A 71,443-nucleotide genomic window follows, 5' to 3' on the forward strand; every position below is an offset into this window, starting at 1 on the left:
TCTACTTAGAAACCTCAGGAAAGAGCAGTCTGTATAGTCTTCTCAAAAAGTTCACGGTTTCTGTTAATTGCTCAAGTTTTGTTCTTTGTAGATTTTTTCTTTACATTTACTCGTGTGTGTGTGTGTGTGTGTGTGTGTGTGTGTGTATGTGTACATGTGCCTCAGCTCACAGGACAACTTGCAGGAGTTGGTGCTCTCCTATCATGTGGGTCCTGGGCCTTGAACTCAGGTCCTCAGGTTTGGCGGCAAGCACCTTTGCTTGCTGATCCATCTCACTACCCCAAGTTGTGTTCTTTAGCCTTACAACTCTCAGAGTGACATTACCTGTGGCCTCAGAGACCGGAACCTACACAATGAGAGAAGGAGGCAAAGCTATGCCCCCTCCCCGTTCTATAGTAGGAATTTCGTGTTTTCTCAGTCAATCAACTAGCTTTTTAGTTGCTGAGCAGGGAGGAGACCATAGCCGACCCTTCTGGAAGGTCATCTCTCCATCTTCTCAGGACCAAAGACCCACGTCCCTCCCTTTGCTTACACTGTGCTCTCTCTGTACCGTTTAAGGCTTTTTCATTAAAAGACGGAGCAGGGAGCAGAGAGCGGCTGTCTCCCTTCCTCACCTCCCACTCCCTCCTCAGCAAGGGGAAGTCAGTTTCTGTGCCTCCTCTTCTGGAATTGCATTCTCTAAACTTACCACTTTCTCTCACGGCAAATCCAGCTCAGCCGACCTGACCTGTCTCCCATGTCAGCTGCTGAGCTGCCCTGCTGGAACCCTTGCCCACTTGGCTTCCGTGATGCTGTTCTGGCTCTCCACCTTTGCGCCCTCGCTGGCTGCTCCCTCTCCTGTCTTGGGTCACTGGCTGCTCCCCCTCACCCCACCTCAACAGCTTAGTCGCTAGCTGCTTCCCCCCCCCCCCCCGCCCCCGTTACTGGCTGCTTCCCCACCCTGCCTCTCGGTTAAGGGCTGAGAGAAAAGAAAACTGATACTCTCCCATTGGCACCAAGGGTTTCAGGTGCCATGTTGCTGTGAATGATCTCCGTGGTGACATTGTCTGGGCTAGTTTATGGGTAGCAATTTCTGTGCCCTGGCACAAGGCCTGTGCTGTGGTTTGAATGTGTCCCCCAAAGCACACACTGTATTTGAGACCAGCCTGGCCTGCAGAGTGAGCTCCAGGACAGCCAGGGACATGCAGGGAAACACACAGAACCCCTATCTGCTGTAAACTTCATCTCTGATTCTCTTGTTTTCTCTCCCTCCCTCACATGCTGTATAACAACACAATATGGCAGCCTTTGCTTTGGTCTGGGGATATGGCTCCATTGGTAAGAGTACTTGCCTAGCGTGAATTAAAGTCTGGGTTGGATGGATCTCCACAGCTACACAGACTGGGTGTGGAAGTGCACACCTGTAACCCCAGCATTTGGGAGATGGGGGCAGGAGGGTTAGGAGTTCAGGGTCATCCTTGGATGTATAGTGAGGTCCAAGGCTAGCCTGATCTACCTATTGACAGAGAGACAGGAGGGGAGGGGAGGTGAGAGGGGAGGGGAGGGGAGGTGAGAGAAGAGGAGGGGAGGGGAGGGGAGGAGAGGAGAGGGGAGGGGAGGGAGAGGGGAGGGGAGGAGAGGAGAGGGGAGGGGAGGATAGGGGAGGGGAGGGGAGGAGAGGAGAGGAGAGGGGAGGGGAGGGGAGGAGAGGAGAGGAGAGGAGAGGGGAGGGGAGGGGAGGGGAGGGGAGGAGAGGGGAGGGGAGGAGAGGAGAGGAGAGGGGAGGGGAGGGGAGGGGAGGGGAGGAGAGGAGAGGGGAGGAGAGGAGAGGAGAGGAGAGGGGAGGAGAGGGGAGGGGAGGGGAGGAGAGGAGAGGGGAGGAGAGGAGAGGAGAGGGACACTGCCTTGCCACATACAAGCTTCTTAGTCATGGACATACCGACCTTCAGAAGTGTAAGAAACGAATCTCTTTTTTGTAGATTTTTCAGAGTCATGCCCTCTGTTATAGCAACAGCAAGTAGGTTAAGCTCAGAGTGAAGCCGCCTGCACCCCATTAGCAACGAACTTGCTTCCTCAAGTACCTGAGGCCAGGCAAAGCCGAGAGTGGAGCCTAGGACTAGAGGTGGCTGCACCTGCTGCACATGCGCAGACTTCAAAGTGAAGCTGAGTGGCATTTGCAGCGCAGGTTTGGAGGAGGGCTGGGTTTCCCGAGCTGCTGGCCCTTCTGTGACTGCCAGTTTCTGTGCATCTACAACTCAGGCTTCAGAACCCAACCACACAGTGTCAGCACCTTCACGGATGTTCGCTTTCCACCCACGATGCCTCAAGACACTCAAGAGTGGGAAGAGGGTACCGTGTGGGATTTGGGAGCTGAGCATGGAGCCTGCTCTTTTCACGTCTGGCCGTGGGACTCCTCAGGGCCCTGCAATCTGTTCCATACACATCTTGGAGGCATAACCTGAACGTAATTCTGCAGAATGTGGCCAGAGGGCCTGTGGTTTGTCCGTGAAGACCGGAAGCGAGCGTGTGATGAACTTGGGGTGGGCAGGTGCTGCTGGGGTCGGACATAAACTTAGCTACAGAGCCAAGCCCAGCAGCCAAGAAAACTGAAGCTGGTGGTGGTTGGTTAGAGATCATAAACTTCATCCCAGTTCTTCCACTGCAATCTTTCCAGAAAAATCTAAATCCAACTGGTTTGTGAAGTCAGAGAGCTCAGCCGCAAGCTCATGGTTAGAGCTGGGAGGCGGTGCATTGGTAAAGCATGTGCTTAGTGTTCAGAAGGCTCTGGATTCAGTCCTCATCGACAACAATAACAAGAAAATGGGCACACATATGCGTGCACAGACAGGCACACACGTGCACACACCATTCTGACTGCAACCACCGCCTTTACCTCCGGGAAGCTGGTGATTGCACACTGGAACCCTGAGCTCAGCCATCACCGTCCTCAGTGCTCATGAGCCCACATGGGAATGCAGCTGGAGTGGCTCACAGGCTATCATATGAGATGGCCTTGTCTCACCTCACCCCCCCCCCCCCCCCCCCCCCCCCCCACGTATATGTGTGTATGGATGCAGTTGGTTGACCTGATCTGTATGCAGACCCTCGCTACTGAGGAAGTTTGTGTGGATGCTAAAAGCCAACTGACGACATCAACAGCATCCCAGCGTTTGGCTGGTTCAAGACCTGGATCCCTCCAGTCATGACTCTATCTCCGAAGAGAGTCATTATACCCTGGGCAGGACTTCACCTTGACAACCTATAACCTAAAGACTGAATTGTCAACTTACAGTGACACACTTTACAACACCAGGGGAAATGTGAGGGGGGGGTGGCGAGAAACAGGTTGATAGCTATAAATAAATACGCAGCTGAGCAAGGAAGGAAGCAGAAAGCCCCCAGAGTCCTCGTTTCTCGGCTTGGCATGAGTCAGTTGCTCATACCCACACCCTCCCTTCTGCGCACCGCATCGACCTTTTCCCAGCCAGCAGCTCAGCTGGATGCAGCTATCAGACAGGTGACTCGCATTCCTCTCCATTCCTAAAGCAAATGAGCTTTCCACGCTCTAGCTTTCAGAAGGTGTTTTCGTGTGCACGCGTGTACCTGTTTGCATGTATACACATGCACATGTGTATGCAGAGGCCAGAGTCTTCCTCTATTGCTGCCCTCTACCTTGTGTTTATTTATTTCTTTCTTTCTGCATGTATGCCTGCAGGCCAGAAGAGGGCACCAGACCTCATTACAGATGGTTGTGAGCCACCATGTGGTTGCCGGGAATTGAACTCAGGACCTCTGGAAGAGCAGGCAATGCTCTTAACCACTGAGTCATCTCTCCAGCCCCCTCTACCTTGTTTTTTGAAAGAGGGTTTCTTTGCTGAACCTTAGGCTTGTCTTGACCAGTGCATTCCAGACATCTTCCAGTCTCTTCTTCCCCGTGTTGGGGTTACAGACCTATGTTGCTATGTTTGGCATTTATTATTTATTATTGGTTTTTCAAGCTAGGGTTTCTCCGGTGTAACAGTCCTGGCTGTCCTGGAACTCACTCTATAGACCAGGCTGGCTTCAAACTCAGAGATCCGCCTGCCTGTCTCCTGAGTGCTGGGATTAAAGGCGTGTGCCACCCACTGCCCAACCACGTTTGGCTTTTACATGCATGTTGAGGGTTTGAACTTTGGTCTTCTTGCTTGAATGCAAGCACTTTCCCCACTGAGCCATCTCCACACCCCTTAGAGCACATGGGACATAAGGCTTGAACGAATGCCTGCAACGAACAGAGCTCACAGGAGCTCAAGGCACCAGGATGGAGGTCTTGTAGAGACAGGATGCCCCGTTTGGTCTGAGGATTTGGTAGAGGTAAGAACTAGAGTCTGCTGCTCCACTTCTCTGCTCGTTCAGCTTTCATCCCCTGAAATCTGACTCTGGGGTTTGAAAAAAAAAAAAGTCTACTTTAGGTGTGGTTTCATGTACTATAAATGCAGACAAAAAGCGGGAACAATCCTCTTGGCCACTGAATTTGGTTTCAGTTTCCAGCTCATGCAGAGGACTGCGGATTGCTACCCTTTCTGTGAGTTTATCCCCTAAGAAATAAACTTTTGTTATACTCCATTCCGGGCTGTTGTGGAACTCTTTGGTACGCTAACACTGCAACATAACCAAGTGTATACGGAACTCACTGAACACTCAGTGCTGGGGCTACACAGAACTCTCCTTCATTTTAGAGCGGGCACTGCCAAGTGCTAGGCATAAACCCCCCCGTTTTAGAAATTCCCTTAATTTCCAGACACTGTCCCCTGTCCTCTAGAACCGGTTTTGTCCCTAGATGCCTGCCACTTCCTGTGTGGCCAGAGACCTGGAGAGTGACATTTCTGGAGATGTGGACGCAGACTAGAATTCAGCAGAGCTGAAGAGGCCAGGCCACCTAGATGCAGGACAGAGTGACACGCTGTTGACCTGACAGGTGGACTTAGCTTGTTTTCTGCCCCTCGGACTGGAGAAAGCCTCAAATTGCAGGTCACTGTTCACATTCCAGGACAGCCAGGCATTTGCTTCATAAAGAGATTATATGCACAGTAACAGCACAGTAACATGGGCCAAAGAAACAAGTTACATGTGCATGTTACATGTCCTGAACTTCTGGGGACGTAGTTCAGTTGGTAGAGTGTTTGTGGAGTACAACAGTTCTCAGCCTGTGGGTCGCAACCCGTTTGTGGGTAAATGACCCTTTCACAAGGTTGTATATCTGATATCCTGCATCTCGGATATTTACATTGTGATTCATAACAGTAGTAAAATTCATTATGAAGTTGCAGCAAAAATAATTTTATGGTTGGAGGTCAGCACAACATGAGGAAGTGTATTAGAGGGTCGCAGCATTAGGAAGGTTGAGAACCACTGTCTAGCAGGCATGAAGCCCTGGGTTCAATCCCCAGTACACACATAGCAGGCATGGTAGCACACATCTGTAATCCCAGCACCGAGGAGGAGACAGGAGGATCAGAAGCTCAAGCCCAACCTCAGGCACATAGGAAGTTTGAAGCCAGTCTGGGTTATATGAGAACCCCTTCCTCCCAAATGCTTTTTGGCTTATGATTTGTTTGGGGAAAGGTGATTCAGGGGTTTCCTTTGCTGTTTTAATTGCAATAGCTTTTGTTCTGTGAGTCAGTAGCTTTTGAGTCTACAAGAATTGGGAGAGGACCATGGAATGGAAATGTGAGATAGACCTAGGCCCAAGTTCCTTTGCTTAACTGACAAAGTGCTGAAGCTGCGTGGCTTTATACCAGGAGTTGGCTGCTTGGGGACTGGGTGCTGGAGGCATCTGTGACTGGGAGTGGGGATCTGTTCCTTGCTTTTAGAAATCGAGGGTCCTGCATTCTTTGGTTTACTCCTAAATCACCACAACCTCTCTTCTGTGTTCAATCTATGTACACATCCCTTCCTCAGTTTTTATAAGTGTGATGCTGAAGACCAAGGCCAGGCCTCATACATCAGACACACGTTCTGATCCTGAGTCTCATCTCCAGCCCCCACTTTTCTTTTTAGACAGACCTCAGCCAAGTTAGGTTGGGGGGGGGAGCATCCTAATTCAGAATGACATTCTAATTATACTCTTGAGAACCCTGCTTCCAAATTCAGCCACATTTTGAGGTAGTGGTTAAGAGACAGTTCACTTCATAACACCCCTAAAACCTCTGTTCTAATGAGTGGACCACAAAATGCTTTTAAATCCCTTGGGATTTGTGCTAGCCTGGGGACAGTCTCCAAGTAATCCCTTGAGACCTAGCATTTCCACCTCCCTGAGTGCAGGAGCACGGAGCAGTGGCCTAAGATCTTTGTGCACACTGGATGTCTAATGTGGTTCTGATGGTGTTCTAGGCACTTGCTCAGCTCCAGAGACCCAGCACCGCAACTCTCCATGTTGGTGGATCCAGACAGGCCTCTAAAGGCTAGATCTTGGGTCTTTTGTCTTGTTTATATAAACCAAGAAGAACTTTTAGTCCTCCCCCCACCCAGGAAAATAACCCTTGGCCTCTGTCACTTCAGGATCACACCATGCCTACTGATGTCAGAGATTGTCTTAGTGGTCTCATCCCTTAATTAAGGCTTCAGGCCCAGCCTTGGGAGGTAGCTCAGTAGGCAAGTGCTTGCTTCCATGCCTGAAGAACTGGGTTTGCCCAATTAAAAAAAAATCCAAACAGGTGTTTCCTTTACTCCTAACACTTCCAGTTCCACGGGGAAAGGAATAATCTCTAGAAAAACCTGGACAACAGAAATTCAAACTAAGGGTCTGGGATGGAGAGTACCTAGTCTGGCATAATGAAGCTCTGGTTCCATCCCCAGCATGGCAGAATTCTCGTATAGTGGTGTCCTCTGTAATTCCAGCAGCACGGGGCGTGGGGGGGGGGGCAGAGGCAGGAGGATCATGGCTGTAAGGTCAGGTGCTACTGCTGAGTTCAGTTCCTCCTCCACTGCATACTTTGTTTTCTCACCGGCTAGCGTCCTTCTGCAGGAGCTGGAGAGATGGCTTAGTGGCTAAGAGCACTGACTGCTCTTCCAGAGGACACAGGTTCAATTCCCAGCACCCATATGACAGTTCACAACTGTCTGTAATTCCAGTTTTTGGGGAAACCGTGTCCTCTTATTTTTTATATATTTTATTTTTGCAGCCAGAGCATCACACAAGCCTTTAATCTCAGCACTCAAGAGGCAGAGGCAGAGGCAGGCAGATCTCTGAGTTTGAAACCAGTCTGGTCTACAAAGCAAGTTCTGAGATGGCCAGAGCTATTAAACAGAGAAACCCTGTCTTTAAAACCCAAAAACCAAACCAAACCAAAACAAACCCAAACAAACAAAAACATTTTTTGCTTGATTTTAAAATAAGTTCAAGGTCATACTTGGCTACATAGTGAATTTGAGGTGAGTCTGTGCTATATAATGTGTCAAAAAAAAAAAAAGAAAAAGAGAAAGAAAGAAGAATGGAAAGAAAGAAAAAGTCAGTATGGTGGTGGCATACACCTTTCTTTAGTCCCAAAGCTTGGGAGACACAGGTAGGTGAATCTGTGAGTTTGAGGACAGCCTGGTCTACAGAGTGAGTTTTAGTATAGCCTGGGCTAGTTACACAGAGAAACCTTGTCTCTAAAAAAAAAGAAGTTTCATCCAGCCGGTAGCTAAGAACTGTTCTTAGTTGCCAAAGTTGGTAAACAGACCCGATCCAGAGGTTCCCTTTGTCCATACTAACCAGTTCAACCAAAACCAACAACAGTTTTCCTCTCTCATCTTAGCCTGACACCTTTGGAGTCAAATCCACACATCGCCCAGGTTTCTGCTGAGAGCCACTGACAGTGTCACTGGCAAGTGCCACGGTCCTTCAGTCTCTCAGTCCTGATTGCTGCACCTGCCAGAGGCAGAGCCCCTGATCCCAGCTGTGGATGTGGAAGCGATGAGGGCTACAGCTGGGGCACAAGGATGGACGTTCGCTTTCAAGGCAACGACTCCAGGGTCTCCACACAAGACAATCAGGAAGGCGGCTTCTGCGGTGAGAGGAGCTATGTGGAGACAGCGGGATGGCAGGACTTTATTTCTTAGAGACATTTCTTGGTAGCTATGGAGTCTGTTCTGGAACTCACTCTGTAGACCAGGCTGGCCTCAAACTCACAGAGATCCGCCTGCCTCTGCCTCCCAAGTGCTGGGATTAAAAGTGTGTATGATCACCGCCTGGCAAGGGTTGACAGGATTGACCCAAATCAGAGTGAGCATTCCCAGTTCCCATTTCAGGATCTTGTTGCTTTAACAAAGCACTGGCCTGTCACACAGGAGACCTCGCGTGACCCCATTTTATTTCTGGTACTTCAGCCTTGTGGCTACAAGGGAAAAATTTAGGGCTCCACCGTATATGCCCGGAGTCCTTCGTTTTCTCACTCTGCCATCCGACCTCACTCCTGACGCGCTGGCCTGTCACTGCAGGTGCTAGATCTTTCTTCTGGAAGACTGTATGTCAGGTGACTGGAGTTTACCATATCCCAAAGCTACGACATCTTCATCTCCTTCAAACACAACTTAGTCATGATGGAGCTAAGCTTTGTGCCTGTTACCACTTCTGGAATAACAACAAAAATAACAGTTATGGGGGAAAGAACCCCCAAAGTACTAATTTTAAGTAGGGAGTTGGAAAGCCTTGGCGGGCTGGAGAATGTACTTCCGGGAGTTCCCACAATTACCCTCACACACAGGGAACAGCTAGATCCACCACCACCCCGGAGACGAGGAGCTACCTAGGGCTGGGGATGCTCTCCCACACTCTGCCCCTGGAGCTCCACTGAGGAGCAGTCTGAGGTGTAACAATCCTGCAGCAGCATTAGCCAAAGCAGCTAAAAAAGCCTCCTGCCACTTCTGTCTATATGTTGTGTGTTTGTGCACCTCGCCGGCAAGGTGAGTTCTGTGCAGAGCCTGGTTTCCAGGAAGTCAAGGCATGACGTTCCCAGCTTGCTGGCCTCTGCAGTACAAGATGGTATGTTTGGGACTTGTACTCATCCACCAAGCCCAAAGCCTCTATTCATCCTCAGGGACCAGTCACGCCCGCCCCGCCCCTGTGAAAGCTGGCTGCACACATCCACTGCAGGAGAGTGCTACTCCTCCTGCCCTTTCCTTCCAAGCTGTTCTGATGTGCTGTACAATCTTGCCTTTTAACTGACCCATGGTGTTCCTGTCACAGTGTTGGGCTCTGTCTTCAGTCTTGGTTCCCCTGCCCCCATTTCTCCATTCGGGTCTTTGATCAAATGTACCCTACCATAGGATTAAGCTCCCCACTGTAGTCTGGGCTTGGAATGCCTGTCAAAAGGTTGGTTCCTAGCTGTAGTGGTGGTATTTGTGATTCCTGGCTGCCTGAGGTAAGCAGCTTCCTCCACCATGTAACCCCACCCATCCACCATGATGTTCTATCTTGCTGTAAGCCCGGTAGTGATGGAGCCACAGGACCATGGGTATTTCCTCTTTATAGGGTGAAGATCTCAGCTACTTTGTTACAGCAATGAAAAGCTGATACACTGCCCATCAAAAGCAGCCCCATCTGCCCCTCTCTCCCAGAGCATACCTATCCTCATTGAGGTGCCATGTTTTCCCTCACCTGGAGTTTAAGCTCCATGGTGACAAACTGTGCCTTCCTCATGGCTACGTTTCCACACTTCAGTGTCTTTGGCACTGAGGTGAAGGAACACTCAAGGAGGTAATAAGTGTCTGCAAACGTTCCCAGTGCATTGCTCATTTCTTCCTCCAGGTGGTGCTAATGGGCCTTCTTGGCTGCTAAAGCCTGGGAGCTTCAACTAAGCCCAATGTTTTGTTTTTGTTTTTTGTTTTTTTCCTGAGACTTTGGTCTGAGCTCCAGGTTTCCTTTCTTAGAAGATACCCAGATGCTCCTTGACCTTGTGCCTTATCATCAACATGGGCCTTTACCAATGCATTTTTGGTACAGCATCTTAACCCTGCGGCCTCAGAACCAGGCTCAGAGAAAAGACATGAGAGAGGAGGCTGCCCAGTTCCACAGCCTTAGGTCAGCTCAGGTAGAGACTACAGGTTTTGGCACTAGACCGTACACTGACAGACTGCCTTTGACTTTATCCAAGTTAAGCATTTCTTGGTGAAGTTTCAGAAGAACTGCAAATCTTAAATGGATCATTTGCATCTCAGGGGTCTCCAAACTGCCTGCCTTTCCCCATAGGGACACTCTCTAGGACACTTTCTTACTGAGACGCACAGTCCGTTAGCATTTCCTGTTCCCAGTAGCAGTGCCTGAGAGGTACGCTCTTCCCCAGCGGCTGTCTGTCTGTCGTATGGATGCCTCAGGTGCACCTGCGAATGGAAACAGAAGGCAGCTGGTCCTCAGACAAAGATGCTTTCGGCTCTTCCCCTGGACCTGGTGCTAAGGTGATAGACAAGCTGCCTCATCACAGTTTAAGGATTGGGGGAAAATGGGAGCACGAGAAAGCGGCTGACACGGTCACAAGGGTTACTGCTGTCAGATCTTGAACCTTGCATTGAGTCTCTTGGTCACTTCCCCTGTAACTTTTTGTATGAGCTTTCATTTCTAAAGACATTATTTATTATCATTACTATTACTGTTTTGTGGTGTTAGGCATTGACCTCGGGGCCTTGCACGCTAGGCAGGCATTCTTCCGCTGAACTGCACCCCAAGACCAAGGACCTTATTCTTGACAGTGCCCAAATTCCTACTACTGACAGCTCAACTCTGATAAAATGTGTAAGAGCAGGCACGATGAGATTCAGAGATTTTGGTGGCATGCCTCCTTTCAGTAGAGGCCTGATTTCTTGGTCTTCCTTAAACTAGATTGGCAAAACCGAGCATGGCTTTTGGGGCAGGGAGTGTATACCTGAGAGCACAGCCAACACCTACGCTACTGCCTGGCAACCGTGCAGTCGCATCTCTTCCTCCGGCGAGCATCTGCTCCTGGGGCTGGGATGGAGCTCAAGGGTAGAGCACCTGCACAGCACGCACAAGGTCCTGAGTTTGCGCCCCGGTTGGGAGAGAAAAGAATGCCCTGTTCCCTAACTTGTCCTGGAAGGGTCACCAAGCCCTCTCCACACACTGCCACCCTGAAGGACTAACAGTGACTATCAAGGATGGTGAGTGAGGCCCCAACAGAAGTGTGAGCTGCCTCTAGAGGGCCAACAAGTCAGCTCAGTCTCCTCCCTCTCCAGCAGCCTCAGCCAGGCTTTCTGCAGCCTGAGACTACACAGCAGCAAGCTAGCCAGGCTTTGCTTCCTGTCAGTACAGTAGGGTAGAATAGAAAACCCTTTCTCCCTGGGGTTCAGAAACCCCTCAGGTCTAAAAATATCAAAGATAGACTACTCTTCCAATAAACACTTGGCTCTGCAGGACTACCCAAGCCAAGGACAGTGAGATGAGGTGAACTACCACAGAAGTCTTTATTAAAATGTGTCATCAATAATATGTTAGCATACATACAATATACACACATACATATGTACATTCTTTGACACACCTCACAGATTGCCAACATCAGTTTAACCAATAAATTAAAACTAAAAACAAGGGGATAAGGGGAGGGATATTAGAGGCAAAAATTTCATTTTTTATCTGGTAAGAAATTGCAAATTTCTCAGAACTTCCCTGGGGGAACCCTGACCAGAGAATCTTTAAACAAAATACATAAATCCCCACCCTCCCCCAAAAAAGATTCTAAAAGATGCAGTTACAACAAGTGTGCTTCTCAGAGCAGGAGCCTTCATTCCACTTCACAGTCTTCTGGCTTCAGAACAGTCTGGCTCTCCGCTGGAGCAGTGAGGTTCCTGTGGGCACTTGGGCTTGGTGCACCGTGGGCTCTGGGGGTCGAGGGGCAGGCTGCAGCATTGGAATGGGGGGAGCCGCACTCATCTGAAGTGATGTCTGGCACATCATCCGACTGTGTGTCAGAGCTCTCTAGGTCACTGCGGATGCTTTCAGGCTGGGCCAGGCTGATGTCCCAAGCCTTGCTGGCCAGGCAGTCTTTCTGTTCACAGCTTTGGTGTTTGCAAGGGGGATCCTCTTCACTGCCACCACTGCCACCAGTGTCACCACCAGCACCACCACCATTACCGTCTTCATTCTCTGCCATCTGAGCATGGACATGGAGCGAGTCCTCTGTGCTGCTCCCACTCACCAGCTGATAGTGACTTGGTTTGGCTTCAATGTCTACTTGGATTTCCATATTGTTGCACTCTCTGTGGAGACAAATTCATCGCGCTGAGTCATACTAGGTTATATTATAGCTGCTCACAAAATAGTTTCTGGTTTCTGGCTTAAGTAGTTAGAAGAGATGGGTCAAAATGGACCAGAGCGTACTTTTCCCTTTTCTACATGTGCACACACACTCTTCAAAACCTCTCCTTAGAATATCTAAAAAAGTCCTTCAGAGTTCAACTAAGAACCTCATCCTCTCTTACTCCAGATATGAATGTGAAAGCAACTTGGCAGCTTTCAATGACTGTGCCACAGTCAAAAGCCATAACCTTTGCAGTATGGAGGACCTCAACCACACCAGGTCAGACACAATGTTCCAAATGAAAGCAAAGAGAGTATGGAACCAGATTCAGCAAAGGGCAACAGAAGCCCTAGACTAAGACACCAGCCAATATCAATCCAGCTCTTTAAGTTCCAAATTGAATAATTAGACTGTGACAATAGCTAGAAAAAAGAAGAGGGGAGATGGGAAGAGAAACAGGGAGGGAAGAAAGCAGGAAGTCTCTAAGAGTCAAGTGCTAACAAGAATCAAGAGATGCTAAATGCTCCAGTACCACAAAAGTGCTCAATGGATTCACCAACACTCATCTCCCACTAGATGACATACAGGTCCCTCAGATGAGGAAATGATCTTCTGAAGACCTAGCACCCAATGAATAAAGCCTGTCCTGGGCTCTGACTGTTCACATACCTGTCCTGTGGGTTGTAGGAACTGATTATGGAACCGGCCATAGCACGAGTGCTTGCGTTGTCACTAATTGCACCAAGACTGGCTGTGTCTTTGGGGAAAATTTCCTTTTGGACATCGGCTTGGACTTCTAACCTGTGTAAAGAGGGGACGTTCAAGTTAATATGAGACCTGGGTGTTCTAGCAGTCTGCTTCCTGGCACACATCTCTTCCATTATTCTCCTGGGAACTGTGGTGACCTGCAGAATCCTTGCCATGCCTACACAGTTCCTTCCTTACATATCAGCTGAATCGTCCCCTCCTTCTGTCCCCAGTTCTACTATTTAACTTCAGATCCTTAACTAGGTAATTGCACTGCGCTCCTCTCCAGTAGTCCCTAAGTTCCAGTCAAGCAACCTTCCAGAGCAGTGTCAATGCAGGCAAAGACGCAACTGTCCTAAAAGCCTCTAACTCGTAGCTCCCCTTCTTCCAGCAGGTGCCTGTGGCCTTCCTGGTCTGCGAGCTGCTCAGGTTCGTTTTCTTATTGCTAAGTCCGACATCACAAACTCTCTAAATTTGCATTTATACCTCTGTGGCTCCGTGGATGCTATGCTCTCTCTCTCTCAAAAGTTTCCCTTCCTCTGTCTAAAAAACTTATGCTAGGTCTTTAGCAACAAAGGACTACCATTTCCTGTCTTTTCCACAACCTACATGTCCAGCTGAGTGCCCAACCTTCTTCTGTATCAGCTTACACACCTCTCTCCACTCCAGCGAGTGGTACAAAGGAAGAGCTGGCACCTCATTCACACTTTACCCTTCCTACCCTGGACATAACAGGAAGAACTCAAACACCTACTAACCAAGTTACGGCCAGGCTATGAGAATGAAAGGCACACAGGAGCCAACCTCCTTCTTCCTCGTCAGGAGCACTTTCCCAATGATGTTTCAAAGCTGGGAACCCCTAACTGCTTCCTTTCTGGCTCAACACCATTTTGTTCTGCACTTCAGTGTTTCCTCATAATGGGTTTCCCAGTCAGGCTCATCTGACTCATTCACTTCCCATAAAGAAAAGGCTTTCACAGGATGCGGCAGCTGCCGGCTGCACTGCAGTCTCAGCAAGTCACGCTCCAACTATGTCTGTGGCTCATTCAAGGGGAGTCGCCTTTAAGAAAGCACAGTAGTGAATACTCTAGCATGTGGGGGCAGGAGCCCCTAACAAGGGACACCAGTCACAAGATACACTAGGTCAGCAGTCTCCAGATCCTGCTGCCTGTCTCTCTGCCTTACCACTCCGCCTTAGATGCCCTTCAAGAATGAGGGCAACGTGAGGGGGAGTGCGTTCAGGCCTGTGTTCCAGCTTCAGCTCGACCACAGATCACTCCCTGGGCACAAACTTTCTCAAAGCCCACCAGGTCACCTACTTGGTGGCTGCCAGAGGCTGGTTCATGCCAGTGGCTACACTAGAATCATCTGGAGAGACTTTATTTTCTAAACATAGACCACCCTTAAGTTCCACCCCAGGAGATTCTAAGTTATTAATTCTGGAAATATGCTCCGAAAATCTATTTTTAAGAGGTTCCCAGGTGGATAAAGGACACCAAGGTGAAGGATGTAGTCCACTTGCCATCTGTCACTTGAGTCTTTTACGCAGCCAAATGGCCATCTGGTCTCGCTCTAAACTTCCAGGACAAGTGGCTCAGGATCTGGAAAGGCAGTCTGCCTTCTCTGGGGGCTTCCCATAGCCTCCCCTGTGGACTCTACACTGTACTGAAACCAGTAGAGGTTGCTGCCAGTCACTTCGGTTCTTTCTGCCAAAATGAGTCAGCATACTAATCCTTTTCCAAGCTGGAGGCCCTCCAGGTACCTGAAGACAAGTCCTTCTCTTACCTCCTGCCCTGCTGTGCTCCACAAGGCCACTCTTCCCCCATCGAACTACCTGCTTCTGTCTAGTGTCAGTCACGCGTCTCTGAATACATAGTATGGCATTATGGCAAAATCCAAGTAAATCACAGTTATTTTTATTGACAAGGCTTCACATACTCTTTTTTTGTTTGTTTGTTTGTTTGTTTGTTTTGAGACAGGGATTCTTGATTCTCTGTGTTGTTTTGGAGCCAGTCCTGAACTAGCTCTTGAGTTAGACCTCGAACTCACAGAGATCCACCTTCCTCTGCCTCCTGAGTGCTGGGAATAAAGGAGTATTCTTTTTTTTTTAAAAAAAAAAATAATTTATTTAACTTTATTTTATGGGCAATCCCCTGGAGTTACAGACAGGTATGAGCTGCCATTTGGGTGTTGGGAATTGAACTGGGATCCTGTGGAAAAACAATCAGTACTCTTAACTGCTGAGCCATTTTTCAGCTCGTATTATGTATTCCTAATATAAATTTATAGAATTGATTTTCCTACTCTATCCAGTGGAAACAGGAAGGTCAAAAAGAGTACAGTACAAGGAATCAGTGTGATATAACATAAAACCAGCAACAAGCCTGAGAGAGCCTTCTGCTCTTCCTGCATCCTAGAACAGGCAGCCTAATGAAGCAGTCAAAGATCTAAAGTCAACATCATTCTTGAAATGGACGCCACTGTAATGCAAAGAACTGTGACCTTTGTAGAAGAAAAATATCACTGGTGATTAAATCAAAGTGGGACTTAGAGAAATGGCTCAGTGTGCCCTTCTTTTAAGGAATTCCAACTGCTTGTTACAGACCACTTATTTACTTACCTGCTGTATTTTCCCTTGCCACTGGAGAGAATACCGCCACTCAGGGTGCCTCCGGAAAGGGCAGCAAAGCTGGCTGTCTCACTGTAAGGGCCTTGCATAACACTGAGTCCATCTGTTGGGCTCCCACTGGTGCTTAGCACACTAGTCAGGCCTTCAATACTGCTCTCTCCAATGCTGGGGTTCTTGAGGGCCCGCCAGGCATCTGCCACTGTGGGGAGAACCAAACGTGTCCATTTGAGAAACAGCATCAGAACAGTCTGGTAGGCATTTTCCCGCAATGATTCTTTAGAGTGGAGAATTTTCATGTAGAAAAGTACTACAATATTCACTTAAACAACAAGGAGATACTACACATCAGACTGTTTACATTTGTATTCAACCCTTTCAATAACTAAGGATTAGCACCCCTTATTTTAGACGCCGAAATAAGAATTTTAAGATGCGGAAATAATAAGAAATTAGCGAGGCAGAGGTGGCACACACCCTTAATCCCAGAACTTGGCAAGCAGAGGGAGGTGGATCTCTGTGAGTTCGAGGCCAGTCTGGGCTACAGAGTGAGTTCCAGGACAGCCATAGAAATCCTATCTTGAAAAACCAATTTAAAAAGTTTTTTTAATTTAATGACTGTTCAATATCACTTAAGTCATACCAAACTTTAACTGCAATCCCATTACTATTTCCATGATAGTGTAGCTACTTTTATCTAACTTAGTTCTGCCTCACTGTGTTTTTGTTTTTGTTTTTGAGACATGGTCTCATTCTATTGCTCAGGCTATCCTGGAACTTACTATTTAGTCTAGGCTGGTCTTGAATCTTAGTCTCCCAAGTGCCAGGATTGCAGGTGCCAACTGCCATACCTGACTTGTTTTTCTTTCTCATTTGAGACAGGGTCTCCTGTGGCCCAGACTGGCCTTGAACTCATGACCTCCTCTGCCTCAGCTTCTTCAGTGCTAAGATTCTAAGAAGTGTTTCCAGGCCCTTTTAAAATATGATTAGTTCATGTGTGCTCTTACTATGAAGCTTCAGAGACCTCTGGCCATCTCTGTAGGTGAAGAAACAGTGTTCAAGTAGGACTCAGAAGACCAGTCCTCACCTCAGGTCTGCAGAAGTTCTTGTTAATAAACACAAGCTTAAAGAAGTTCCTAGTGAAATGGCTGACAGCCCTGGCTCCCTCTTCACAGTGCTGTTGTAAAAAGCAAGCAAGATAATAGCTGTGCAAAGTCCTTGGAAGATGACAGTGCACTGCTGACGCAAGGCTTTCTTATCACCACAGCACACTCAGTTACTAGATGTCCTATTGCCTCATCCCTGACACATATAGGCAACTGCTGTGGGACAATGGTCTTTTATCCTGTCACTTGTATTATTTTTAATAAAATGTTGATTGACCAGTAGCCAGGCAGGAAGTAAAGCGGGGCGACGGTGACCAGGAAGGAAGTAGAGGCATGGCAACGAGAATTATGGGAAGAGGAAAGTTTCAGTCTGTAGTCATCACCCAGAGACAGAGGAAACCAGACACAGAGCAAGCAAGATGTGACTGCCTTGCCAAAAAAGGTACCAAGCCACATGGCTAACACAGACAAGAATTATGGGCTAATATAAGTTATAAGAGTTAATAAGAAGTCTGAGATACTAGGCCAATCAGTTTATAACTAATATAGACCTCTGTGTGATTCTTTGGGATTTAACGACTGTGGGAACCGGGTAGGACAGAAACCTCAGTCAACAGGCAACTACCAGAGGAATTAACCTAATAATTCTGGAACCAAGAAATGAAAGGCTAAAAATAACTTTACCCCCTACAAGGCTCATTATCTAAAAAAAAAAAATCCAAAGATAATCTGTCTGTAAAAATGTACTAAATTCTACAGACTTTTATCTTTTGTTTCATAAATTCAAATGGAAACAAAATTCCTTCCTTTACCTGTGATTGGACCATCATCTTCATCAAACTCAATTTTCACCCCCTTTCCATTGGCTGTGCTAACTCCACAGCCACCTCCACGACAGAGAGAAATGGGTACAACCCCATAAACATATGCCAGCATAATGGGGACACCAATACCTGGGAAAAGAGATGGAAACATGTCAGCAGGTCAGTAGGCTGCAATTGCCCTGATTCTCCCTCCCTGACTGGGCACAAGCAAACATCTATAAAGGGAAAAGACAAACAGTGGGCATCCTGGTATAACACAAGAGCAGATGTAGAGTCACAAAGGTCTGGATGTCTTTGTCTGTCTGTCCATAGAACCCACCCAGGAATAAAGAGAATATACATGTAAAATCCAGCATGTGACAGGTCATGTTGCTTTTATACCGCCCCCTTCATTGCTAAACTGAGAACCAATCAAGAATCAAGTTTGATATAGAGATGAATGCTTTGCATTGGTATGGATCTTGGTTTGCTGATACAAATTTAACATTAATTTTGTTACATGTATATTTTTGCTCTTGATTAAGGTATTGTGTTTGCACAGCTCATTTAAAAATGTAATGTATAATTAAGAAATACAGGTTAATAGATAGTCATCTATAATAGTCAAGCTTGTAGTCATGTTAGTTTTTCTAGATGTACAGAGGTATTTCAGATGCATAATTATTCTTCAAACCTTTCAAAGACTACAGAATAAGGCATTTAAAAGGTTTTTTAATAACTTAGACTTTTCATGACAATGAGACACATCTGCTTCTGGCAGGACCAATAACTTCAAGAGGAAGATGGGCGGGCTGGAGAGATGGCTCAGTGGTTAAAAGCATTGCCTTGTCTTCCAAAGGTCCTGAGTTCAATTCCCAGCAACCACATGGTGGTTCACAACCATCTGTAATGGGGTCTGGTGCCCTCTTCAGGTCTGCAGCATACACACAGACAGAATATTGTTTACATAATAAATAAATAAATATTTTTTTAAAAAAGAGGAAGATGGGCACCAAAGAGGCTCCTTATGGAGTTTGCTGGCCATTTGGGCAAGAAACTGTTCTTGTCTGGACTGCTTGATATTATGCTGTATGAACTGGACATGCAGGACCCACAGAAAAATGACTGCTGAAGTTGCATAAAGAAAGGGAGACAGTCCTTCGGGGTTCCTGCTTCATGAAAGAGTCTGCAAGACATTCTGCAGGATACAGAAGAGAGTGACTGACAAACTGCCAATATAGGCAGAACTGCCTTTGAAATTTCCTGCTTTGTGGAAAAATCTGCGGGACACTATGGGCCTATAGGCTAAAGATGGATGCCCCAATGGTATAGAAAAACTTTGGGTGACTGTCCAGACACCAAAATGTCTCTGTCATTTCTAGAGTTTTTAAAGTTCCTTACAATGTTTTCTTAGGTAATATTATATCCTTCAGGAGTCTTTGTTGGAGTTGAAGAATAGATAGTTATAGTTTTCCTTAGTTATGATAAAAGATAAAGTAGATATAAATATTCTAACTGCAATTTTTGCTTGATACCTGTTTTGTTATATGTAATTTTACTATGTTAAAGTTAAAACCTCCCTTTTTATTTAGACAGAAAAGGGAAGGAAATATGAGATTCCCCTCTGTATGCTGTGAATACCATTGGTTAATAATGAAGCTGTCTTGCACCTGCTCAGGGCAGAATAGAGGTAGGCGGTGGGGGTGGGAGGGGTGGGGAGGGCAACGGAAGTAGGACGGATGGACACTAAGCTGAATGCTAGGAGAAAGAAGGTAGAGTCAGGAGAAGCCACATAGTCCCGCCAGAGACAGATACCAGACGGAACCTTGCCAGTAAGCCACAGCCACATGGCAATACATAGATTAATAGAAATGGGTTAAATTAAGATGTAAGAGCTAGCCAATAAGAAGCTAGAGCTAATGGGCCAAGCAGTGATTTAATTACTACAGTTTCTGTGTGGTTATTTTGGGATTGAGAGGCCGGAAACAAACAAGTGGCCTCCTACTACACAAACTCTGAAGGCTGGAGAGACAGCTCGGGGGATAAGAGCAGTCGTTCTTCTAGCGGACCCAAGTTCGATTCCCAGTACCCACATAGCAGTTCACAATTGTCTAACTCTAGTTCCAGGGGCTCTGATGACATAGTCTGTCCTCCATGGGCACCTGCACATATACAGACAACACACACATACTCTCTCTATATAAATCAGACACTGGATGAATGAATGAAAGATAACGGGTTAAGGATCCTTCAGACTGAATTCTCTATATCACACTGCTGTGTGTGGCAGAGTAGCTCAGTTGTTACATGCTACAAGGTACTGCCTGAATTTTGGGCCAGAGAGATGGCTCAGTGGTTAAAAGCACAGGATATTCTTCCAGAGGACCCAGGTTCAATTCCCAACACCCACATGGCAGCTCATAACTGTAACTCCAGATCCAGGGCATTTGACAACTTCACAGACAGACATACATCCTTCCTCCTCTGCTTTTTTTTTTCAAAGACAGGTTTTCTCTGGGTAACAGTCCTGGCTGTCCTGGAACTCACTCTATAGACCAGGCTGCCTCAAACTCATAAGAGATCCACTTGCTTCTGTCTCCCAAGCGCTGGGATTAAAGGCTTGTAATACTACGGCCCAGCTACAGACACACATACAAAACACCAATGAACATAAAAAATAAATCAATCTTAAAAAAACCAAAGCAAACAAAAAGACTGTCTGCATTCATGTCCCAGGCATTCAACCTTGGCTCCACTTATACAGGCTGTATTTTATATCTTTAATTAGGCTGTCTTTGTGGTTCTTAATGAAGGCTGAATAGAGTCACACGTGAGACATTCACAACCACTACTGACAAATGATGAAACTCATGAAATGCTAGCTACAAAAGATTTTTTTCTTTTTTAATTTTTTGTTTTTCTGAGACAGGGTCTCGTGTAGCTTAGTTTGGTTTGGAACATGCTGTGTAGCTGAGGGTGGCTTTGAACTCCTGATCCTCATCTTTCAACACCTGAGTGTTAGGATGGTAGGGATGTACCACCAAAGCAGATTAACATTTTTCTAAAACTCTCATACCTTCAAAATATTATGAGGCATTAACAGAAAATTAAAGTGGTTTTGTGAGTCCTATCACAAACAAGTAGAAGAAAAGTAGAAGAATTAAAGGTGTTTAATTTTTGCTTAATGCACCCTCTTCTGTGTGCTGAGTTCCAGGCCCTAGCCTAGGACACTCTGATAATGCAGTGTAGTGAAAAGTCACCATAGTAACAGTGTCTATTAAGATTTAATTTCCAGGTTGGGGAGATGCCTCAGTTGGTAAAGTGCTTATTTGCAGGCATAAAGACACGAGTTCAACCCATGTAAAAAGACAAAAGTGGTGGTGTACAATTACAATCTGGTGCTGGAGAGGCAGGCACAAGTGGTTTCCTGGGTCTTGTTGGGCAACTAATTTGACAAGCTCCTAGCCTGTAAGAGACCCTGCCCTATATCAAAAACTAGGTAGATGGCTCTTAAGAATGGCACCTGAAGTTGGTCTCTGGCTTCCAACATTCCCACATTCACACAAGTGCCCCTGCCTTGACACCACATACATGAACACACAAAAAGGTATCTCCACAATAAAGCACCTGGCTAGCTGGCTGACGTGCTACAGTAAGCTAACAGGGAGCTGTAGGCCCCACTAGCTTACCAACGCTAACAGCCGCAATCACTGGGGATGCAATGACTGACAAGGTCACTCCTCCTGTGATGGCCAAATTCCTCTTGTGTTTGGAGGTTTTTCTTCCCTCATATCTGCTGTGAATCTAAGAATAAAAAGAAAATCCAGGTCAGCAGGTCAGGACATCAGTATTTTGCCAGGGAAAAAAAAAAAAGGACAAATGTTCATTTGCAAGTTATATTAAAACATACCCTCCACCCAAAGAGGAATCTTTCTCAAATTTCAACCTAACCCAGACCTGGAAAATATAAACGAATGCAGGAAAGTTAATCCATGAAAAGACAAAGCAGCTCAGGGAAATGAAGCAAAGCATTTCACCTTAAGTCACTGAAACAAACCAGGCCTAGGATGTTAATAAGAACTTTCAGATCTCATGAGGGTTTATAAAAATCCATTTAAGAAATTAAAGTTATTTTTATCTACAAACCAGCTGGTTTTCGCGCAGCCCTGAAATATAAGTTCCTTTCCTTTTCCTTCAAATCGTTGCCAACAAAGTCAAAGCTGTAGCAGGCCTAGAAAGGTATGTCTTACCTTCCTCCCAACGTAAACAGGAATGCCAATGACCATGGCAGGAATTGCAATGCCAGCAATGAGTGAGATCCCTACTGGAGCACCGATCAATGTGCCCAATTGCCAAAGAATCTTCTTCTTCCGGCTCCATGGCTTCTTGCCCCAGAATGTACAACCAGAGGGACTACAGAGGAAACAAGCTGAGGTTAATGTCAGCACCACAGACACAGCTACTGTCATCAGAGAGCTTGATAAGAACAACACCCATCTTTTCAATAAGAGTGATTAAGTGACAGGAGGCAGCAGAAAACAAATCTATTAGATAAGATCTATTAGATAAAAGGGAACAAAGGCAAGGCATTCCAGACTTTGTGGGGTTTTTGGTAAAGGAAGACCTCCAAAATTGAAAGTCCTTTTCTTTCTTCTCTGCTGTGTCTTCCCTGTACATTATCTACATTTTCCTTACAACACGGACACAATTCCCCTGACTGTACAGCTTATGCACTTGATATCTAAGCCAATATGCTGTGTCCTGCAGCTCAGGACAGACTGCAGTTTTGTAGCACATGTCCCACCATACCTAACAGATACAAACCAGGTCCCTAGGGAAAGAGTTAGTGACTCATCATGCCCTTCCTATGAGTTTGTAACTCTGAGTATGGCTACTTTGACCCTTGCCTTTCTTTGTCTGATTCTTTACCTCATTCCCTTTGTGTTATCGTCTCTACTTGATAAGGCTAACAATGTTAAAAAGTAGAAATCCTGTCTTATTCAGTCCTGTGTCTCTAGTCAATGACTGCTATATATAAGCCTTTTAATTTTCACCAAACTGGAAATGATGTGTCTCATCTCACAGTGAATGCTACACAATGATGTTACTAAATGCTAACTCATGTAGGGTCATAGTCACTCAATCCTTTAGAAACTTACTATGTGGAAAGAACTGTAAAAAGATCAGTTAATTAGATTAGATATGTCCATGAAGTACCAAGAAGTAGCAACACGTACAGCAAAAAGTGTTGTAAATCAACGCTTACGGCAAAGAGAGAAAGGAATGGCACTGAAGGACACAGCAGAAATTGGAAAGCTGGTAGATGACGTGGCATTTAAGTTGCTTTCAAAACAAGTAAAAGCTTTGCAAACCAAGCCTAGTGACACATGTCTACTGAGGAAGCTGAATTATGTCAAGTTCAAGACAAAATCAGCCAACCCGTTTCAAAAAACAAACAAAGGCTACACCTTTGTGTAGTGCACACCTTTAAACAGGGCACAGACACAGGCAGATCTCTGTGAGTGTGAGTCCTGGTCTACATAGGGAGTTCTGGGCCAGAGCTACAGGCCACTGAGACCCTGTCTCAAAAAAATAGAGGCGGGGGGGAGGGGAATAGGAGGGCCAAGACAGCTCAGTGGGTAAAGGCTCTTGCTTTCAAGCCTGATGACTTAAGCTCAACCTTCAGAAGTCACATGACCCCACAAGTTGTACTCAGGCCTCTACATGTATTACAGTATGGTGCACACAAGTGCATACACACACAAAAGAAATAACTTTAAAAAATAAAACAGTAAACCTAAACATCAGAAACTGAACACACTGAGGTAAAGGGTGACACAAGGAGGCCGAAGTGGTCAGAAAGTAACTGTAACCAAAAAGGTAACATGAACAAACATGGAGGAAGAGACACAGGGAACAGCAAGCTCAGATTATTTAAACAGCATGACCTACCAGACTGTAGAAAGCCCTAAAAGTCATGCAGCAGGTAAGAGAGCAAGGTAGTGAAGACAGACAGCCAAGGCTGCTGGAGAAAACACCAGAGGTGAGCTTTAAAGGGACTTCTCACAGTTTCGTTTTTCTGTGAATGAGATCAACTATGGCTCTTTGGTATCCTGTACCCTAAACGAGCAAGAGAATAGGATGACAAGAGCGATGGATACACGGCCCACCTTACCTGAGGTAATGCAAGTCGGAGATCTCTTTCATGCAGAGCCAGCAGAATTCACAGCCACATACCGCACAGGTCATGTGATTACAGCTTCCATCATTCATTTTGATAATGTAAGCACTACATCGTGGGCATGGTTTGATGTCATCTACAAGGTAGGGGAGGAAAGATAGGGAGAAAAACACCCCCAGTTAAATCTAGTCTGACTTTACTAGTCAATACTAAGAGTGTACGCTAAAAATGACGACAAGGCAGTCAGGAGACTGTGCCGGCAGATTCCAAATTGTATGACACTTTCCTGAAGGGCTGACTATAAATGTCCAGAACACTTTTGTGTGTGCTTGTTTTAGGAACAGGGTCTCATGTATCTCTGGCTGCCTTGAAATTGCTGAAGACGATCTTGAATTTATGACCCTCTGCCTTTATCGTCCAGTCCAGGGATTGCAGGCATGTGCCACCACGACTGACTTCTATGGTGCTGAAGATCATCTCAGGGCTTAGTGCATGCAGTAAGTGAGCATTCTACCAAGTGGGCTGCTCCCCACACTCAGGAATTCTCATAAAATAAGTCTGGTTTCACGTTAGGCTGCCTATTCCTGTAACTGACATCTTACACAGCACTTGAGTCACAGCAGGGCATGGAGACGCCCCTAGACAGACTAGTGGTTCCAAGGCAAATGGAATTTCTACCAGTCAGTGGCTGACAGATTAAAAACAGGCAATTTTAGTAAAAAAATTCCGCAGTCCGGTCAGCTTTAAGTTTTGACAACGGTTCTTTAGCAAACTAACTTTTGCTGTTAACCGTTTACAATTCCTTCCCATGACATTTTCAAATTTAAAAATCAGAAACCACCTGAGCATTTATATAGCATGCACCTGGTGATTTTCATAAGCATTTACAAACTGTCCTGTCAAAGTGACCATTTCAGAGATTGTGTTGTGTTAGGAAATGGCATAATTTGTCTCCTACTAACCTGCTCAAATGACATCAGTTAAAACAAAGTACATCTAAAAGATGCTGACATTTTAAAGATTGCTCTTAATAATCAAAGTGGAGGGTGACTGAGACATTTCCCCTTTCAGGTTAATCATTAACCTAAACAGTGTTTATTTTCTTTTCTTAAATCTGTGCCCTACTTCAAAAAGCTGTGACGCACTTCAAGCTAGACGACAAGCAGGACAGGCTTAACACTAATTAAATGGTTCTCTGTCCTTCATGGAAAAAAAAACAAAGAGCTCTCCAAGCTGAGACAAACACTAAGACAGCAACTTGAAAGTTCCATTTTGTTGTATTCCAATTTTACATAGCTAGGATTACCTATCATGGTCAACAAGAAGCAACACAGCAGATGTATCATTAAACATGTAACCAAGCCAGGAAATATGTCTGTAGTCTCAGCTATTCAGAAGAAGAACCAAATATTTTCTGTTCTTTGATCTCGAGGATACATGATTATACAGTGAGACAATCTCTCTTAGATCTGGACGCACATTATAGATACCAATAAGGAGACAATGAAATAATGCCAGCTTATACCTGGTCCAGACTCTTGCCCATAGCTGAGACCTGAAGTGTGCTTCGTCCGAACTCGTAAAGTCTGAGCTCTCTGCTGACGGGCCATATCGCAGGTCTGGTTTGGATGCCATATCTGCTTACAGTGGTAGCAGAACTCAGTCTGGCAGCCTTCCCTCTCACAGGTTAGTTTTGGGCAGCTGGCACAGCCATAGGCAATAACAGCATAACTGGGGAAGGAAGCAAGAAGAGACAGCAGCAAGGTGAGACTGAGCTGACAAAGACAGGTGTTGTTCATCAGAGCTTCTACTGCTTGGTACACCATACAAGATGCAAAGACCACACAGACAGACACCCCCCACAAGTAAACTAACTGTACCAACTCTTCTTGTGAAAAAAAGTTACTTCCTGAAAACAGAAGGGCATATTCTCAGTCTGAATTTCTAGCATTTATTCAGTCAGTTTAAGCTGCTTCAGAAGCAGTATCACAAATAACAGGGTATACAACAATTTCTTTTTAATGGTTTGCTATATTTGGAGAGATCGAATTTGTTTACATGAAAAGACGAAGCGGTCGTAAAATAAAGAGTTACAGCAGAAACTAAAGCACATATGTGCTTTCATTTAAGATCCACAGTGGGGCTGGCCTGATCACAGCTGGAAACAACAGCTCTCCATAGATTACAGTCATCTTCACCTCTCGAAAGCTCGTTTTTGGTTTTCTTTCTTTTTTAAAAGATTTATTTTTGCTGGACGGTGGTGGCACAAGTCTTTAATCCCAGCACTGGGGAGGCAGAGGCAGGCTGATCTTCTCATAATTCCTGTTTATTTGCTAAGAATTACTTCCCCGGGGCTGGAGAGATGGCTCAGCGGTTAAGAGCATTGCCTGCTCTTCCAAAGGTCCTGAGTTCAATTCCCAGCAACCACATGGTGGCTCACAACCATCTGTAATGGGGTCTGGTGCCCTCTTCTGGCCTGCAGGCATACACACAGACAGAATATTGTATATATAATAAAGAAATAAATATTTAAAAAAAGAATTACTTCCCCATAAATAATCCAATATATTTAAAACTATCAGTCTTTCTAATTAATTCTTTGTTTGTTTTTCAAGATAGGGTTTCTCTTTGTAATATGGCTGGCCTAGTAGGGTTTCTCTGTGTAATATGGCTGGCTTAGAACTCACTTTCATAGACCAGGCTGGCCTCGAACTCACTGAGATCCACCTGCCTCTGCCTCCTAAATGCTGGGATTACAGGCGTGTGACACCACCACTTGGCCTCTAAGTAAATCTTAATAATGTCAAAGAAATGCTTAGATTGTCCTTACAAGTGGACATTTGCTTAAAATAAAATTAAAGGGCTGTATGTAGCTCAGCAAAACATTTGCCTAGTATGTGCAAGGCCCTGAGTTCAATCACAGGCACTATACAATTAATTAAATTTAAAAAAGCAATTTAGAGGAACACAGGTTTTTGTGTTGTTGCTGTTTTTGGTATTTTGAGACGGGGTTTCTCTCTGTAGTCCTGGCTGTACTGGAACCTGCTCTATAGACTGAGGCTGGTCTCAAACTCAGAGCTTTGCCTGCCTGTCTCCCGAGTGCTGGGATTAAAGGCGCATGCCACCACTGCGCTGTTGAAACAAACACAGTTTTTTTAAAAAAAGATTTGTTGGGGGCTGGAGAGATGGCTCAGCGGTTAGGAGCATCACCTGCTCTTCCAAAGGTCCTGAGTTCAATTCCCAGCAATCACATGGTGGCTCACAAACATCTGTAATGAGGTCTGGTGCCCTCTTCTGGCCTGCAGGCATACACACAGACAGAATATTGTATACATAATAAATAAATATATTTTTTTAATTAAAAATATTTGTTTTATTTCTAATTATGTGTACATGTGTGGGCATGTGCACACAAAGGCAGATAGGTGCCTGTGGAGGTCAGACATGTCAGATCCCCTGGAGTTGGGAGCTGCAGGCAGGTGTGAGCCACCTAATGTGGGTGCTGGAAATTGAACTCGGGTCTTATGAAAGAGCAATCTGAGATTTCAATCATCTGAGATCTGCACCACCTCACCAGTCCACAAACACATCAATGACTGCATGTTTACTGCCACCTGTGCTTTATAGTCCTGTAGTTTATACTTTTCTCTAATATCGAAAGACCTCAAACAACTTTTTTAAGTGCTAGCAAGTTTTTCCTGATTTAGTCTATAGTTTTCTTGTTTATTAATATATGCAAAGATGTTCATTATAGCAATTTACATCTTCAGATTGATTTAAGAATTACACTGCAGATATAAATGACAATATTATCTCCTGTGACATAATAGGCTTAATATTCTCAGAAAGAACAAAGTGAGACTAGGTCAATGTGTGAATACAATGATTCATATCCTGTAGGAGTTCTGAGCAAATTTACCTCAGCTAGCAGGAAAAACAGCTACTAAACAATGTGTCTTAGAAAAAAAAAGTGGCTTGCTTGCTATTTTGTGTTAAATCAAAAGGTACAGATGGCCCCTGAAAAATAATAAGTCAAATTCTGAAGATACAAATTAAGTAAAGTACCAACAAACACTTAGTAACCCATTCCTACTTCACAAGGTTCAAGCGATTATTAGATGATTTTGTGTGTAAGAGTGCTAGGAATTGAACCCAGCATTTTGTAAACTCATGTTTCACCAGTGAGCTGTATCTTCCAAACCCAAGCTTTCTTTTTCTTTCCTTCTTAATGCAAAAAGTTAGCATAATTCTAAACAGTATTTTTGATTTATTTTCATTCCTTCACTGTCAAACCTAGGCAAGGGTTCTCTGCCTGTTCCATGTCTACAAGACCAGGGTATAAAGGTATCTGCTGCCTGGTGGTGGTGGTGTACATTTTTAATCCAATCCTCGGCAGAGATAGGCAGATTTCTGAGTTCGAGGTTAGCCTGGTCTACAGAGTGAGTTCCAGGATATCCAGGGCTACACAGAGAAACCCTGTATCTGCTGTAGTTTCAGACTTCACATACCCAGTTTTTTTGTTTTGTTTTGTTTTTCCTGGCAGATTTGGCATCTTTTCACCAGGCAGTGAGCAGACAGCCCTCAAATTTTCAAGGAATGACAATAAAGCATTGCATACAGAGACCACAGACGGGCACAGCAAAAATGGGAAGCCAATTTTAGGAATGGAATTTGGTTCCAAGGAAGTAAAATAACCCCAACACTGATGACTCTATGACACAGAGTTACTCAGAGCACAGGACTTGAAACTCTTGTTCTAGGGCACCTTCTCTGTGCTGATTCACACTGCATGACATGGACGAACTTGACATCTCCAAACCTTAGCTTCTATCTGTTGGAGGCAGAGGAGCCCGCTGACTTCAAGTACAGCTCAGCATTCTCAACTGCAGGTGTAACCTTGCACGAGAACATTTAATATATTGCACTGGACCCGTCTCTGCCTGCTCTTTCCTTTCTGCCCAGCGAGGTCTTTTTCTCTCTTCTTTCTGGTAAATAGCCATTTAATAACTAGATAGCTAGCTCAAGTCAGGCATGTAGGGCATGCCTTTAATCCTAGCACTCAGGAGGCAGCAGAGGCAGATCTCTGAGTTCAAGGTCAGCCTGGTCTAAACGGCAATTTCTAGGACTGCCAGGAAGGACAACACAGATAAACCCCATCCAGACAGATGGCAGCCTATCTGCACAGTGCAGTTTTAACAGCACATTACGTTGTCTCCATCTCCCACCACACAGCATACCTGTGGTGGACACATGACAGTGCTGCTCTTTTTGTCTCCAGGGCATTCTAGCTCTTCTTCTAGCCATCACTGCCATTTCCATCTTAGTTATGTATGCTTGGCTTTTTATGTATCATACACTATAATTTACTCATCCATTTTTATATAAATTCATCTTAAAGGTAAAGCTTCTTAAAAGAAAAAAAAAGTAAAGCTTTTAATTCTAAATAAGGGAAATTTTCCCTAGTTGGAAAAAAACCTCATTCATGACATTCAATTTGCCCTACCCATGTTGTTCCTTGTCTTGTATGACCTATATTGAAGGGAGCTTATCTACTTCTTCTTACTCTGCTGTTCAGTTTAACCAAACATTCAAGTTTGTTGATTAGAAGCTTAAAAAGGGAATAACAAATTATATGCTGCCTCAAGCACAGAACGCACTCCTCCAAGTTCACACAACTTTTATGTTAAATCTTCATAAACATCACAGTGTAGCAGACTATCTTAAGTTTAACCTTTGAAAAAATTTTTATTAATATAAATTATATTACTCCTCAACAGACTCCAATGGTTAAAAAAATGTGTTTCTATATTATGTCTGTACTTCCAGTACTCAAGTCTTACAAGGTAACAAGATTATCCATTTACAAATGAACTCTGAGGTTCTTTAAAGGAGACAGACATGGGGTTAGAGAGATGGCTCAGTGGTTAATAGTACTTGTTGCTTTTGCAGAGGACCCTGGCTTGATTCCCACCACTCATATGGTGGCTCACAACCAAATGTTACTCCAGTTCTAGGGAATCTGGTGCTATGTTCTGACCTCCACAGGCACCAAATATGTACTTGGTGAACATATATGCATGCAGGTAAGACACCCATATACACAAAATAAATAAAAATAAAAGGGGCTAGAAAAGCCATACCCCTACTATTTGCTTTTTCTTGCCCTATTTCATACTCATTTCTAACCTAGACAACTGTAAAGGCCTCTGTATTGGACTTTTCTTATACCAAAAATCATAGTCCATTCCAGAAGGTAATCTATCCTAGGGTTACTTTTCTTGCTCAAATTGTTTTAATAAAAAAGAAAAAAGAAACTGAGCACAAATAGCAGATGCCTGTACACCTAGCACTCAGAACAATGAGATAGGAGGGTCATGAATTTAAGGCCAGTGTGAGATACACGTATAAGGTCACATCTAGAAACGAAAGGCAGAAGAGGGCGGGAGGAAAGGAGTGTGGCTAAGAGTAGGGCACTTGTTTATAGCATGAGTGAGGCCAGGGCCATTACACTGAGAAACCCTGTTTTGAAAAGAGAAAAAGAAAACCAAATAAATAAATAACTAAATAAATAATAAAAATAAAAACAAATAAAAAACCGAACCCCAAACGACTTGTTGAGGATTTAGCTCAGTGGTAGGTAAAAGGTTTCCTTAGCAAGTCCTAGGCCCTGGGTTCCGTCCTCAGGTCCGGGACCAGGAGGGGGGCTAGAAGGGGAGGGAGAAAAAGCAAGACAAACCAAACCAAAACAATGGTTACAGCAAGGAACCCTCACCCCTCAGCTTTCAACTTGTACTGCTTATCTATGTCTATTAACTTGGATCTAGTCTACTTTCCGGACTCATGGTCCCAATAATGTAGTTAGAAGATAATTGATCCAGACTCCAATCTCAGGATGCTGTCTTGTATTTTTTTTTTTCCCCGAGACAGAGTTTCTCTGTGGCTTTGGAGCCTGTGCTGGAACTAGCTCTTGTAGACCAGGCTGGCCTTGAACTCACAGAGATCCACCTGTCTCTGTCTCCTGAGTGCTGGGATTAAAGGCATGTGCCACCACTGCTCGGTTAAGGTTTTAAATACTTTATCTACCTTTATCTGCCAGGCATTACTTTCTACTCATATTCTCAAAAGCTGTCATCAAATACCACCTCCTCTTTCAGGTCTGTCTTGACAGCTTTATACAAAAGGTAATGCTTTACACTTGCGGCACCTGAGGCTTCCTTGGCGTCTTCTGTTACGGCTATTATAACTCCTGTCAATTGTCTATCTTCTCTCTGAGTTCAAATTTCCTGTGAAGAGAGGCCATGCCTATGTCCTTTCTGTAATGCTCACACTCACCTGGGGTTCAACACTTGTCTGTTTTCCCCACTCCCTCCTCTCTGCTCCTGTAAGAACTATGCTGCTTATCTCTTTAACCCTCTCAGCAAAACTCACCTGCCTACCCCATTCTTCATATGAGACCTCTATAATGGAAGGCTTCAGGAATAAAGTTGAACAAATACCCAGAATATAGATATTCTACTCCACAGGAGCAGGTGCTTAGTCTACTAGAGCAAAAGCTTACTGAGATCCTAAAAGAAGGCAAACCAGAATAGTAATGGTTAAGAAGTCTAGAAAATGGCAACTAGTTAGGTCTTAAAGATACCATGGCTGGTTGGGAGCTTATAAGTCTGGAAAGTTATATCATATACCATACAACGTACTAGCACTGGCAAGATTTATAGTAAATATTAACATACTTAATGATGTGGTGGCATACAATGTAATGTCAGCATTCAGTATCAGGAATTCAAGGTCAGTCTGAGCTCCACAGTGAGTTGGAGGACAGTGTGGACTGCATAAGACTCCACAAAAACCAAACCAAAATGAAACAACAACAAAAAACTTCACTTGTTTTAGTTTATTTAAACTAGTATCTCTTGATCATACTTGCTCACAAAACATTTTTAAGTAATATCTATAGTACACTTTGAAAGACACTGATACAGAAGAAAAACAGAATCAAAAGATGGTAGAAATGAACAGAGTATCACATGCATGTAATCCCAGCACTTGGAAGGCTGAAGCAGGAAAGTCTCGTATCTGAGGTCATCATGGGCTACATTACATTAGGAGACTATATCTCAAGGCAAAAGCACAAACATAAAAAACAAGATGATTGGAAAGTTGGACACTAGAAAGAAAGAAGGACAGATTAAATAGGTGAAGTTTTATTTTTCACAAGGTCTTGCCATGTAGTTTTAGGCTAGCCGGGAACTGCTAACTGAACCAGATTCCAAACTCAGGACGTTGTCTTGTGTTTTATACCTCTACATACTGCTCACAGCACTCAGGTTCTAAATGCTTTATCTACGCTTGTCTGCCAGGTATGTATTTCTTTAAGGCTGGCCTTAAACTTGAGGTAATCCTCCTGTCTCCACCTTTGGAGTGACAAAATTACAGGTATGTGTCCTCCTGTCGGGTAACCTATCTTATAGTTCAGGTAATTAGTGAACATTTTAAAGCACGTTAGAATGAGTACTTTGGCAAACAGGGGAAATAAGTATTACTGAGTTGGAAGATGAGTACACATGGAGACTGAGGAAGACTCAGGCAAAAGCTGTACAACAGCAAGTAAGGGGCCAGGTAAAAAGAAAAGGGTGAGGGCTATAGGGGTGTAGTTCAGTGGTAGAAATGCTTAACTAGCAAGTACTGAGACTATAAGTTCAGTACCCAGCATTTAAGAAATAAAAAAAGAGAAAGAGGGGGGCAAGATAGAGGAAGGCTTCAGAAAGGAAAAAGGCCTGGCTGGGCATGATGGTGTATACTTGTAGTCTCAGAACTCAAGAGGCAGAGACAAGAGGACTACAGAAAGTTTGAGGCCAGCAAGGGATATATGGTCAGACCCTGACTCAAATAAACAAAAGAAAAATCTTTTACTGAATGTGAAAGATCTCTCAGCCAGGGAGCTTGTTCCTCTCTCACAAATGTACTGTATATAAATTAATGCACTATATATAAGTGAACAGAGACTTCCTGTTTATAAGATGGGCCAGTCCAGTAGTGTGAGAAGGCCAATAGCTGACACTATCTGCTGGGATCAGTGAGAAGTAGGACTCTCCAGGGAATGGAGGCAGCAATGAGAGGCTGGAACCTGGACCTGCAACAGAATTTAGGTCAAGACAGTCATAGGACTTCTGTTCTGAGGACCTGCCCCTGTAGAACAGGAAATTCTGTTGCCTACTCTACTCACCCCTCAGTCTCTCAGAGATTCTGAAACTTAAAGATGGACAATAGAATACCTGGGAGGAAGACAATACAGTTACATCACTTGTGGGTTCCTGAAAGGACACACTTTGGCAGAGATTCAAAAGTGTAAAAGATCACCTGCACATTTACTAGGAAGCATTAGCCCCACATTTGAACTTACTTGGACTGGTTTCTCCTTTACAAAGCACACTTATCACCATCTATCTGTATGTGGTTAAAGTGAAATTACTATTTCATTGAGATAATACTTTGGCAACTCACCACAAAGAACTACAAAAATGTAATCTACTTGCATTTCAAGCTAATTTTATCTCACTTGAAAGTATATTTTTAATATTACACTTGTTACTTTAGTATTTGGTATCTCAAATAATGATGTGTATGTTTTCCTATTGAAATTGGTTCTCTCGCTGATAAAGCTGTAAGAGAAAATTATCAGAACTCTCTTCTGTCTCACATCTATCTATCTATCTATCTATCTATCTAAATTTATGGTGTTCTCGCTAACTTTGCCATGGTAAAACGATTGTATCTCATAACTCTATAAGGTCACTTATGTGACTCCTCAGCCTAAAGAGTGTACACATACATACATGGGAGGATTTGGCCAATTTGGCTGTCAAGGGTGATGTGTGGGCAGTAAACATGGTCAGAAATAGGAAGAGATAAATGAGATTTAGGGTTTCTTTTCTAATGCTTACACAAGATTTTTGCTAGACCCAGAATAGGATAGTTTGAAAGAAAGAAAGAAAGGAAGGAAGGAAGGAAGGAAGGAAGGAAGGAAGGAAGGAAGGAAGGAAGGAAGGAAGTCAGTCCACACACATGGTAGTGCTCACATGTAATCCAGCACTGGAGAGACCGAGGCAGGAGGTTCAAGTTTGAGACAGTCTTGGCTAAGTAGCTAGGATTAGGAATACAGTTCAGCAGGCAGAACACTTGCTTGACACACACAAAGCGCTAGATTCAATCCCAACACTGCATAAAATCAGTGTGATGGGCACAAGACTGCATCCCCATCACTCAGCAGGTAGAGGCATGCAGATTAGAGTACAAGATCATCAACAAAACAAAATACAAGGCTGAATCTAGGCATGGAGGGTCACAACTTTAACCCTAGCACTAGGGAGAAAGACATGGGTGGATCTCTGGGGTATCAAGGCCAGCCTGGTCTACAGATTGAGTTCTAGGACAGCCTAGAAACCCTCTCTAAAAAGCCAGAGGTGACAGCACATTCTTGAAATTCAGCCCTGGGGAGGCAGGGAGATGTGGCACCCTGGGGCTTATTGGCCAGTGTAAATTGACCTCTGGTCTTCACACATATCACAGAAGCTATTTTCTTTTGACATTAAAACAAGGTGGCAGAATAATTGTCCATTGGGAACTGAGACAACTATTTGGAAAGTAACTGAATTATAAAGGGACTTTGTATATCTAACCACCTTCAATCGAATATTTCAAAGTCACTTTATAGACATTAATTAATTAAGCCTCTTAAGTCTTAAGAAAGGATTAGGCCTCTGTCAGATAAGAAAAACAAAGCAGGTAAGACTATTTACAACAGGAAGAGAAACTGGAGTCTAGCCTCCCAGGCTCTTTCACTGTTGTTCCTAGAACATGCCCAAGCAGTGACAGTCCCCAAAGATCAGACTGTGATGATAAGCCAATACTTGAGTTGAAGAAATATTGGGCTTTGGAAGTAAAACTACTATTACAACACTGGATTGTTTTATTGCCTACCAGTTTGCTGTAACAACCCTGAACAAATTATTTAATTTCTCTAAATATCAGTTTTCCCATTTGTAAAACTGTATCAAATCAACCTCAAAGAAGATCAAAATATGCATGCCTGGCACTGGTGACCAGATGCCAGTTTGCTTTCCTTCCCTAGACTTTACATTCTTTTTTTTTCTTTAAGACTTTACATTCTTTAAACACATAGACACACACACACACACACACACACACACACAAAGTGTGCATTTGATTGTTATATTCTGACTAATTAAAACTAAATCTGAAAGACTCTCCAAAAATAGAAAATACGCTAAAAAAAAGAACCACACACATGCATGCACAAACACCCTCTGGATGAACCTACCCCATTCTTACTAAATGAAGAACCCATTCTTACTAAATGAAGAAAAACCCAGTCTAATTCTTTAAAAACTTTAAGAACACTAGTAGTTTGCTTAGATCTGTCACCAAGCTTTCATATTAATTTCTGTTCGTTTATATCTACGTGAGCAACTTTTAAAAGTTGACTTTAAAAAAGCAAACAAATTGGAGAGCTTTCTCAGAAGGATGATAAGGGAAGAAAGTCACATTTCATTGTTCAAACTCCAACTCTCATCTCTACAAAAGGAGTTACTACACTATTCTGCAATTAATCAGGCAGTGCTTCCCTATATTAAGATCCCTTTGGTTCAGAAAACAGACCAACAGTATCAACAAAACCTGAATGTTCTGTAAATTAACCTCCCCAGGCCAGTAAGGCCACCAGACACAAGCACACCCTTTCAAGAGTCTGTAAGGCCCTTCCTGGTACTGAACAGAAAGTGAAAGCCTCTGGGTACCTTTGACCACATTTCCAAGTAACTCTGAGCAATTTAGAAACTCCATCTCAGTGAGGTTAAATACACCCACTTCTTAACAAGTCTGGCACTCTCTGACACCCTAAACAGCTCCTTTTGAAGGGAGACAAATGGCAGCATCAAGGAAATCTCAACTCAGCCTTGATACACAGGCTACAATTAAAAGCTTTTAACTCCTTTGAAGCAAGGGTTCCCACACTTTTTACTAGCATTACGTTTACACTAGGCTGCGAGGAGAATCTTCTGCCCCCAAAACATGACACACAAGAATCTGTCCCAAAGTTACCGAGCAGGTAATGGCAGTCTGACTCCCCAGCATACGGAAGAGCCCCTTCTTAGCTGCATTTGGCCATTCATAGATTGGAATGATAGGGACCAGCAGGTTTTTTTAAAGAAAGGGGGTAGAGAATCTCCACTGAAAGCTTCAGATAGGGAGATGGGGTACTCTCGCTTCAGACAGAGCCTGTCAACTCACTGTCCTTTGAAAGTAAGCCCACTTGGGGCATTAAAAAGGCTGTCATGCAGATCTCAAGATCGAGGGCGTAGGCAAACACATTTTCTCCCACCGAATCAACTTCTGGGTAGTCACCGTCTCGGTGTGCCTTCCACTCACCCTGCCCTAGGCAGCGCGTTAAGAATCACAAGGTGCCTGCCAGCAGCTTGGCACAGCACGCAGTGCCCAGGGTGCCGCTAGAGCTCTGGGAGTGAGCTGCCTTCTCTCATCATCTACAGCTCAACTTTCAGCAGCGGCTGTCAGGAAGAACACGCCTTCTCCTGCAATGCTGCGAAGTGCGCCCCTAGCCAGATGGACACACCCCTCGGAAGCGCTGCCCCTTTAACAGGGCATTTTCATTTTCGCCTTTAACAAATACCCCGCCACTATCATTACTAGACACCCCCAGCCCCACCCCTAAAAAATAAAGCCCTGGCCAAAAAAAACCCAAAAGCCCCTGCTCACCCTGGTCTCCTGACTTAATGGACAGTTCTCTTCTCTTTACCGCTCAGCCACCACCTCAAACTCCTAAGCAGCCATTGGGTGCCGAGTGCCACCCGTCCGGTCGTGGGGCTGGTCCGAGGCTCGGTTACTCACGACCATCCCTCCTCTCCCTCAAGCGGGGTGACACCCGCTGCACCCGGGACGGCCCCCCGCGGCCACGCCCCCGCGCTCACCCGCAGTCAGGGGCGGGACACCAGCGGCAGTCGGGGTCCGAGGCCAGGTACCGGCGCAGCATGAACTCTTCGTACTTGTGCATGAGCGGCGGGTCGGCCAGCAGCAGGCGGATGTCGTGCGGGTTGAGCCGCTCGCTGCACTCGGGGCAGCTGATGGGCACGCGGCTCTCGCTGATCTCCAGGCGCAGGTAGTGGCGGAGGCAGTCCCGGCACGAGCGGTGCGGGCAGCTGAGGAGGCGCGGGGCCCGCTCGGGCGGCAGGCGCACCAGGCACAGCGGGCACTCCACCTCCTCGGCGCCGCCGCCCTCGGTCGCCTCGTCCTCCTCCGGCCCCGCCGCCGCGGCCTCCGCCTCAGCCTCGACAGCGGGCTCGGCGGGCAGAGCCTCCATCGGCGGGGCCTGGGCCTCGGCCGGGGCCGGGGTGGGAGGCGGCGGCGCGGCCGGGGGCGGCGGCTCGGCCTGCGGTTTGGTCCGGGCGCGGCGACCGCGGGCCGAGGCAGAGAAGACGCTGTGGAAGGTGAGGCGCCGGCGCCGGCCGCCGCTGCGGCACTTCGGGTCGGGGGCGGCCGCATGGAGCGAGGTGGAGCGCGGCGACTCGGAGTCTTTCTCGGAGCCCATGGCCCGCAGAAGCTGAGGGGCCAGGGGCGCCCAGCGCCGCCGCAGCTCCCGCCTCAGCGGCCCCCCCAGCCGGCGCCCCGGCAGCCGCCGCCGCCGCCTCCTCGGCAGCCCTCCCGGAGACAGAAGCCGACCAGCCGCTACGAAGTGGTTATAAAGCCTCCGCCCCGCGCGCCGCGGCCCACTGCGCAGGCGCTGGCCTCAGACACCTCACAACCCGTGCGGCCCCGCGAGAGGCGTTGGGCGGGGCTGGGAGGGCGCGGCCTGCGGGCTGCGGTGAAGACCCGCCTCCTGCAGTCAGGTGGCCTGGCGCAGCCATATTGCACAGGCTCCACCCTCCGTCCCGTGGCCCCGACCCAGTGGGCTGGGTGCTCCTTCCAGCAAGGGAGTCTTCCGTCTATCTGTAAAGAGAAGACGCCCGCGGACCCACCGTCCGCACGTCTGTTGAGGCTAGCTATTAAGTGGTAGGGAATATAGTCGGTCATTGAACATCTCCAAACTGAGAGGCACCGCTGGGTAAGACCGACAGGGTCCCCTAGCTGCAAGGGATCCTTAGAATAAAGTCCAAAAATCTTAATCTAGTACTTGCTGTTTTCTGCTAACTAACGAACTGTACTCCTAAACTGTATCTCCCATTCTGTCTTCCAGGTACTCCGGTTCTCCACTGTTGGTAGAAAGAGGGCCAGCAGTTTGGTGTCCAGAAATGCCTTCTTTTAGTCCCTCTTCCCCAAACCCTTAGGCTTGTTAACGAGAGACAGGCAGACACCTCAACAGCAACGAAACCATGTCAGAATTAAATTTTGATTGCAAATTAGAGACACAAAAGGGGAAGGAAGGGTTATGGCAGAAAATTTTCTTAACACGAAAAATATGTTCACAGATTGACAGTTTAAGCTTCAAAGTCTTTAGGCCACCTCATCCCAGTCCACATTCTAAACAATGGGAAGGAATTGGTTTGGATGTTCTGCATGTTTTAGCTTAAATCTCACTGGTCAAAACAGTTATCGTGACACATCTGTCTCTTTCCTTTTTAAAAGATAAAAATAGTACCTCTGTTATTAATAAGCGATGGCGGAATGAGGGCTCAGTAGTAATGCACTTGCCTAGCCTGCCCCAGAGAACGGTGTGATGAAGTAACAAACCCTTGACCTTGATAAGCAGTCTTCTTCTTGGCTGATGTTTAAAACCAGCTCCCCAGATCTTAACACTTTTGAGATTAAACACAGCACAGCTACAAAATCTATTGGGGAAATGTCTAGTAATGAAACCTGAGAATCAGGATCTAGTGACCTAAGAGGAAAATCAAGCAGGTCTGATGTCATAGATGCCAAGATAAATTGTTTACAGGAGGGAGTGGTCAACTACCAATTGTGACAGACGCTGCTGGGAAGTCAAGAAAGATAAGAACAGAGAAATGACCGCTGGGTTTGGCAATCCCAAGGAGTTCAGTAGGAGGTATTAAGGTAGTCAGGTCCAGTATTAAGGGTTACCCTTAAGAAAAAAAGAGGTTTGATGCTATATAGATAAAGCAACAATGAGTGTCTGTATGGTGATCAGGCTAGGTTCTGTTGTGGTAGTAGATACTCCAGAGAGCTCAGAGGTTTAGCACAGGTTCTGCTGCGGTGGTCTATCTCCAGGAGCAATTTGGTTAGATTTAAAATTGCCACAGAAACACATCTCTGGTTGCATCTATGACAGTGTTTTCTGAATAGCAGAGAGGAGAAGTAAGAATCTACCCTAAGGGCAGGTGGCACCATCTCATGGGTGGGGATCCTGGAGCCGAATAGACAGGAGAAAGCAACTGAACACCAGCACTCTGTCTCTCTGCTCCCTGACTTCGGCGATCAGGACTTCCCACCACCCCAGGTGTAGATGGCACCATCCCATGGGTGTGACCCACCCTGGAGCTGAATAGACAAGAGAAAACAGCTGAACACCAGCGCTCGTTCTCTCTCTCTCTCTCTCTCTCTCTCTCTCTCTCTCTCTCTCTCTCTCTCTCTCTCTCTCTCCTCCCTGACTGTGGATGCAATGTGATTAGGACTTCCCGCTGCCATGACATCTCCACCGTGATAAGTCTGTCTGTCCACTCAAACAATGTGCCAAAATAAGCCCTTCCTCCTCCCTGCTGTTTCTATCAAGTAATTTTCAGTTCAACAAGAAAAGTTAATATATCTGCTATGAGTCAACGTATTCTCCAAGGTAAGTTACATTTTAAAAAATTACTTTTTTTGGAGACAAGGTCTCACTGTGGCAACGTTGGACTGTCCTGGAACTCCCTATGTAGACTAGACTGGCTCCAAACTTCGGGAGTTCTGCCTGCCTCTGCCTCCCAGGACCTGGGAGAAGTTGGGTGCCACCATGCCTAGCTGTTAACTTTCCTTTTGCATTTCCATATTCAGGGCATTTCCATCCTGAACTCCCTCATCTTGAGAGCAGACGTTCAGATTGCCCCAGCGAGAGGGAGGGCTGGAGACTGCTCATCAACAGCTAAAGGCCTCAGCTCCCACTCCCAGATTGCTAGCCGGAACTGGCCACACAGGAGCAGTCTAACTGCAAGAGAGACTAGGACAGGTCGGGCAAACGTAGGCTGTGTAGTGGGTAATATTCTTTCTGCCACAGCTGTCAGCACCCATCCTCCTTGGAGGAGGATGGGGGAGAGCACTGCCTTGTTTCTTGGTCAGATGGGGACAAAGGACGGGGGGATCCCAATTCCAGCCAGAAGCCTTGAGATCCAGCTCCCTGTGCAGCTGAGAAACAGCCGTTGGATTCTAGTTTGCTCTCTGGCATATGGTGGTGCATGCCTTTGATTCCAGCAGGAGGTTCCAAGAGGCCGGCTTGGGCTACATGAGACTTTATTGAAGCAAGCAAGGAGGAAGGAAGGAAGGAAGGAAGGAAGGAAGGAAGGAAGGAAGGAAGGAAGGAAGGAAGGAAGGAAAGAAGGAAGGGAGAAAGGAAAGAAGGAAGGGAGGAAGGAAAGAAGGAAGGATGAAAGAGAATAAAAAAGAAGGAGAAAGAATGAAAAGAATTCTAGCTTGTTGAAAAAAACCAAGTGCTTGTCTTGGGTACAAGACTTCCCAAACAGAGTCAGCCTCCGTTCATCGGTGCCACTACCAGGGCTTTAGCAGAAAACAGACCTCTTCTAAATGCCACTGGGCTTTGCAGTGGCCCCATTTCCCAAGGCGTTTCTCTCCCGAATCATCACCGTTGAAGAGAATAGGGCAAGTTCCTCTCACTGTTTATTCTCTTTCTCATCTTCAGAAACTGAGTAGTGACTCAGGGGGATGGCATGAGGGGGAGAAGGGATTCTCACTCATTCAGTAAATATCCATTATACTTCCTTTGCACAACTCTTGGCCAAAAGCTGGAGTCATGCTAGAGATGAAGCACATGGTTTTCTGGGGTAACAGCTAGGAAAGCAGACCACTGGAACACGAGGTGATGAAGGCATGCACACACAGGCTAGGACAGGCCAGCCAAGGGCATGGCAGGCTTTGCTCAGGGGTTCGGGGTGGCGTTCATGCAGAAGTGTTCTGGTGGCAAGGCCTCAGTCAGAGTGGACAAGTTTATAAGGGGAGGAGAGGAAAGTTCCAAAATGAGGAGGCCAGAAGGAAACACGTAGTGGGAAGGCAAAGGCAGGCTCAGACTGAGGAAGTATGAACAGCAGGGTGTAACTGGAATATCTGAAAGGATATGACAGAGAGGCCAGCACGGAAAGTTCTGTATTATGATTCCATCAGGTGCCAGGAACAGAAGCCTGGCACAAGTGCGTGGAGGTCTGAAGAGAGATTTTTGGCTCAAGTAACCCTGTGAGCCACTGGTGCCACAATAGCTTGGCCCAAGGACCGCTGCGGACCAGCTGCATCCAGGGATACCTCCAGTTCCTGTATTCATCTTTCATCATTGCTTCCTTCCATGTCAGTTGCTTCTTTGTTGTTACTGTGGCTTAAAAAAATACCATAAAGCCTCCATACCATTCAGTGACATCTGGTTTTCACATTGGTGGGGAGCCGTTGTCACCATGCAGATCTCTCCCTTTGCCTACACTCACTACCGTGCCATAAGCCCGAAGGCAGCTGGGCCAGTCGTGGATGGAAGCCTCTGAATCTGTGTGGCAAAATAAACCTTCATCTTTTACAATGATTGATCTCAGATTTGTTAGCACTGTCAGCCTGCGCTGTATGATCAGGAGGAGGAACAAGTCTCCAGAGGGAGGGGCCGAGCTATCATAAGAACAGGAGGGGAACTGGAGAGATGGCTCAGTGGTTAAGGGCACTGGCTGCTCTTCCAAGAGGTTCAATTCCCAGAACCCACATGGTGGTTCACAACCCTCTGTATCTCTAATTCCAGGGGAATCCAAAGTGTCCTCTTCTCCCTTCCTCAGGTACTGTATGTATGTGGCACATAGACATACACACAGGCAAAACACCTACACACATAATTTTTAAAGGAAAGACCAGTGAACACATAGAATATGAAATATTCACCAGAGGTAGGTTAGGACCAGAAGTCTAGAATGCCAGGTTGAAGAGCTCAACCTTTACTCTGCTGGGCAGCTAGACTGTGTGGCACTGTTTGGATCAAGAACAGTCATACATACAAAGAAGTTGGAGTAAGCATTGAATCAACACAAGGCCTTATCCACAGGCTCCACTGAGACCCTGTCTACTGTGTAACAGTAAGGAATACTGGAATTTCATTTTTATTTTGTATTTTGAGACAGGGTCTATGTAACCTTAACTGGCCTGGAACTCACTAGGTAGACCAGGTCAGCCTCAAACTCACAGAAATCCACCTGTCTCTGTCTCTCAAGTGATGAGCACAAAGGATGCACCATCACACCCGGCTGACATTGGAACTTTAGATGTCCTTTAGTCGCTGGGCAGAGGCCAGCTGTGCCAAGCCCTAACTCCGAGTAGGAATTCTGTCTCCTGATCCCTTGGGACTGGCCACTGAAGATGGGACTGGCCACTGAAGATGGGACTGGCCACTGAAGATGAGTGGGACAGAGCAAGGTTCAGAAGCCCTGTAGGCTTCACCATCACCAAGGCTGCACATAGGGCGAGCATCACTACTGGTGATTAAAGCCAGCTCACAGATCTTAGGGGCAACCACCACCACCCACTAGACATAGACTCAGCTCCAGCTTCTCTCTCCACCATCCCAGATAAATATCTCTTGGAAAGTAACGCTCTGGCTGACTCTGCATACTCTTGTGACCCCCTAAGGGACCGCAAGCTTCTATTTAAAAACAACCAGGTTCCTGTCTGACCTGTCTGTTCACCTCATTTGTCCAGACCACTGTCCAACACACTCCATGGATTCATGTGGACAGTATCTTTCTGAAGCATGAATGCAGATATGGCAATTTGGCATATAGAGTTTCAGCAGTGTAAGTGCACTGGTTGCTGGTTTCTAGAATTTGTATCATAGGAAAAGTCTATGGATAAAACTACTCCAGCACACTTGTGCCAGCTGACTTTGGAACTGAGTCCTCACTGTAGTGGCCTTGGTGATTAAAGGGTCTGTTGGACTATTACAAATGACTCTTTTCTTATTGTGGGCTTTGGTTTTGAGCTCTTTGTTGCCTTTCGAGGTTGCTCAGAAAAGCTAACATTTATTTTATGCATATTTATTTGTTTGTGCATTGCTGGGAATCATTAAGGCCAGGGCCTTATTCATCATGCCAGGCCAATTCTCTACCCCAGTCGTTTTTTTGTTGTTGTTTTTGTTTGTTTGTTTTTGTTGTTTTTTTTTTCAACAGGTTGTATCTAATGATGAACTTGAACCCACTGTGCACTCCACACTGACTTCAAACCCTGAATTCTTCTACTTCAGTTTTTCGAGTTCTGGGGTTATAGATGTACACAACAAAACTTGGCCATGAAAGTTCATTTTATTTTATTTTTATATATATTTCAAAATTTATTTAGTTTTTTTATATGTATGAGAATTTGTCTGCATGTATGTATGTGTACCTTGTGCCTGGTACCCATGGAAGCCAGAAGAGGGTGTCATATCCGCTGGAACTGAAGCTACAGATTGGAGTTACAAACAGTTGTGAGTCACTGTGTGGGTACCAGGACTGAACCCAGGTCCTCCACAAAGAGCAGCAAGTGCTGGAGGGCCCATCTCTGCAGCCTCGTGAACTCTCGTTTTAATCAGATGTTACCTGAACACTGATTGGGCCTCCAGTTCCTTCCTCTGGCTGCACCAATGACCTCTACCTGCTGTAAGCTTTACCTTTTCTCTGGTCAGGAGTGACGAGTGCTTAGTTTGCCTGGCCTGGCACACCTCTCATCTCGTGGGTCTCCTGTACTCTCTCTCCCCTAGTCTCTATGCTTAGTGAATGGCCTCTCATCTACCTGGAAATCCTCTTGCTTTTGACTTATCCTGTGATTCTTACTTCAGCTCCTCACTTCCCTGGATTTACAGGCCCTGCTCTGGTTCAGACCTCATTAGCTCTATTGCTTAGAATTTATCCCCAGTTCCTCAACTGATCCCTTTTGAGAAGTCAATGATTCAGATCTCGCCTGTATAATCCTCATCTCCTTCCATGACCTCTGGCTCTCATTGTGTTGTTTGTTTCCCAGAACTGTTTTGCTGGTCCCTCAGCTGGTAAGCCCTTCCTAGCCCTCTGCTCTTGATGTAATCCCATGAACACTCCCAGGCTCGGTCTCATTATCCTTTCTGCAGTCTGTTGTGGAATATTGCTTTAACCTTGTAAAGCTGTGTTACATTGGTTTATGTTGTGGAATATCGCTTTAACTATGTAAAGGTGCATTACATTTGTTTATGTTGTGGAATATTGCTTTTATGTAAAGCTGTGTTACATTGGTTTATGCTTCATTTAGTGGTGTAAAGATGTGTTTCTTTGCCTGCATAAGGCTCCTGACTGATCTAATTAAAAAACTGGATGGCCAATAGCTAAATAGTAGAGGAATAGGCAGGGCTGGTAGGCAGAGAGAATAAATAGGAGGAAGAATCCTAGGCAGGAGGAGAGAACAAGGGAGAAAAGAGGAAGATGCCTGGGGCCAGCCAGACATGGAGGAAGCAGGAAAGTAGGACATACAGAAGGAAAGAAAGGTAAAAAGCCCCCAGGCAAAATGTAGATGAAGAGAAGCAGGTTAAATTAAGTTATAAGAGCTAGTGGGACAAGCATAAGATAATGCTGAGCATTCACAACTAATAATAAGTCTCCATGTCATGGTTTGGGGGCTGAGGTTTCAAGAAAGCCTGCTACACCAATCAGACGTTCCTGTGTCCCAGGGAACAAAACAGATAACTAGTGTGACTTCTCTTCCCGATCTACTGTCTAAACCAGGACAAGTCGGAGAATGAAAGGAATGCTAAGGATTGCTTTTGTTCAACAGGTATACATTGTTCTGTTCCAGGCACACTGGAGGTGTGGTTACCCTGCTGTATTCAACAGTACTGTAAAGAGCGGCATTCGATACTCCCATCCTTCCCATTCATATTGCTACATAGCCCTGTGAGGGGGGTATCACTAGCCTCATATTTTCAGATGGAAGATGGAGCCTCAGAGAGCTGGAGACTATGAACAACATAGCCAGGTGACAAAACCAGCCCGGGAACCCAGATTTCTAAATTCCCGGCACCTCTACACCTATTCTTTCAGTGCCAGGGTCCTTTTGTCTAGACATAGGATGTGTGCTAGCCTGAGATGAAAAGGAACTGTAGAAATGGATGCTTACTTAGAGAGAAGGCTTGGGTGTGTTTGATGGATAGAAAAGGAACAGTGTTATATTATAAAATCCGTGTCCTCCCCCAGCACACTAGTGGCTTCTATTCATCCAACCATGTATTCGATTAACATTTATTCCACACCTACTATGTGTCATGGAGGTCCCCAGATTACACCTCTCCTAAATATATTTCCTTGCCATATTTCACGATGGTTATTCTGAGAAACTGCACCCAGAAATAGCTCTGGAAATCTGTTCTTCGGCTGAAGAAGTTCCCATCAGTCTGCACCAGTGGAGAAAGCAGCAGATGCAGACAGAAGCTTCCTCTGAGAGTCCCTGGATCTGCCCAGGAGCACCTCCCAGGCAGAGGTGATCACTTGGCCTTCTGAGGTGCTACTTGCCTGGTAGGGCAGCCTCTGGTCATCAAATAACTCCACTCCTGCACTCCCTTGGCTTAAGTCCTCCTCACCTTCCCACACCCAGGAAACCCCCAAACCCTAGTCCTTCGGGTAACACAAAATGTTTAATAAATGTCAACCATCTGGCCCTTTCCTTAAGGTTTACACTTCGTAGATTTTTTTTTCTTGTGTATATAAGTGTGTGTGTGTGTGTGTGTGTGTGTGAGAGAGAGAGAGAGAGAGAGAGAGAGAGAGAGAGAGAGAGAACCCAGGGCCTCACCAACATAACAGATTTTGTGTGCTTTTTCCTCTCATTTATTTTGAGTGCTTGTGGATGCTCGCATGCCACATCCGAGGACGACTCTGGGGAGTTAGATCTCTCCTTCCATTTTGTGGTCCAGAGAATCCCACTCAGGTGGTCAGACTCCGCAGTAGGTGCCTTTGTATTCTGAGCCATCACCCTGGCCCTGTTCTTTCTCTTTTTCATCTACCTACTGTTGGTTCATTATTACATCTCCAGAGAGAGAACATATAAAACCCCCTACACCCGGAGTGTGCTGCTGTTCCAGGGATGAAATAAACGAAACACACGCCCCTCCTCCTTCGTGGGACTTTCATTCCAGGCAGAAGCCTGGTTCAGCAACAACCACACAAATAATCCTAATTACAAATCAGAATAAATGCAAAGGAGGGAAAAAGAGTGGCTTAAATATTTAATGCGTTGAATAAAAACGAGAGTTGAAGATTTAGTAATAAATTTAACAGGCTTTTTAATCTCACAGATTTCACGCGAGCAGCCTTGGAAATAGCTAGCTCTCCGTTTTCTGCTTTGAGGGGCAAGTGCAGACGAGGGAGATGTGTGGGGCTTGAGAGTGTGCAGAATTTCTTGGTATTCTTCGCCCTCCCTAGTCTGAGTTAAATTGAATTGACCTAAACCGAAAAATTGAGGTAAATCAGGAGAAACGTGCTCAGCTAGCCTAAATAAAGTTGGTCTCCAGGCAGGCTCCACAGAACCGCCGGCAGGTGGGAAGAAGCGAAGCTGGGAAGGAAAGGGGAAGCAATGAGTTTCCAGAGTCGCAGACTGCGGGGGCAGAGCACTTAGGGACCCGACCACTGGGTTAGATCTCTAGTGGGAGCACGACTCCCACCCTTCCCAGACGGGCAGGGCCAGTGAGCCCCGCGGGGCCACTGGGGGAGGGGGACACGGGTTTTCCTGGCTCCCTGGCAGCCAGACCCGCCAATCCCGCCGCGCCTGGTGGCGGTACCACGTGATCAGCCCCCCCCCCCAGGGCCTTCCAGGGAAGACCGGCATCCCCGCCATCCCCCCCCCCCGCCCTCCCGCCCCCGCCCCTCGCGTGCCGCAGTCGCGTGGGTGGGTACTCCAGCCAGGCTGGGATTCCTCCGCAGTCCTCTGCATTGGAGAGAAAGGGAGGAGAGGGGAGGGAGGGGAGAACCAGCGAACTGTAGCCGCAGTGCCTGCCGTGTTTTCCGCCAAGGTCAAGCGTACCCACACTTTCTCAGGGATGCCTCAAAATCTTTTCTCTGCAGTGCCCCAGCCATTCCCGTAGCGTCTGGCACAGGCAGGTCGACTGCAGCATCCCTGGTCCTCTTGGATCTCTCACTACACCAGCTTCTCTGTGGGACCGGGTGTGGGGCTTTATCTGGTTCGCTGAGCTCCCCCCCCCCCACGCCGTGTTTCTAATATGCAAAGTTCTTGGTTTAAACCCCTACTGGGACTAGGGGTGTGTTTTGGTGCTGGACGCCCGGGGTTCAATCCTTAGGATTGCAAAAATAAATAAGATAAAACCCGAATAAGAAGAAACACCCTGTAGGCCTCGAATGCCCCCTCCAGCCTTCTTAGCCCTTACTATTGGAGACCCTCGTCCTCTGGATTGCCTTGCCTCTCCAGGAACAGCCATAATTTAAATACTGCCGACAGTGAGCCTTGGAAATTTCGGACCCAAATTCATAATACCAAGGTAGTGGAAGGTGGGAATGAACCCTAAAATGCAAAGGCTACATATTTGAAAGCCTGCAGGATTCGAGGACAGAAGATGAATATGGCGGAGGGGCGAGGCATAAGAAAAATCTGCTTGAAGGGCAGGGACACCCCCCCCCCCCCCCCCGCTTCGGCGACATGCCCCTTGGGAAGAAGTGTGGGTTCTGCAATGCCAGATTTTCCGAGGGGAAAAAATAAGCCACGTTCCATGAACTGTCTTGTTTGTAATCTTCCAGTGCTTGGATTTTTAACAACATTCTTGAAGACTAGGGGCTACCCGCAGGCCCGCAGGACACGTCCTCTACTTTTGGGACAAGGTTAATTCTCATTGGGAAAATATTGTTTAAATGAGGGTGTGGCCATGAACTTCTGAGAGGCAGATGCTGTGAAGTCCACAAAGAGGGGGGTATGGACTTGGATGTGCTCCCCAAAACAGCTTTAGACATTGTGAGCGGGAGTTTCTGTGAGGAGAGGTGGGGCTCAGATAATCTGTCAGTATCTGGAGGAGGTAGATTTGGGGAATGGGCGGGGGTTGAGGGCGCTAGGGACGCTAGGGAGCGGTGGGCAGCAGGAAACCTGCCAAGGATGGGTTGTGCGCAGTAACTGTGTATTCCCATCTGGCTGTGTGAATGACGGAGCAGGATCACTATACTTTTACATGTGATGGTAGGGAGATGGGCGGGGAAGCTAACCCTTCACCCTCCCAACTCTACAATGGTGTGATGCCCGGAAGGGTGATTGGAGAGACAGAAAAAACATGCATATTGTCAGGAGCTACCAGGAGGGCCCGCACTGAGAGCTGGGAAATGTGTCAATGGAAACAACAGCCATCTGTGAGCTTGGGTGTGGTGGCATGCACCTGCAACCCCAGCACTCAGGAAGCTGAGACAAGAGGATCTAAGGTCTAGACCAGGGGCCAGTGAGATGACTCTGTTAGCTAAGGCGCTTACCACCAAGCCTAATGACCTGAGTTCCATCTCTAGGACCCACATGGTGGAAAGAGAGAAGTGACTCCTGCATGTTGTCCTCTGACCTCCACATGTACACTGTGACACACATGTGACATACATGCATGTTTTCCCTCCCTCTCCTCCCTCTCCTCTCTCTCTCTCTCTCTCTCTCTCTCTCTCTCTCTCTCTCACACACACACACACACACACACTAAATGTAATTTATAAATATAAAAGAGATGCAGGCTGTCTGAGCAAGGTGGTGGGCTTCTGTAGTCCTAGCATTTGGGACACAGAAGCAAGAGAATGGTCACAAGTTTAAGGCCTCTGTCACCTACACAGTGAGTTCTAGGCTAGCCTGGCTGCATAGTAAGAATTTACCTCAAAAGCAAAACAAAAAAAACCTTTAATCCCAGCACCCAGGATGCAGGGGAAAGCAGATCTCTGAGAGTTCAAAGCCAACCTGGTCTACAGAGTGAGTTCTGAGACAGCTAGGACTACACAGACCCTGTCTCAAAACAACATCAAAACACCCCAAAACAAAACAAAACCCAAGCAAAACAACACAACAACAATAACAAAAGAGCCATCTGAATCTGTCTGGGGAGCACAGGGTTTTCAGCTCACCCTGAGCTGGAGGGTGTCTCAGTCTCCTACCCTGGAACTCTTTAGGAGAATCTTACTACACTAAGGGACTGCCTTGAGTGGGGTGTTTGTGGAAAGGGCCGCAGAGCCAAGTGGCGCCATGTGTTTGTTGTGATGCTGGCCCATGGGTTGAACAATGCAGGAGCTGGCCCAGGAGAAGTAATCCTGATACCACCGCACCCCCCAGATTTGCAGGAATCTTTGGTTTTTTGAGACAGTTTCTCTTGAAACAACCTTGGCTGTCCTGGAAATCACTCTGTAGACCAGACTGGCCTTGAACTCACAGAGATCCACCTGCCTCTGCCTCCCGAGTGCTGGGATTAAAGTGTGCGCCACCACTGCCTGGCTTCTAGAGGTCTCAAGTGATCATGAAACCAGCTGATACCTACAAAGTGTTGGCTATAATTTACTGAGTTCCTACTTAGTTGTGCAATACACCATACTAGATGCTTTATGTACATTATCTGCCTCCCCATAATCATTATATGAGGAAAATACTATTATCATAACCATCACTTCACAGATGAAGGATTAAGACCCAGGGCAGTGGCTCACCCAGTGCTCTTCCAGTGAGCTATAATCCCAGCCCTGCTTGGCAAAGTTGCAAATAAAATGAGATCAACAGTATATAGTAGATATCCCACCAATAAAGAATGAATGACAGGCTGGGCTGTGTTCAGCAGAAGAGCGCTTAACCAGCATGCACAGTGCTGGGCGTGCTGAAACATACTTATAAGTCCCCAGTACTCCAGGGGCTGAGACAGAAGGATTGCCAACCATGTTGAGGCCAGTCTGGGTCACACACTGAGACTCCATTTCTAAATAAACAAATTCCCAAACTCAAAACCCTCTGCAAAGCAGATACTCAGATTATCTTCATTTTACAAGAGAGAAAGTTAGGTTAGAGGTGAGACTGGGTATGACTTCCCCTGAGATGAGCACAGTCATTAAGTGGCAGTGGCTGGATTTAGCTTTAAAGCCCTTTCGCCCACTCTCTATTGCTCATGTGCTTCCGTCATTTCTTCACTCATTAGAACGCTTACCAAGCAACTACGTGGCAGACCTTCTTCAGGACCAGAGGAGACACAGCCAGACTCAAAAAGATGTTTCTCGTTTGCTAGGGAGGCAGACAACTCAGTGGACCTTGACATTCAGCCTGACAAGCTCGTTACTGGGGCAAATTCAGGGGTGAGAGGGGCAAGCTACTGCTTCACGTAATTAACTGATAAGTAGTTAATGTGGTACTGGGATTGAACTGGGGCCTGAGCTGGTTCGATGTTAGCCTAGCCCTGGACCACTGCTGTGGGTTAGAAATTTTCTTTCCAGTCTTAATTCCCTAGAATGAGGTAGAAACATTCTTACCCCTTATGTCTAGGAGGATGAGGTGGCATTGCATCTGGAACCAAGCAAAAGTCAGTCTGTCTGTCATTGCGTCTCTATCTCTGTCTCTCTGTGTCTGTCGTCTGTCTGTCTCTGTGTGTTCTGAACTGTCTTTTCCACCCTTTTAGCATGCACATATGGTCCAACTGCTCAATATGGGATAGAGTGGTCCTTGAGACTTTGCCTCTGCCCCAAAGCCCAGCAGACAGGCAGCCCTCACTTAATTTCCGGAAATCCTGGTGGGTCAACTTCACCGTCAGTAGAGCTTACCTCTGCGTGGTGAGGCTATGTGTTATCTTTCTCTCTTTTTTACTTTGATTTTTTTTTCCTACCATGAACTTACTTATTTTGTCACCAGTTAAGGTGTGGCTAGAGTTGTGGTTTAGTGGCAGAGTTCCATCTCCAGCACTGCCAAAAAAAAAAAAAAAAAAAAAAGGTAAAAATAAAATTATTGTCTAGTATAACAATTATTTGTGGCCCCAGCGATGTAGGTAGGGTACATCTGGTAGAAGCAGCCACAGGGCCGAGAAGAAGCAAGGATGAGAGAGGGCATTCAAAGTTAAGAACCAATCCCTATTCCTTAGAGATCGCTGTGAACCGTTTCTGACTTGCCTCTGTGGTAGGTAAGTCTCGGTTCATCTTCCTCACAAGCCTAGACGATTAGCTGATAGTCTGCAGCTGAGAAGCCAAGTATCTCCTTTATAGATCAAGAAACCAAGACTCAGGAAGTTTCCGTTAATCTCCCAGCAACTGACAGCTAGAGAGTGATGTGGCGACATTTGAATCCAGACGTGGGTGGACTTCAAGTCTGTGTACTTTAACCTCAGCAGCCATTCCAAGCCTCTCCAGTAGGAAGACACTTAAGTGTCCCCAGTTGGTCACCCAGAGTGGGAACTACCTGAGTGCTGTGGTTCATATAATCCTAGCATTGAGAAGACTGGAGCAGGAGGATTGCTAAAAGTTCAAGGCTAGTCTAGGCTAGGTAAGTTCCTAACCTAGTTACAATGACACTGTTATAAACAAACAGGAAAAATAACAGCAAAGCTGGACGATGGCGATGGTGGCGCACGCCTTTGATCCCAGCACTCGGGAGGCAGAGGCAGGCGGATCTCTGTGAGTTCGAGGACAGCCTTGTCTACAAGAGCTAGTTCCAGGAGAGTCTCCAAAACTACAGAGAAACCCTGTCTCAGAGAGAGAGAGAGAGAGAGAGAGAGAGAGAGAGAGAGAGAGAGAGAGAATAACAAAAGTAAGTAAATTGGCAGAACTAACTAGAAAATCCAGCAAAGTAAAGATTATTGTCCCATTTTTCACATAGGAAAATTAAGGCCAGGGAGGGACCTTGTTCAGTATAGTCAAGCCAAAGTAGCTGAGTTAGCCAAAGTAGCAATGTTCCTTCTAGATCCAGGTCTCTCTCCTCTCCTCTCAGCTACCTCTGCCAATCCCGAGGCTTTCTTCACAGAGCCAGTGACTCGTGGTAAACTGCTGAGTGGATTTCCCCTTTCTCAAAGGACAGGAAATCTATGTGTTGACAGTCCCTGTGGGTAAACAATTTCAGATTAGTTATCAAGAGGGCAGGGAGGTGTAGAAGATCAGGTCTGGCAGAGTGTGGTCTATGACTGGGAGGGGTTTGCCTGTCTGTCTGGTAGAGTTTGGCTTGTCTGGTCAGAATTGGCTGTCTAACTGGTAGGGTTGGCTGTCTAACTGGTTGGGATTGGCTGTCTGACTGGTAGGGGTTGGCTTGTCTGTCTGGGAGGGGTTGGCTTGTCTGTCTGGGAGGGGTGGGTTGGCTGTCTGTCTGGCAGTGGTTGGCTGTCTGTCTGGCAGTGGTTGGCTGTCTGTCTGGCAGGGGTTGGCTATCTGTCTGGCAAGTCTGTCTGACAGGGGTTGGCCTGTCTGTCTGGTAGAGGTTGGATATTTGTCTGGGAGGGGTTGGTTATCTGTCTGGGAGTGGTTGACTATCTGTCTGGAAGGGGTTGACTGTCTATCTGAGAGGGGTTGACTGTCTGTCTGGGAGTGGTTGACTGTCTGTCTGGAAGGGGTTGACTGTCTGTCTGAGAGGGGTTGACTGTCTGGGAGTGGTTGACTGTCTGGGAGGGGTTGACTGTCTGGGAGGAGTTGACTGTCTGGGAGGAGTTGACTGTCTGGGAGGAGTTGACTGTCTGGGAGGAGTTGACTGTCTGGGAGGAGTTGACTGTCTGGGTTGGGTTGGCTGTCTGTCTGGAAGGGATTGATTGTCTGTATACGAGAGGTTGGTTGTCTGTCTGGGAGGGGTTGGCTGTCTGTCTGGGAATGGCTGGCTGTCTATCTGGAAGGGGTTGGCTCTCTGTCTGGGAGGGATTGGCTGCCTGTCTGGGAGGGGTTGGGGTTGACCTGTCTGATACCTTTGCTGGTACATCTGTGTGCTTCCTACCTAGGGGTCCTGTGTCAGTGCCCCTTACGGACTTACTCCAGCCTTGAAGGCTGCATCACTAAGCAGCACAGAAATTAGATCAGAAGGACAGAAAGCCCCCATTAATAGCAACTCAATATTATCTAATCACACCAACTTTCTACCGGGCAGTAGGCTACATGGCTGACATGGGGACCCATCTAAGCTTTGTAATGGCACTAGAAAGAAGTCTCCGTAGCTTTGGAGCCAAATAACCTGGATTCAAGTCGCAGCTATGCCACTTGCCCATTGTGTGACCCCAAAGCAGTTCTTTATATTCATTCAAGAAATATTCCTGCTCTCTTGCTGTGGCTACCCTCTGCAGTGAGCACAGGGATGCTTGCTCTCAGAGCTTGAGGTGAAGCAGATAAACCATAGACATAAAAAACATAAATAATATTAGAAAATGAAAGGGCTTCAGGAAAATCTGATGGTAGAGTGGATCAAGAACTAAAAGTGCTGGGGCTGGAAAGATAACTCAGCAGATAAGAACATTTGTGTAGCGTGCACAACACCCAGCACTAGGAGTGGGGAAAAGACAGATGAAATCTGTCTCTCTGTCTCGGCATGTGGGACTCTTCTGCTGTGGAGGATACTGCTTCTCAGCAGAATCTTCCTGCACCCCAATGTAAATCAGGACATTAGAAATAGGGGCCGGAGGTAGGTAAGAACATCACTATAGCGCCAGACAGGCTCAGCTGTCAATCAGCTGTCTGACCTCTGCAAAATTAGGGAAGTCGCTCAGCATCGCTTCCCAAGTCTGTACACACTGGCATGCAACAGAGCCTTTCTCTGCTCCAAGTAGCCTCGGCTATACATTGCTTCCATGTGTGTTTCCCTATTTGGTTCAGCCACAAGGGCCAGCATTCCACTTCCTTCATCCCACACCCTTCTAAGAGTGAAGAGAGAAGGCAGCGTGGTAGAACTATGCCTGTAGAACGTGCTTGGTGCACGTGGGCAGTTGGAGACTCTAGGATCCGCATGGGGGTAGCTTTCTTGGGATATTGTTCTTGGCTGTAGAGTTCTCCAGTCTGCCCCTTTTGTCCTTTTCTGTTAGGTAACCTACAGTGGGGCCTGCTGTTTGCAATGAAGAAGGCCAGCCAACGCATATGCTGGGTCAGTAAGTACCGTGCCTCTGAGTTACTTCCTAAGCCCAATGGCCAAAGCAGAGAGTAATACTGAGTGTTGAAACTGGAGAGATGGCTCAGCAGTTAAAAGCACCTGTTGCTCTTTCTCAGGACCCAGGTTTGATTCCCACCATCCACACGGTGGCTCTCGACTGTCTGTCACACCAGTTCCAAGAGATTCAATGCTCTCTTCTCCATGAGTACCAAGAACTCATGTGGGGTACAGCTATACACGCGGGCAAAGCCCCCACACTCATAAAATAATAATTTAAGAAAATCAAGTGTCTATTTCTGTGGCTGTTCATTAACGTTTATTATCTCAACAACTCTGTGCAGACCCGAGAAGAGAAGTAGAAACAGTCCTATTTTATAGATGAGGAAATCAGCTAAAAGAAGCAGAGGGACATGACCATGGTCATATAACCAATGGGCGAGGGTTCAGCTCCAGGTGACTTCAAATTGCTCCCCCGATGGTAACCAAACAGGCCTGGGAGAGCTTTCTCTCTCACCAGTTGCTGTTGTCTGTGGTGACAGCCCAGTCCCACCTGCAGAGAAACTGTGTGAGTCTGGTCTCTAAGTCAGAGAGAGATGGTTCTTGGCTGCTCAGAGGAGTTCTTGGTCCCCGAGGACCTGGCCATGCCTTCCTTGAATTGTTACTTCGTGCGGCGCACTCATCCCTTGAGCTGGAATCATTTTCCCTGGAAGCTTTGAACCCAGTATTACTGGGTGGCCAGATTCCCACGAAATACGGAGATAGGAACCATCTGGGGCAGCCATGGGAACAACCTAGCACTCACTGGCTTGATGGAGTTAAAGGAGGCTGTTGGCTTCTGAGAGAGATCAGCGGGTCTGTGGCCTGGGAGACCTACATGCTGGATGATCACTGGCTGGTTCCTGCCTCTCTCTGGACCTCAGTTTTAAATCTTTTGTCTAAAAACCAGTCAGACTGCATAAGCTGTAAAATGAATAGACACCAGGTGGTTAGAATCAGATTGATGTGGGAACAGCCAGAGACCCCCGCAGCAGGTCACAGAGAAGGAAGACTGTGCTCTCCTTTGTGCCGCCCCAACCATCCTGGCTCCACCAGTCGAGGGTGAAGGCTATTTCTTTTGCCACCCTGAGCTAATTCTAGCCACTTTTGTAGGACAGCATCTGGGGATTGTTTTCATGCCCACGGCTGCCAACCACCAAGCAGATTCCACAGGGAGTTCCCTCAGCTTCTGCCAAAGCAGAGCCGCCCAGCCCTGGGTGTTCCCCTGGACTCCCATTGGACCTTCTGTTGCTGTTTGCAGAGCTTGCATACGGCAAGGCCTGAGGGTGAAGGCGTGTGTCCCGGGCAACAGCACTGGCACATTCTATCTCCTGTCCACTACGGAACGTCATGACAGCAGCTGCCCTCTGCGGGCTCTGGCAGAGCACCAAATGCTTTATGTCTATGAGCTCACTTAATCTCCACAGGAGCCACAGGCCACCGATGAGGAAAGAGAGCCTTGAGAGATGAGAAATGATGGGCTCATGATTCTGTAAATGCTGCGGGTAGGATCTGAATGCATGGTCAGAGGTTTAATCACGATAGGGCGCTGGCTCCCCAAGGTGCCCTCAGAGGTCCTGGAAGGACTCAACTTGCTCTCAGCTGTTACTTTTCAGATGGACAAACCATGGTCCAGAGAGAGAGAGAGGTGACTGGTCCACTGTTACACAGCAAACCAATTCTGGAAAACTTTTAGGACCACCCTCCACAGCCTCCTCCCAACCGTTCAGAAACAGAAGGTGTCCCAGGTGATGGGTGAACAGGACATCTCATCTGGAGCAATTCTTAGGACATCAGACAATGTAAAATCTCCCAGAGGTCCTCAGGGTTAGGAGAGTCCCAGCATCCCTCTGGGCAGCAAGGAGGCTGGGGGTGTCACTCTATTGGACTTGACACCAACTACTGGGCTGGGGTGACATCTATACCTAGAATGCTCTCTCAGTTGTTTTGCTTGGCTAATGGTCACCTGTCCCCGTGGAAGTCCCATGGCACTTCCTCTGGGAAGGCCTCTGTGAGCATCAAGGTTTCCCCTCCATTGATTCTCGTGGCTCCTGCTCTTTCTTGTGTGTAGCACATGGTCCCAGTCTGGCCTGTGGACTACATCAGAGGCCCACATAGTGGGGGTGTTAGACCTTATCTTCACACTGCTGACCTCCAAGGATGACATTCCGGAATTTTGTATTAGCTTCATAAACCGACCAATCTTTGCATGTTTGTTAAAATGATGGATGCTTTGTACAGAAGCAGATTGGAGACCAGGAATGGTAGTACATGCCTGCCACCCCAGCACTCGAAAGGCTGAGGCAGGAGGATCAGAAATCCAGGCCATCCTATACTACAGAGTGAGTTCAAGGCCAGCCTGAGCTAAACATTTAGATTCTGTCTTAAACAGATAAACTGGGCAGTGGTGGAGCATGTCTTTAATCCCAACACTTGGAAGGCAAAGACAGGTGGATCACTATGAGTTTGAGGCCAGCCTAGTATACAAAATTGTCTCAAAAAAACCCAACCAAAACAGAACAAAGAAGCTATTGTGTAGCGTTCTCCTTCAGATGTAAACTTTCCCTCCTCCAGTAGAAGGAGATGCAAGACTTACGAAGTAAAGGAAGCTTAACGTGGTTTGGGAAGCTCCTGAAACCTACAGGACTCACAAACTCCCTCCTCAAGATCATAAAAGCAGGGCTGGGGTTGTAGTTCCGGTGACAGAGTGCTTGCCAAGCGTATGTGATACCTGGGTTCCACTCCCGGAACCACATAAACCAAGCAGGCTTATGCACACCTGTAATCTCAGCACTTGGGATGTGGAGGCAGGAGAATTGGAAATCCAAGGTCATCCTCAACTACACAGCTGGCTTCAGGCTTTTGCTTGGGACACACAAAACCCTATCTAAAACAACAACAACAACAACCACAAAACAAAAAAATAAACAAACCAAAGTAAGCAATCGCTGAGTGGAAGCGACTCTCCGATTGGCACAGTTGCCTACAAGCTTGTGCCGAAAGCAGAGAGCTCTGGGGCCTCAGCCTTCTGTGAGCTGTCACCCATGGAGGACTGGGATTTGCAGTGATGTCATCTGTGCTCCTGAAAGTAACCCCAATAAACTCACTGATTCACTAGACTGGACTTGGATGGGATAGGGCTTTGCTCCAGTGGTTATCAACCTGTGGGTCATGACCCCTTTGGGGGTTGCATATCAGATATGTACATTATGATTCACTGCAGTAGCAAAAGTACAGTTATGAAGTAGCAATGAAATAATTTTATGGTTTGGGGCCACCACAACCTGAGAAACTGTATTAAAGGGTCACAAATATTGGGAAAGTTGAGAGCAACTGCTTTGGTTTGTCATTGGGGCCCTATCCAGGCTGAATAGACTTCTCTGTTTCTGTCTCCTCAGCAAAAATCACACAGGATGATTAAGTATCCACAAACACAAGCTGAGAAAAAAACAAAACAAGCAAAGCCCGACTAAAACAGACTGGAGTTAATCCTGCGGACTCCAACATTGGTCCTGAATTCTCTCTCCAGCCTCACTTACTCCCTAGAGAGCACCCCCCCTTTAATGATTTATTTTTATTTCATGTGCATTGGTATTTTGCCTGCATGTATGCTTGTGAAGGAGTGTCGGATTCCCTGGAGCTGGAGTTCCAGTTGTGAGCCGCCATGTGGGTGCTGGGAATTGAACCCGGGTCCTCTGGAAGAGCAGTCAGTGCTCGTACCCTCTGGAATGGCTTCCTTTTTTTAAAGACAGAGAGAGTTCAATGTCCAGATGGCATGTAGCAGCCTCTTTTCAGTTATTTCTTTCAGCCCTATCATTGCTTCTTAGATCCATGCATGTCAAAAACAAGAACAGAGCCAGGCAGTGGTGGCGCAGGCCTTTAGTCCTAGCACTCAGAAGGCAGAGGCAAGCGGTTCTCTGTGAGTTCAAGGCCAGCCTGGTCTACAGAGTGAGTTCCAGGATAGCCAGGGCTACACAGAGAAACCCTGTCTTTGAAAAACTAAAACCAAACCAAAACAAAAACGGGGCAGTACGTGTTTGTTGTAGCCAGAACCTGGAAACAGCCTATAAGCCCCGCAGCCAAAGAATAGATAAAGAAAATGTGGTACATTTACACAATGGAGTACTACACAGCAGAAAAAAATAATGACATCTTGAAATTTGCAGGCAAATGGATGGATCTAGAAAACATCATATTGAGTGAGGTAACCCAGACCCAGAAAGACAAATAGATGTACTCACTCATAAGTGGTTTTTAGACATAAAGCAAAGAAAAACCAGCCTACAATTCACAATCCCAGAGAATTTAGATAACAAGAAGGACCCCAAAGGAGACATACATGGATCTAATCTACATGGGAAGTAGAAAAAGACAAGATCTCTTGAGTAAATTGGGAGTGTGGGGATCATGGGAGAAGGTAGAAGAGGAGGGGAGTGGAGAGAAATGTATCGCTCAATAAAAACAATTAAAAAAAAAACCCAGTGCAGTGTAGAGCAGTATCTTTCTTTTTGTGGGGTGTGATGGGGTGGATACTGGGTATCAGACCCAGGGCCTTGTGAATGCCGAGTAAATGCTGTACCACTGAGCCAACCCCCCCCCCAACCCCAGCAAACCTCACTTAAGGTCTTTACTATCATTTGAATGACAATGGTCTTTTCCCTTCACTGCCCAGAACCACACAGGTGAAAGTCTGGCTTTCTGCATACTGTCCCTACCCCCAGCCCACGGTCCACCTCCATGAGATCCCGTCCCTACTGAAGGGACACTAGCCCCTGCAAGCGCATGGCTTTGGCAGGCCTTGCCCTTCTCCCCAGTTCCTTGGTGAAAACCCTTAGATTACATTCCTAAAGCTAACCACCAAGGTCCACTCTCTTATTTGGCCACTTCCTCCTCCTTCTGAGGCTGACTACCAAGGTCCAGCTATCAAAGTATTAAAGTCCAGCGATCAGAAGCCTCCTTTGGCTCACCTAATTAACATGCTCAATTAAAATAAAACACCTCCTCCTAACATGGGGTTTCCCCTTTTACCTTTATAAATTGCCTTTTTCTTATGGGCCATGTCTGTCTCCTCTCTATACAGAGGCTGCCCTTTGTCCCTTTCGGGACAGATATCCCTGCCCCCTCTCCCTCGTCCCTTTCCTCTTCTCCCTGGTCCTCCATCTCCTGTCTTTGTCCCTGATCCCTGCTATCTGTTCCTTGGGGGCAAATAAATCCCCTTTGTGCTGAGAACTTGGTCTTGGGCTCATTCTTTTCCTTCACCCACCCCACAGTCCCTTCCTCAGTGTACCCTCCCCTCCTCCCACCCCACAGTCCCTTCCTCAATGTCCCCTCTCCTCCTCCCACCCCACAGTCCCTTCCTCAGTGTCCCCTCTCCTCCTCCCACCCCACAGTCCCTTCTTCAATGTCCCCTCTCCTCCTCCCACCCCATAGGCCCTTCCTCAGTGTCCCCTCTCCTACTCCCACCCCAGTCCCTTCCTCAATGTCCCCTCTCCTCCTCCCATCCCACAGTCCCTTCCTCAGTGTACCCTCTCCTCCTCCCATCCCACAGTCCCTTCCTCAGTGTCCCCTCTCCTCCTCCCACCCCAGTCCCTTCCTCAATGTCCCCTCTCCTCCTCCCACCCCACAGTCCCTTCCTCAGTGTCCCCTCCCCTCCTCCCACCGCACAGACCCTCTCTGACTCAGATCTCTGCACTCACACTCGGCTCCATGTCAGACACAGGGCAGATGCTTGCTATTTTTGTTAGTTTTAAGGAATAAAACTCTTCAGTGCTTAGTTGTGAGAAAAAAACACCGGAAATGGTCTGTGGAGGTCTAGGTAGCCACAGGTGCTCAGCCCCCTCCCCTTTGTTGAGACAGGGCCTTTCTATGTGGCTCTGGCTGTCCTGGAACTCACTCTAGATCAGGCTGGCCTGGAACTCAGGAATCTGCCTGCCTCTGCCTCCTGAGGACTGAGGTTAAGGGCCAGCACCACTGTACCTAATTGAGCGCTCACGCTTCAAGATCAGACACTCCACTGCTCCTCTATATACCTGCTTCCCTGTATGCACAAGGACAGAAGCAATTGCGTATGAATGGGAGTGAGGACACACTTATCTGCTCACACACTGTGTGGAGAACCAGAGGCCATTTATTACTTTATGGTTCTGGAGGTGAAATGGGTCTGGGGGGGCAGTGTTTAAAATCAAGGTGGGGCAGGGCTACACACCCTGTGGAATCTCCAGGGGAGAGTCCCTTTCTTGGATTTCCCGGCATGCAGAGATGTGTTCTTTGGCTTGTGTTCTTCTTGTCCACCTTCAAAGCCAGCAACAGTATCTTCTAACCTCTTCTCAAAGGCCTAGATGGTTCCTTCAGGCTTGCTCAGATAATGATTCAAGGTGGTTACCTCATCTTTAACATTCTTCATTGTGTCTGCAAAGCAGTTCTAAGGCATCCTTAGATTATGACCCCGTTTCTCAATGAGGCTGCTATTTAGTTTATTTGTACTTCTTTCTAGCTTGTTCTATGACCAAGATACTTTGTACATGTTTGGTGAATTACATCATTACGGGAAACTTCTGGCCAGCAGACAGACAGCCTGACACCTGAGAACCTTGGAGCCCTAGAATGGTGAACTCTCTTGCTTAGCAGAGGCTAACCCAAAGTCCCTCCAAGCACAAGAGACTAGGCTGGCTGAGCAAGCTCTCGTGCTCCCACCCCTACTCCCCGCCAAAACCCCTACCTCTCATGGTCTTCCTGATTTCCTGTCTTTGGGCTGGCAATTATTTCTCAACCTCTTCCAAGTATCACACTGTTTATTCTTATTTTATATTTTGGAGAGGGGACTTGTAAGGTTTATTGTTACCAAACAAGTATAATTTTTTATTTCTATTTGCCAACGAATGGGGGAAGGGCTGGCTGTTTTGTTAAGCTTTAACTTCAGAGTCAGGACGACTTGGATACCACCAGCTTAGTAGCTGTAAACAGTAACTTGCCCTCTATGAGGGGCCTTGGCTGATGGCCGTGTTGTGTTTGCTCACCTGTGAAGTGGGGATGCGAGCGGAACCTGTCATAACGTGGCTGTGAGAAACGCAAAGATAAAGTCGATGATGCTTTTCCAAGCTTGGTCCAGAACCACAGCATTAACGTCATCGAGAATTAGCCCCACCCCGACGCACTGCATCAGAGGCTGGGCATGCGGCTCTGCAACCCCTGTTACAACACACCTTCCAGAGAACTCTGGCACCATGCTCAATAACTAGGTGATGAACCATTCTCACGCTTACTGCTGTCGTTTGCTGCCATGGTTTAAGGGCAAAGTCTGTGAAGCTGGTTGAGTTCAGTGTGTAAAACACAACACTCCACTGTTCAGATGGCTAAGGGGAGCAGCTGCCCACACAGTGGCCCTTTAAGTGAGTCAATCTCCCAGCCTCCCCTTGCACATTCCTAGCAACAGGAATTTGTTGATTTGTCTGGGTAGGTTAAATTTCAGGTGAAGCTCCGGCCATACCTGCACACCAACTGTGCATGCCCTGGGCAGACCTCCCTGGGGTCTCTTCTCCAAGCCGTGCAGAGCCCTGCCCCAGTCCTAAGGCGACTTTCCTGCATGCTGAACCTCGAGGGACGGACGTCTGGCCACTCCTGAGATCTGGGGAGCTGCAGTTCTCTGAGGAACCGCGTTGCTGTTTGCCCAGTATTTTGGCAGCACTTCCCCTGCTGACTCACTCTGGTCAACCAAAACCCGGGCCCTTTTCTCAGGAACTGCAGATGCTCCAGGGGATTGGGTCACCCTTCCTCTTGTCTTAAAAATAGCACCACTTTCGAATTATAAAACGGATCTGGGCTGGTAGATCCAGGCGTACTTGGAACCTCAGCATTCAGGAAACTGAGGCAGGAGGGTCTTGGGTTTAAGGTCAGCCTGGAACTTGTCTCAAAAATACCAAAACCAACAACAAACAAACCAATAAATAAATAAATAATACAAAAGCCCTGCTTGCTACAGTAAGTTAGGAAAACACAGAGGAAAATCTAACTAGTAACAGACACATTTTTTTTTCTACTTTAAAAGCAAAAACTCTTCAAACAAAAATAAAACTTTGAAATTTTTCTATTTTTTTTGTGGGAGAAAATACCAATGTAATATAAGGATAATTTCAAATCCTAATGTCTATGGCTATAATTCAAATGTACATCAGTTTAGCAATGGAAACTCATCCCTCTCCTCCCCCCTTCTGCAGCCTGGGCTTTAGTTTCCGGTTCTGTACTTACTGGTTACATCCCAATCCATTGAGTGTCTTGGAACCTCAGTTTGGTCATCTGTATAATGGGCATGACAGTTGCTAGGTTCCAGGACTGTGGTAAAAACAGAAATAACGGAAATTAAAGGTCTGAAGAGCTCAGTGTGGGGCTGTCCTCTTAAGAACTTGTCTCCTGGTCAACTGCTGCTCTCTTTCTAATGAGGTCAGAGGTCACCTTGGTCGTGTTCTGGATCTTGCTACCCTGATTCTTCTCACTCCCTCTGTCTTGCAGCTGCCCATTGTCTGTCTGTGAGCTAAACAGCATCGGTCAATAATGGCTTGTTAAGATCATCCAGGGCAGGGACCACATTCCACCTTCTTCATTTCTGTGTTCCCAGTGTCCGACAAGGAGTGTGTGGCCAACTGTGAAGTGGGCACTGGATGAGGAGTTGTTGGAGAAAGGAGTAAGGTTTGGAAGACCGAATATGTGAATGAATGGCTGGCTGGCTGGGGCAGGACCAGCAAATGTCACTCAATAGGGAGGGTTCCACTTCCCACTGTAGGCTTTCTGATATCTTGGGACAGGTAGGTCTAGCTCTTCCAGGCCAGGGTGCTTAGAGACTTGGTGTCCCAAAGCCTAGGAAGAGGAGAGCTTAGCAGGCCAGGTGGGTAAGGCGGGGCTGGACGGGTGGAAACAGCCAGAGTTACGGAGTGTCCCCACCCCCCTAACCTGACCGCTGACTGACACTTGGGGGGCAGTTCTCATGGTCTGCAGGCCCACTCATGATCTCCGGTAGGGCCCCAGTCCTGCTGCGGCCTCGAGGCCTGGGTGGACCCGAGCCTGACAGGCGCTTTCTGCCCAGACCTTTGGCTCACTTGCTGTGTGGTCTTTTCTGTTTCTGGATCTGGAAACACTCAGGGGTGGAGGGGGCGTCTCTTCCTCTTTTTGATTGCTTAGACAGCGTCTTCGCTTTCTCCTGGGGCAACCTCCAGAAAGCTCCAAAAGCAAAAGCAAAACAAACAGCTCTGAAGCTCAGGACTATTTTAGGCTCGCTGAGCAGGCTCTTCAGAGAAACGGGGAGCTTAGCGAGAAAAACAGGGTTCCCCTAAATTGCGCTCTGTCTGTCTTCAGCTTCCTTACCCATAAAATGGCCAGGGATGACAACTACGGCCATCCCCTGGCGACTAAGGCCTCTGCTTAGGAGTTGCATTGCAGGATGGGAGCAGGGAGTTCTCACCCTGGGAGAAGCTAGTGGCTTTAAGACTCAGTCCTCTCCCCACCCTCCATCCCACATGGAGTCAGATGGGAGGGCCTTCTGTGGCATTCCTAAGCCTGGCTTAGCCACTAACAAGTCAGTAAAAGGGAGACTCTCTTGGGCCGAGAGCCTGGCTGGTTTCAGCGCCTGCAGGAGGGAGTTTTTAAGAGAAGGAAGTGGTTGTGGTCAGACAGAATGATGGAGCAACTCTGCTAGCTAGGACCGGGGTGGAAAACCCCTACTCCTGCTGGGTTCTCATAGTGGGATGTGGGGCAAACACTGCAGCCGCCCTGCCCCCACCTCCACGAGAAAGTACCTGGTGTTCACCCTGGGTTTCACTCGGGGCTGTGTTATACAATGACACATCTGACCCGGCCAAGTGTTACACCAGCCTCTTGCCATTTTTGACCACAGACCCTGCCCCTCCCAGAGCAGTTTGCCGTGCAGAGACAGGTGCCATCAGGCAAGCCGCTGCTTCTCTGCTCCAAGGTGCAATGCAGGGAAATGGCCTTTGCCGTTAGCTCCTGCTTGCTGGGTGTCATGGGAGGTCCTTCCCCTTTCTGGGGAATGACGAATGCTCAGAAGTGGCTTTAGTCTGGAGCCCAAGATACTGTGGTTGGGGCAGGCTGATTGGTGAATGCTGGGTTGTTGGACAGGACAGTCCTGTCTGGAGATGAAGCAGCAGTACTAAGGACAGATGGAGGGCTCAGTGACTGCTCACTGAGGCTTGGAGGACCTTCTGTGTCTACTTCCTCATCAGTTAAGTAGGGCCATGCCTGTTTGGGCCCCTCTCCCCCTCTCTGCGAAGCAGTGAGCTTCAAGGGCCTCAGGGTCTCTGATCTGCTGCTTGAGATTGTGACCATGTGAAGAATGAAGATGAAGCCACTTCTCTCTGTTCTTGGTGTCTCTGTTTGCCTAGTTGCCTCACCTTTTCCTACTCTTGGGGTCAGTAAATTTAAATGGGTGATAAGCATAAAAGTATTTTGAACAGGAAAATGGACACAGCCAGACGCAAGGACCCAGGCCTGAAGGCTCAGTACTTGGAAGGCTGAGGCAGGAGAATGGCAGGGTAGAGTCTAACCTGGACTACAAGCATAAACGCCATAAAAGAGAAAAAGGTAGGTGAGAGGAGAAATCAAGTACACATTGGTTAACCCCATGTCTCCCCACACACCCAGACACTAGGGATATATGGCCCCCAGGTGCTACTGGAAGAGGCCTTCAGAATGCTCTCCCAGAGGACCTGTGGTGACACCTTCAATGGTTCTCCATTGTCCCAAGGACCAAAACCCAACTCCAGCTCCCATTCAAAATTCTTTGCCACTTAGCTTCAGTTCTTCCAAGTGAAGACTACCAAGAGCCTTCCTCAGACACACTCCTGTTCGCTCCACACTTTCAGTCCCGAGTTCAGGTCCCAGCTGCCCTTGTCCTCCTGTCTGATGTGTTCCTCTTTCACTGTTCTCCAAACTAGAGGCCACTTCCATGTACCTAGGAACCAGGGTGTAACCCGAAGTAGAGTGTCCTCAGCAACTCCTCTCTCTACCCACACGTACATAAGCCCAAGCCGTGAAGATTCTGTCCTCCGAGAAGCCCTCCTTTGTGGCCCTCTCATGAACCTCAGACTGTGAGGCACACCTTGGGACATTACTGACTAGTCGCGCACCTTCTATGTGCTCAGCCCTGTGCTGACACTGGAGGCACACAAGTGGGCATCTTTGTCCTGGGGGACTTCAGGTTGGTAGGGAAGGGTTGGATAACTAGATTCTGAACCTGTGTATTGGTAAGGTTATTTATTTATTTATTTATTTATTACTTTTGGTCAGTTTGACACAGTTAGAGTCATCTGGGAAGGGGAACCTTAACTGAGAAAATGCATCCACTAGACTGGTCTGTAGGCCAGTAGGCCAGTCTGGTGAAGCAATTTTCTTGATTAACGATTGGAGTGGGAGGGCCAGCAGGGGCAGTGCCACACCTGGGCAGGTGTTGTGAGGTAGGTGAGTGATCCACGGGGAGCAAGCCAGTAAGCAGCATTCCTCTATGGCCTCTGCTTCAGTTTAAGTCTTGGGTTATCCTCGGGGATGGACTATAACCTGCAAGCTAAGCGAACCCTTTCTTTCCCCAAGTTGCTTGGTCATGGTGTTTACCACAGCAATAGAAAGCAATATAGAACAAAGATCATGATCTATGGGGACCGAGGTCATGTGGTACTGCTGTGACAGACCTGACCATGTTTTAGGGAAGGTGGTGGTGACATTCAGAATCCTGAGCTGAAGAGTCATTGAGTGCTCAGAGCTTCAGGGGCCGTTCCGTGGGAACTCCGGTGACAAGGAAGCTGAGAGAAACACAGATGATGGAGGTGCGGGCTTGGGAAGTCTCAGAGTCCCGTAAAGACTCTCACCATCGGTTCATGTGATGTTTTGACTAAAGAATCTGTGGTTTCTGGCCAGCTGGGGCTAAAAAAATAAGTCATGATTAGCAAGAGACCAACACTACTGAAGTGAAACCTTTGCTTTGCTGGGGCAGTTGAGGGTAGTTGGCTGGGGCCGGGGACACAGCTGTGTCTAACCAAAGACCAGCATCACTGAGGCAGAAATCTTCTAGGAATTACTTCATCCAGAAGGGCGTGGTCCAGAGGGGCTCACGGCTGTATCTCATGCTAACAGCTGAACTTGGTAAGGAGTCAAAATCCACAATGTGGTACCAGTTTTGGCAGCACAGAGCTGTAGGGATGAAGGGGTTCTGGAGAACAGCTGAGACTTGACACTGTCAGGGTCCAGAAGAGGCCACTGATGAAGGTGCAGCTTCTGTTGTGGAGACCACGGCATACTGGAGATACTGAGACCACGGAGGGACCACGAAGGACAGTGGCAGGTATGAGGTGGAATTATCTTAGCCAATCAATCTCTGAGCATTCAAGGGCTTTTCCAGCTCGAGAGTCCAAATGTTGCCACACTCCTCCCTGAAAGATCAGCTGTGTGCTGTGGGTAGCAGCGGTGGAGAACTGGGCTGGCAAGTCATTTCGGAGCCCAGAAGATTATGAATGAGTCCAAGACATCGGATGCTGAGTTTTTTACAGGGTTGAAGCTTGGTTTTGCTCTGCTGTGAGGATAACTGTGCCCTGGTTCTTCCCTTTGGAAATTAGCAAGCACATAACTTATTTTGGATTGTGCAGGAGCTCACAGTTAAGAGACTTTGAATTTGGCCAGGTGTGGTGGAGCACACCTTTAGTCCCAGGACTCAGGAAGCGGAGGCAGGAGAGCTTTGTGGACCAGGTCAGCCTGGTCTACACATGAGTACTAGGGCTACATAATGAGATGAAACACTGTCTCAGGAGACAGACACATGCGTGCGCACACACATACACAGACACACCGACACACCACTTTAAAAGCAACACTGAAAATTTAAAGGGTTGAAACTTTTAGATACTGTGGGATTTTGAAAGTTAAAGTGTGTTATATTATGATATTATCATGGTATCCTGGGAATAAACAAGAAAGTCAAGATTATTGTTTAATAGTAATAAGTTTGTGTATGAAGTTAGCAAGGGGGTCAATTTTTATTTTGTTTTTGGTCAACTTGACACAAGTTAGGGTCATCTGGAAAGAGGGAATCTTTTCTTCTTCTCTCTCTCTCTTTTTTTTTTCTAGACAAGGTTTCTTCGTGTAACCCTGGCTGTCCTGGAACTCACCCTTTAGAGCCAGTTGGCCTCAAACTCCTGCTTCTGCCTGTCTCCCGAGTGCTGGGATTAAAGGCATACGCCACCACCACCCATCTGAAAGAGGGAATCTTAATTAATTTATTTATTTGTTGATTTGGTTTTTCGAGACAGGGTTTCTCTGTAGCTTTGGAGCCTGTCGTGGAACTAGCTCTTGTAGACCAGGCTGGCCTCGAACTCACAGAGATCTGCCTGCTTCTGCCTCCCGAGTGCTAGAATTAAAGGCGTGTGCCGCCACCGCCCAGCTGAAAGAGGGAATCTGAATTGAAATGCCTCAATCAGACAGACCTGTAGGCAAATGTGTGGGCATTTGCTTGGTTAACAATTGAAGTGGGAGTGTGCAGCCCACTGTGGATAAAGCCATTCCTGCGCCAGGCTGTATAAGAAAGGAGGCTGAGCAAGCCATTAAAAGCAAGCCAGTAAAGGGTGTTCCTCCGTGGTCTCTGCTTCCATTCCTGCCTGCAGGTTCCTGCCCTGGCTTCCCTTGATGATGGGCTGTAACCTGTCAGACAGACTCCTCCCCCCTCAGTGCTTCCGGACCGTGTTCCATCTCGGCAACAGGAAGCAAACTAGCACAGCTTGTCTTTTCCTCCATGGAGACACTGAAGAGTGGGCCTTTCCTAAGGACTAGCAATGAGGCCTGAGGAGACGGGACCAGGGGAGTGGCTGTGTGTAGGCCCTCCACCTTTCTGGGCCTCTGTCTCTCGTGTCATGATGGAATTGAAAAGGGTCAATCTGAGGCTTTTGCAGTTCCAACCATTTTAAAACTCATGGCTTTCCAGGTTGAGAAACAGTGGGGAAGGCAGACAGAGGGAAGAAGGATTCCTTCATGATGACAGAGCCCTGCTTGTGCCAAGGGCCGCTGGGCCACTGGGCCCGTCTCCTTGTTCTCACCTCTCCTCCCATGAGGGTGCAAAGTCTTTTGTGGAGTCTTGCCTAAAGCAGAAGGCAGCTGGGTAGCTCCTTGCCTGAGCCCTGCTGAGTTATCTGACTGGCTGATAGCCCACACTGGCTGCCGACTGACTGCTTCTCTCTAGCTGACTCAACCCCGGCTGGTGTCTGGGATAGAACCTTGGATTCCTAGCCCACGCCGCAGCAGCAAAGGGCTCTTGAGGCAGACACATCTGGGTTTACCAGCCGTGCTACTTTATGGGCCATGAGGGCTAGTTCCAGTCACTTGACAGTGCCATTGTCAGACATTGGGTGCCAGATAACTGCAGACTCCAACTGCCACTCAACCATGGGCTTTCCTAGGTCTCTTCTGCTTCCCCTCTTTCCTTGATGGCCTTTGGTCTTGCCGTCCTCCGTGTCGTGTGATTACAGATAGATGCTATTGGTTTTGTCTCCTTGACATACACGGAGACTTGGGACAATTTGCTTGCTCATCTGAGCCTGTGTTTCGCTTTGTTTTGGTGGTGCTGAGGATTGAACTTGGAGCCTTGTGTGTACACAGCAAATACTCCATGAAGGTTACACCTTCAGCCTCTGAGTCTCTATTTTGAATTTTTTTAAAATGGAAGTAAGCTGGGTGGGTGGTGGTGCACTCCTTTAATTCCAGTACTTGGGAGGCAAAGGCAGGCAGATCTCTATGAGTTCAAGGCCAGCCTGGTCTACAGAGCGAGTTCCAGGACAGGCACCAAAGCTACACAGAGAAACCCTGTCTTGGAAAAAAAAAAATAAGTTAAAAAAAATAAAATAAATAAAATAAGTAAAAAGTAATTGTTAGTGTAAGTGCCACCTTTCTACTTTAAAATTCTTATTTAGTAAATTTACTTACTGTGTATGCCTCTGCACACATGCACACATGGGGGTCAGGGCACAATGTGCACAAGTCAGTAGCTCCTTTGATCCTGTAGGTCCTGGGGATGGAACTCGGGTCATCAGGTTTGTCTGCAGGCACCTTAGCCTGCTGAGTCATCTGGCCTGCCCCCAATCAGTTTCGCAAGCATTTCATGGTTCTTCTTTGCCCTGCTGGTCAGCTTTGCCAAAACTCACTGCCCCATCATGACTGGATGCTCTACCAGAAGCCACTCCTCTCTGAGTTCAGTCCCTGTGACCCGCATGGTGAAAGGAGAGAACCGACTCCTACCAACTGTCCTCTACCTCCACAGATCCCTGTGGCTCATCCATGTCCCTTCTCCACAAAAGAAAATCAAACACACACAAAAATTTTTAAGAGATTATTGTGGCTGGGCATAGTGGTTTATGCACTTAATCCCAGCACTCAGGAGGTAGAGGCAGGGGGATTTCTGTAAGTTTGAGACTAGCCTGATCTACACAGTGAGTTCCAGTGTAGTGCTATTTTGTTTAATAAATAAAGCTTGCTTGAAGATCAGAGTGCAGAGCTAAGCCACTAGAGGCCAGAGAGTGGTGGTTCACACCTTTAATCTCAGCACTAGGGAGGTGGAGACAGGAGTGATATGGCTGGGTGGAGAGAGGAATATAAGGCTGGAGAGACAAGAGTTCAGTGAAGTCTGAAGATGCAATCTGAGGAGAGTCTGAGGACAGGATGGTCCCATCGGTCTGAGCGTTGGCAGAGGAAAATGGTCTCTCTAGTGGCCGCTCTTGCTTCTCTGATCCTTCAGCTTTCGCCCCAATATCTGACTCCAGGTTTTCTTTATTAAGACCAATTAGAATTCGTGTTACAGTCCAGGCCAGCCAGGGATACATAGCAAGACTCTGTTTCAAAAGAAAACATTTAAAAGCAGAGTGCAGTGGTATACACTTGATTTGTGGGGTTTTTGTTGTTTGTTGTTTTTTTGAGACAGGATTTCTCTATACAACACTGGCTTTCCTGGAATGCTTTGGAGACCAGATTGGTCTCAAACTCACAGAGATCCTCCTGGTTTTGCCTCCGGAGTGCTGGGATTAAAGGCATGGGGCTTGGGGTTTTTTTGTTTGTTTGGTTTCCTCTCTTGAAATGTGCCTGTTCTCTTCTGGCTGGCTGGCAAGCTCTCTGCACCCCTCAGGCCAGCCTCCCTCTTGCGCTCCTCTTAGGACCTCCCCTGACCCCCATGAGCAGTCTGGCCCTCAAACTGCCTGATGTACCTATTGGCTGTTGTATTATTCATTCCACCATGAGCTGTGGGACTGTGTGTTTACCTACTCCACACCTGAAAGCCCTTCAAAGTCCAGGCTCCAAATCACCCATGCTTGAATGCACCAGTTGAGTACAACTCTCTACTTTCTTATGCTGGTGGGTAAACATTTTCTTTTTTTCCAGATTGAGAAGCATTTAGGGGCAGGAAAGACAGTTTAGCATTTAAGAATGTGTACTGGTTTTGCAGAGGACTTGAGTTTCATTCCCAGCATCCATACCAGGGGACTCTGAAACACCTGCCGTTCTAAATCCAAGGTATAAACTCATGTACACATACACACAGACAGACACACAATTAAAAAAAAACAGAAAAAAAAGTATAAAAGCCAGGTGGTGGTGGCGCACGCCTTTAATCCCAGCACTCGGGAGGCAGAGGCAGGTGGATCTCTATGAGTTCAAGATCAACCTGGTCTACAAGAGTTAGTTCCAGGATAGACTCCAAAGCTACAGAGAAACCCTCTCTTGAAAAACTAAAACAAACAAATGAACAAACAAAGAAAAACAAGAGCCAGGCAGTGGTGGCACATGCCTTTAATCCCAGCACTTGGAGGCAGAAACAATCGAACCCCTGAGTTAAGGCCAGTCTGGTCTACAGAGCAAGTTTTAGGGTATCCAGAGCTACATACAGACACCCTGTCTTGAAAAAAAAATCTTTAAAAAGAAGTTCTTTCAGGACTGTAAAGATGGCTTAGTGGTTAAGGACACCACCTGCTCCTCCAGAGAACCTGGGTTTGATTACCAGCACCCATATGGTGGTCACAACCCATTTAACTCCTGTTCTAAGGGAATCTGACATCCTCTTCTGGCTCCTACAGGTACAGCACATTCTGCACTGACATACACACAGGCAAAACACCCATACACACCAAAATAAATCTCAATTTTTTTTCCAAGACAGGGTTTCTTTGAGTAACCCTGGCTGTCCTGGAACATCCTGGAACTCACTATGTAGACCAGGCTGGCCTCAAACTTGGAGAGAGTTTGCCTCTGCCTCCTAAGTGCTGCAATCAAGGGCATGCACCACCACCGACCAACTCAGAAACTTTTTTTAAAAAGCACTTTGAGATCCAGAGTTTCAAACTCAGCCACTTGAAGGAAGCAGAGGGAGATAAAGCCTCCAGTTCACTCCGCCTCCCTGGACATGTGTTTCAGAAGACCAGTCT

At 46.8% G+C, this 71,443-nt stretch overlaps 1 protein-coding gene across 2 annotated transcripts; it reads right to left on the reverse strand.

Annotated features, from left to right (window-relative positions):
• Positions 1 to 11,396: 11,396 nt before the first annotated feature.
• Rnf19b (ring finger protein 19B) lies at positions 11,397 to 37,421 on the reverse strand. 2 transcript variants are annotated; one of them, XM_048434331.3, is made up of 9 exons: positions 36,719 to 37,421; positions 25,240 to 25,445; positions 23,709 to 23,850; positions 21,784 to 21,946; positions 21,223 to 21,337; positions 17,543 to 17,683; positions 15,619 to 15,826; positions 12,921 to 13,052; positions 11,397 to 12,210 (listed from the first exon to the last, which is right to left on the reverse strand). In XM_048434331.3, the coding sequence occupies exons 1-9, from the start codon at positions 37,333 to 37,335 to the stop codon at positions 11,736 to 11,738; spliced, it is 2,199 nt and encodes a 732-aa protein (XP_048290288.3). In that variant the 5' UTR covers positions 37,336 to 37,421; the 3' UTR covers positions 11,397 to 11,735. The 2 variants fall into 2 exon arrangements, with proteins under 2 accessions (XP_048290288.3, XP_085542754.2); XM_085686628.2 differs by lacking the exon at positions 12,921 to 13,052.
• Positions 37,422 to 71,443: the final 34,022 nt, after the last annotated feature.

Source organism: Myodes glareolus, chromosome 3, assembly GCF_982192425.1.
Source record: "Myodes glareolus chromosome 3, mMyoGla1.1, whole genome shotgun sequence".
NCBI lineage: Eukaryota > Metazoa > Chordata > Mammalia > Rodentia > Cricetidae > Myodes > Myodes glareolus.

Bases quoted from the DNA above. Each gene is read 5' to 3' on its own strand.
- Rnf19b (XM_048434331.3), bottom strand. From the start codon at position 37,335: ATGGGCTCCGAGAAAGACTCCGAGTCGCCGCGCTCCACCTCGCTCCAT. The intron at 13,053-15,618 runs GTAAGTAAATAA...CTCTTTACACAG, and splicing joins GGCAAGGGAAAATACAGCAG to GTTAGAAGTCCAAGCCGATG. The intron at 12,211-12,920 runs GTATGTGAACAG...TTGTCTCCACAG, and splicing joins TCCTACAACCCACAGGACAG to AGAGTGCAACAATATGGAAA.